At 34.9% G+C, this 72,089-nt stretch overlaps 1 protein-coding gene across 5 annotated transcripts; it reads right to left on the minus strand.

The window, feature by feature from the left end:
- Positions 1-26,700: 26,700 nt before the first annotated feature.
- Positions 26,701-58,024, minus strand: LOC149542214 (DEAD-box protein abstrakt). 5 transcript variants are annotated; one of them, XR_016355436.1, is made up of 5 exons: positions 57,083-58,024; positions 56,426-56,706; positions 54,326-55,297; positions 54,032-54,138; positions 26,701-26,954 (listed from the first exon to the last, which is right to left on the minus strand). XR_016355436.1 is itself a non-coding variant. In XM_089797226.1 (3 exons), the coding sequence occupies exons 1-3, from the start codon at positions 57,788-57,790 to the stop codon at positions 54,433-54,435; spliced, it is 1,854 nt and encodes a 617-aa protein (XP_089653352.1). In that variant the 5' UTR covers positions 57,791-57,932; the 3' UTR covers positions 54,322-54,432. The 5 variants fall into 5 exon arrangements, 1 of the variants encoding a protein (XP_089653352.1); XR_016355438.1 differs by lacking the exon at positions 26,701-26,954 and adding an exon at positions 46,452-46,821; XR_016355437.1 differs by lacking the exon at positions 26,701-26,954 and adding an exon at positions 53,597-53,825.
- Positions 58,025-72,089: the final 14,065 nt, after the last annotated feature.

A 72,089-nucleotide genomic window follows, 5' to 3' on the forward strand; every position in this document is an offset into this window, starting at 1 on the left:
CTTCGCTTTCCATTCCTACAATCCATTTATGTCATTCCTCTTCTAAGGTTTCTATGTGGATGAACTCCTTGGGAATAAAAGGTGTTGTTTGGGTCAAACTCTTTCTCCTATCTTCTCCTGCAATGCTTGTTGAACAAGTTCTCTTGTTTAACATAATATCTTTTATTTGTTCCTCTTCTTCCTCATCTTCTACCTTGGGGAAGGTTTCTAGCACTTGAGGCAACAAAGTGTTTTTTTCTTCAACTTCCTCATCTTCTCTCCTACCATCATCATCTCAATTTGGGCTCTTTTAGGTATTAACAGGGTAGCTTCTTCTAGAGTTGAAGAGTCATTTTGTGTTGATGCTCCTTCTTCTATTGGTTTTCTTACCCATTCTCTTCATTGAATTTCTAGGATTGTTGCAAATGTACTAAGAATTCCATTTTTATTGATGTGTTCCAAATGCAAATGAAGGCTTATAAATATGAGAGGAGGAGACACATCTCGTGAAGAGACATGTCTCTATGATTAAACAACACTAGTTAACATATTAATATAATAGTAATATAAATAATCATATATGTAACTCATCTTAAGCATATGTATAATATTAATATTTTAACCATATATGTAATATAGTATTATATAATAATATATAATATATATATTATTATATAATAATGTATAATGTATAATATATAATATATAATATATATTATATATATAAGATATTTATCTTAAAGAGGATTTATCATCAATAAGGTATCTCATGACAAAATCAATCTAACAAAAGCTACAACCTTAACACTCCCTCTTAGCTAGGGAGGATTTATAGTGCTCTCAAGACTATGAAGAGATATCATCTCAATATGATATTCAATTCACTATGAGGCTAAATTTCTCACCTTTCATAACACAATTGAAGCAATTTCCATAACTTCAAAACACCACCTTAAGTGTGGTCTATAGTAGTAACTAGTCATGGTGTCTAGCAAGATCCGGCCCAAAGAACCATAACAAGTTAGTTATCATGGTGTTCGGAAAAATCCAACCCAAAGAACCATAATAATAGGTCTACCATTTATAACATCACCACCTTACAATGGTTACCTTCTTTATGTTTGTTATCATGGCTTCCAGCACTTTAGGACAGCAATTTAATGAAGTTTTCAATGATAACAAGTCTACCATTTATAAGATATGTCAATGAAAGATTCTCACCTTTCATTACATATCATATGTGAAATAATAACCACCACGAACAAAGTTAGAGGGTGGTGCAAAGGCTTTCACCTCAGTTCTCTCTCATAGAAAAGAATGCATTACAAGGAATTTCACTTAGAAATTCTTCTCATAGAGAAGATATCATTCACAAGGATTGCACCTCAAAAATTCTCCCTTCAAACAATGATCCTAGGAAGTTAGGTCCAGTAGTTACTCCCTTAGAGGCTCTTTTCTCTGAAGGATTTTTGTCAAAGTCACTTTGAACCTGATATCAATTTTTTGATTTTATGATGATAACTCATCACTTCCTCATGATATTCATAGGAGTAGGCCCATCAACATCATGCAGTCACACACATGTATTTCTAGGTCCCCCCTCTAAATATCAATCTTCTAAGCTCTAGAAATTCTTTAGAAGAAGTGTCATACTCCCTCTTAATGTAGAAGGATCTCATAATCTCAATCATCAAAAATGTTTGCTTCAAGAGCCTCACTTATCCATCTTGATCATCAAGGTATTTGGGGCTACTATCATTAAATTGATTCTACACAATATTTGGTAGAATTTTTAAAGTACCAACTTTCTTTTCCTGTAAAAATATCTTCTAAAACATAAAGGAAAAAATCAAGGAAAATAACCCTTATAGTATGTATAGAATTACAAATAAGAGAGAGATAAATGTAAAAGATAGGAATATTTATCTGCACATTAAGATTCAGAATTATCTTCTATTATTATTTGAGAATGGAACATCTCCCCTCTAAAGAAGGTTCAAGTGGGAATGGAGCATTGACTATTATTCCCCCCACAATGTAAAATTCCCACTCATTCTATATTGTTGAACAATTTTGCATCAAATCAAATATGGATTCCTTTGACATCATCTCTCATGTTGATTTCCCCAAATATAAGGTCTACCCCTTCTACAAGTAAAGATTTGATCCAAATATCGGACCTAAATCAACCCATGTCCATGCTCTCATGTTATGTGTGGCCCAATGATTTATTCCCAATCGAAACACTCTTCAATTGTTGAGTTGTCTATTTAAGATGATTTTAGACAATGCTTGATCAACTTATCTAATCTAATTTGTGTTACCCTTGCTATCCAAAATGAGCTAAAGACCTTCATGAGCTAGTTAGATAGTGGAAACATTGAAAATTATTATTCCCCCTATAATGTATAATTTCCACTCATTCCATTTTATGGAGTCAAAAAATTTCTACCAATTTGCATTAGGAGTAAACTTGTAATCTATTTGTGATCTCAATGTATATCCACCCTATTGACAAAATGTTTGTTCAACTGAATTGCATATTAGCTATCTTAGTTACCACTATGATGACCCCTCTCCTTATTAAGTTTTCTCTCAAAAGGTGAGCCCACGGTGCCTAGCACCTTTTGTATTAATTGAAATAAACTTTTCACTCTTGATTTGTTTAAGGTGGTAGTTAATATGAATATCTTATTTTGACAGTAAATGTACATTCTTATTCATTGAATTTACATTTGCATTTCATACTTACTTCCCTATCAGTAAAATTATGTTCTCAACACTAAAGAATCCATCTCAACATTGTTTACTCCCTCTTAATCAATAAGACCAAGTTCACCAATGGTTAACTAAATAACATCATCAATCTTCTCCCTCTCTTTCAAGGTTGCCTCTAATAACATGTCAGGCTCCCTCTCAATTTCAATCTCCCTCTTCCTACAATAACATTCTTGGAGGAAAATATCGAGGCAAATATCTCACTTGTTTGTATAGAAATACAAAAATAAAAGAAAGAATTGTTTAGGAAAATGTCTAATTGAAATATATAAGCATATATTCCATCTTATATATGTATAAGAAAAGTTATATAATAAACTCGTTTAACAAAAAAAAAAACAAATTTGGTATTAATAAAAAAAGTTACCTTTACATAACATACCTCACTTGTTTGACCTCCTATAATTTTAGGTTTCATTTGGGTGGCCTTTCATGCCTTTATATTATTTGCATTCTCTTATTTTGAGTGACATATTAAATACTTATAAATTCATTTTAAATGTGGTGATTATATGAATTTTTGCCTTCTTTTATCAGCACCCTTCCTCTTAATATCCACCTCATATGATATAACATGGATTTCAAATTGAATTCCTCTTTTCACACAAAGGTTGTGACTTTTCAAAAATCAATCACTCCTTTATATTTACACTTTACCTTTATGGTAGACTAACTTATAGTGATTTTCTCTTATCTTTGTCACCTTCATATTCAACCAACCATGGTTTATTTTGTATGTCTCTCATTATTTTTTTATTAAATTATGCATGGGATGGGTTCTCTTTTCTCCCATGGCACATGAAATGGTTCACCCAAAAATGTATATTTAAAATTCTTTTGTAATGTCCACGTATAATGCCTGGTTATCTAATATAGTAATACATGTCGTTCTTATTAGATAGTCATAATGATAGACAGAAAATACAAAGAAAGTGTCTCCCATAAATGAACAATGATGAATGCACAATCGGTCATGAACAAAACATAAGAACAGTGAGTCTTCTATCAATACAACTTCTACAATGACAGTTTATAGACATCGATCCCTCCCACTTATCCCCTTGTCCGCTCATGATCAAAATACCTTTCACTACCTCCAATCGCTTGATGGTATTATATCACTTTTAAATATTGTCAGAGTAAGATCCTCTTACATGTTGACTCCCTTAGTTTCAAGATATCAATAATATTTTATCTTGTTTCAAAACAACCATAACTGATGTGTAATTTTCTCTCAACTGACTCTTCTCATTATCATGTCTCTTCAAGACCAATTGGTTTGTTATTTAAGCATATATAAATCACTGATTTATCTAATTTGTATTTGTTAGCAACTAATTGCCCTCTTTATTAAATCAATAACTAATGTTGACAAATAGTTTAGATACACTACTCTAAGTTCCTTTTCCACCATCTAAAACCAATTTTGAATAGTTTGAATGAAATTTTTAGCTCCTTGATTGTGCTTTTTCAAGTGCTTAGTCAGATATGCATTCGTAAGTGCTCAGATGAATGTTTTCTTCTAACACGATGATGTTTCCTATCACACATTCATGATAACTAGGTCTGCAATACTTTTGGATGTCAACTTCCCTGTCAAGATAGTAGAGCATATATTTCTTCATTGACCACTAGATGACATGGACTACTGACCAGTATACTCCTTTCATCCTTGTCCTATATAATAGCTTTGTTTGTCTAGATTCAATGACTCAATCAATCACTAGTCTCATTTGCTAGTGAAGTTGACTTGAACTTGATGATGCCCTTCATTACTACATGTATCTTCCTCATATGTGCATTGGATATCTTCAATTTGTTCATTCTGCAACTAAGTATAAGTGTGGAGCCTTTGGATTGTAAGGAATTTTAGAAATAATTAGAATTGCCAATTTTTGTCTTACTTTCTCATTAGATTCTTATTCTTTAGTGACTACATTGAACATCAAAATGTCTGGAACTTGGATTCATCATACAAATCACCATACTAGTAATTTACATGTAATTATATAAATGGCAGTTCAACATAAATCACAGGAGAATTCTGAGATGGACTACACTTACCCTCATTTTAATTTATATTATTCTCTATATTTATCACCAATCCTAGAAAAGAACATGGCTCTAATACAATGTTGAATTTATAGGATTGTTGTAAATGTACTAATAATACCATTTTTATTGCTGTGTTCCAAATGCAAATGAAGGCTTATAAATATGAGAGGAGGAGACATGTCTCTATGATTAAACAACACTAGTTAACATATTAATATAATAGTAATATAAATAATCCTATATGTAATTCATCTTAAGCATATATGTAATATTAATATGTTAACCATATATGTAATATATTATTATACAATAATATATAATATATATTGTTATATAATAATGTATAATATATATAATATATAATATATATTATTATATTATTATATTAATATATTATTATATTGTTATATAATAATGTATAATATATATATATATATATATATATATATATATATATATATATATATATATATATATATATATATATATATATATATATATATATATATATATGTATCTTAAAGATGATTTATCATCAATAAAGTATCTCATGACAAAATCAAATCGACAAAAGCTACAACATTAACACTCTTATCAACTAGATAACATGTTTAGCCCTATGATGAATATCATCATTCTTTTTTTTCCTAGTTTCTACATTCATGATGGGTCACTCGTATATCTTATTCGAACTCGCCTTAAACTGAGTACCATGGACTAACCTAGACTCAGAGGGGGATTCAGATGCACTAACGAGCCTGACCGGGTGCTTTTAAAGGGATCTCACACTTGAAAAAATGGGATCCCCATTTTGTGACTCAAAATGGGGAGTGCATTGTGATACCGCAACAAAATACAAATTGAGGTGTTTGGGTTTAAGGAACTCAAGCAAGAATTTGTATCCAGAAGATCTTAATTTTGGTGAGTCTTGGAAAGCTTATAGAAAACCTATCACACTTGATAGGATAAAGTGGTTTGAGTTCATAATTCAAGATGGTATGTTATTCAAAGGAATTTATTTGTGCACTCCCAAAAGTTCCATGAGAGAGAATCTCATCAAGGAGAAACATAGTGTAGGATTGACTAGACACTTTTGTAGAGACAAGACCATTTCTTTAGTTATTAAAAATATTATTGGCCATTGTTACAGCAAGTTGTGAAGTTTGTGCAATATTCCAGAGTATGTCAAATGGAAAAAGGAGTGAAGCAAAATATGGGGTTATATCAGCCATTACATGTACCTAAGAAACCATGGGAAGATGACAATATAGATTTCATTCTTGGTTTACCAAGGACACAATGAGGGCATGACTCCATATTTGTGGTGGTTGACGGATTTTCAAAGATGGCACATTTCATTCCCTACAAGAAGACAAGTGATTTTTCCTATATGGTGGAGTTGTTTTTCAGAGACATCATAAGACTACATGGTTTCCCAAAGAGCATAGTTTCTTATCAAGATACTAAGTTTGTTGGGTATTTTTGGTATACATTGTTGAAGAAATTGAAGATAGATTTGAAGTTCAGTTCATTACACCATCCACAGATTGATGCAAAAATAGAAGTTGTGAACTAGAGTTTGGGAAATTTTTTGAGATGCTTGGTTGAAGATAAACTAAAAGGTTGGAATATGATTTTTTCATAGGTAAAATTTTCATAAAATAATTCTGTTAACAGGAGTACTAGTAAGTCATCATTCCATATTGTATATGGGAGTAGTCCCAAAAAAATTTTGAATTAAGGGAGTTGGGTAAAGGAGAGATGAGTAGTTTTGAAGTAGAGGATTTTGTTAAATATTTGAAGAAACACCCATGAGGAAGTGAGGAAGCACATTACAAAGATGAATACATAAAATAAGACTAAGGTGGATGTAAAAAGGATGTATAAGGAATTTTAGATTGGTGATGATTTCATGGTTCATTTGAGGAAGGGGAGATTTCCAGTGGATACATATAATATATTAAAAATGAATAAGTTTGGACCATGCAAGCTAGTGAAAAGGCATGATTCTGAAAATGCCTATGAAGTAGAGTTTCTTGATAAATTAAACATTTTACCAGTGTTTAAAATTTTAGATTTGACATAATATTATGAGGGAGGTGATGGAGATGATGTTGTACAAGCTTGGTGGAGCATTATGGCATCTACTTCAGCTACAAATGAGATTAAGGAGATATTGGATGGTCATGTGGGAAGAAGCATAAGTAATAGAACATATGAGGAGTATCCCGTCAAATTAAAAGGGAGGCCAGTAAGGGATTCGTCATGGATAGTATGGGAGGAGGTTGATTGTCTTGGTTTTCCTTTGACTACCTGTGACATTACAGGGTGACTTCTCAAATTACTCTAGGTGTCTGATGTAGGAGCATCCTAGGTATAAGGGCAATCTTGCATCACCCAAAAATATTTCTATTTTCAGTTTTGTAGTTTTGTATTTTCAATAAGGGTTATTCTAATATAGAGTTTCTATTTGTAGGAGCTTGCTAATTTTAGTAATTTGGTATTATGTGCTTAGATTTTTCTAATCTCATATGTTGCAGTTTATCTTAGATATATCAATCTATTAGTGGAGTTTTATTGTTAGATAATATGTATAAGTGTAGTCATTATAGATCTTTGGTATGAATTTTGGCTATCCAAACTCCAAGTAACAATGAAGGCTTAAATGGCTCTGAAATAAGGTGAGACCTTAGCTAATTGGTGCTTGCATCATCAACCCCTATAGATAACTAGTTAAGCATTTCAAAATGGGAATATAATAGCCCATTGGGTCAATGGTTTACTAGTTATGGTCTTCAAAAGTGGACTTGTAATCATCTTAAGTCAATCATATGTAATAAAGTGTAATAAAATAATATAATATGAGGTTGGTCAGCCTCAAAGGTTAGGGTTTAGTGTCTAGAACCTTTATGGGTGGTTAAAAGTGCCTATATAAGGAAGGCATGTAGGTTATCTAAGGCAGTTATGGGTGTTAGCCCCATCTCTTTCTTGCAGACTGTTGTGAGGAAGGTGCCTGTTTGGGTTAGCATATTGTAATTTTGTGATTCCACATTTACGGTGATATTAAGATGCTCATATTTATGTCTCTCAATTTGTGTTGTTCTATGTTTCTATTGTTTTTTGTGGTGTTAAGGGGAGCAGCCGTCATCAGATGGATAGAGTGCTTAATTTGGTCTCAATCTTGACTAGAGAAATATCATTTTGTGGGTATTATAAGCATATTTTAGACTATGTAATAGCCAGTTCATGTAGAACACATTCATTTGAGCTACATTATGATTTTTTTCTTGAATTATTATTAGCTTGGGAGACTCTCTCATAAGGAAAGTATGATATTGAACATGCTTTCGTGAGACTTGAGGAAAGAAAATGCCCAAAGTGATGATAATAATGAATCCTTTAATTCAAAAGGCACACTTATGATTAAGTTTAGTAGTCGTAAGGAGATTAAATGTGATAATTCTTGATTTAGGATTGATGATAATAATAACAAGGATCATGAATGTAATGTTATATCTTTTAAGTCTTGTTTTGATGACTATATTACATCACTAACCCATATGTTTCCATGTGTGTGGAGTTTGTACCATGATGTAATACCACCAGAAGGGGGAAATTACATTGCGTGACTATACCCCTATGGTGGGGAACTTGCTAAATTAGGCTTCCATTATCCCTCTCAATTTGATGTTTTTTAGTTTGAATATAATGCTAAAATTAAGAAATATTGTTTGTGGATTAATCATGACCATGAAGAGTTTCAACTTCTGATTTTGTGTGATTGTTGCCCAGAATTTGAACCAAGGTTGCCCAAATTTTATTTTTTTGAGTACAAAAATAAGTCATCATTTTTAAGAATAATATGGGGTGGGTTATTACTACAGCACATAATAAGAAATCAGCTGATAACCAACCTATGTTCTTATTGTTCAAGGTTTTTATATATAAGATTTTGTTCCTTTTCTATTTAGTTTAATAAGGTAGGTGTTAGTTTTCATTGTTTTGATTATGTTTTGTTTAGGATTTTGCATCCTTTTCCTTCTTTTTTATTTTGATTCATTGACTTAGTGTGTTTTTTTGGGGTTGTTCTCAGCACATTATCCATTCTAACTTCTGAAAGAGGTATTTATTAGTCAAAGAACTTAAGGGTCTTACCTTGTAATAAAATCAATATAGGTCTTATGGAACGAAGCATTGGTCTTTGGTTATCAAGTTTGCATCAGAACTTGGTTGTTCTCATCGCACTACACAATTAAGAGCAATACACAAGTTTTTATTGACTTAGGTGAGAGTGACTAACACTCATCCAAGTTTATTGGTATAAGTGACGATGGTTTCTAGAGCCTCTCTATGTTGTTTTTTATCATGTGAGTTTCCTAAAATTCAAAAAGGTGGAACGCAAACAATGAAAGATAAATAATTTAAAGAATTTGAGAAATTTGAAATGTTTTGGTAGCATAGTCTAAGCTTGAGAATTTCGAAAAAAAAAAAGACCATGCAAGGTGGCACAATCCAATCGCTTCTCTATTTACACAAAAGAGTTCAAAGAGCAATCAAATAGAAACATGTAAGATCTCTCAAATTACAAATTGTCGCGCCCAAAAATCAAGGCAAAAATACATAATTTTTTTTAAAAGGTATAATTGTATTACACAACTTTGAATGAGATGCAGTTAGGTTACTCATAAGAGAATGTTTAAAAGATTTCAAGTTTTGCGGTTACACAATTTGGTTATAATATGTTTAGGTTTTAGGCTTCAAAATAACAATTTTCATCTAGGTGATAGTTTGGTGATGAGGATAAAGTATATCAAAGAGTTTCATTTCTGTTTTCTAGGTTTAAACATAACATGAAGTTCAATTTAACTTTCCACTATATTACACATGTCATTATGAAGACATTTTATACAAAGTGCACCGCAAAAGAAGGTTTATAGGATTTTTTTATCTTCCAAAAGTATAGTTATGCATTAGGTTGAATTTGATTAATCAAGGTCTTACAATAATCTTCAAGTTTAAGATATTAGAATGAGGGAACATGTAAAAAGGTATATAGCCCCTAGTGTTAAAATACATATCTGATAATGTATTGAAGTCACCTAATAGAATTTATTTTAAATAAGATTTAGATATATACAAGAGAAATACAAATGTATTTCCTATCACTTGGAACCATAATAATTTAATTCAACTATGACATAATTAAACTATGAATACGTTAGACTCTAACTAACTATTCTATTTATATACTATTCACTTACTTATTAATTAAATAGATCTACTTACTAAGTTACTCTGTTTAGTAACTAACTAAAATATAATGAACAAAGGGCGCATTCACCAAAGTTCCTACCTTCATGTTTTTATGGTTGACTGAAGTAGCTTTTGCAATGATCTCTATCTTGTCAACGCCTCTGTGTTTTACTGATGGAAACTTATGGCTCAAGATTAGTTTTTTGTGTTTAGTGAGGAACTAATGGAAAATGTTGAAGTTTCTTTTTAAATGGAAACATTCATAACATTTTTTTGTATATATACAACTAAGCTAGTGTTGATATCAAGGATGCCTATGACCCATGGGATATAATGTTATACGAAGAGAGAGCTAAAAGAGAGAATGATATGTTATTATAAGGACAAGTAAAGGTAGAATAATAGAGAGAGTTGAAGAGAATTTGAAAAATATTAATAATTTTATTATTTTAAGAAATATATAAATAACAATAAAAAATATATTATATGAATGAACTACTCATTTCTACGAATTCAACTATAAGCTTAAATATTTAATTTTAAAAAATTGTTGATTACTTAAACCAAAGTACCAAAATATGTAGTAAGTTTGAGGGGTAGTATTAATGGTATAAAAAAAATTGAGAAAAATTGTAAAATAGTAGAAGATAATAAATGTGTTTAAAATAAGAAATATATTTAACTCTATATTTTTAGTGTAGTTTTTTATTTTTCCTATTTTTCTAAGTTTTTCCTACACTTTTAATAATCTCGCTTAGGTTAATAAAGTATGTCTTATTATGTGAATGGTTGTGAGGTGTCACCTTCCTACATGTGAGCATCCATTAGCTATCTTGGGAAGATACTTTATTCTCTTTAGTCTGATAGATGGTTGCTCCTCATTGGTTGGTGTTGCCACCTCCTCCCTCTTCCTAGCCTATATAAGCATGCTACCTGGCTTGTTTTTGCATCCTCTTAATGCTATTTTACTTCTAGCATTTGCATTACTCTCTTGGAAACTAACTCTGTGTTGCTATTTTGATTTTGTATCATTTGCATTCATAGCTTAGATATTTATTCTTTGCACTAATTTTTTGGGTTATTAATCTTTTCAGATTCTAACATGGTATCAAAGCTTTTCTATGTGCAAGAGTAGATTTTAGTTTTCTTATTTGAGAGACTTGAGGAGGGTTAATAAATTTTATTGTAATTTTTTGAAAAATGAAGTATGCTCTTCTCTTGCATCTTTGAATGATCTTGAGAATTAGAAAAGTTTTGACAAAAACGGTTTTTCTCTGGGGTTTCAATCTCAAATCTGACAACCAACTTGCATATTTGGAGTTTTCAATCAGTATTGCAGGTTCCAGCATGCTATTGATGGACTTAGGAAGCTGATCCAACATTTGCATGTCATATTTTGGTTGCTAGGGTCGTTTCTTGATTTTTGGAGCCATTTTTTTACTGTTAAAGGTGTTTGATTTACACTACAAGAACATCTTTTGTACATCAGCAAGTAAAATGCTTTATGGGTTTTGTTCGCAGCCCCGAAAAACCATCTGGGTATCTTTTAGATTTTGCATGCAATATATATATTTTGCAGGATCGAGTGCGGAAAGCTGCAGTTGTACCCCTCTCCGTTGGCAGTCACAAATTTGAACGCAATTTTCAAATTTCTCATTCTTGCTCATACGGACTCTGATTTTGATGATTCTTGTTATGAGCTTGGCTATTTTTTTGTGCTCTATCCACCAGCGGCGTTGTTTTTTTATTTTCATGCATAAATTTTTCAGAAATTGCAAATTCTTGGTCGTAACTGTGTACAGTTCTCATTTGGGAAACTTCGAAGGATCATAACTTTCTCATACGACCTCGTATCGAGGCGATTCTTTTTTTGAAAGTGCATATTTTTTGAGTAGATCACAGTGGTGCTATTTGTTTTCTTAATTATTGTGCCTAAATTTCACTTTCAACATATGCTCTTCATGAGGGTTTGTAATGCATTGAAATCAAGACCACTAAGTATTTATTTCTAGTGGTAGTTGTAAATGCACTAAAATAAAGTGCCAAATCGTATTTCTTTTTTGGGGGGGGGGGGGGGGGGGGGGTTCTTTGATTGAGCAAAAAGGGGGGGCATTGTCGTGGTTGGGTTCTCTTCTTTTTAGCATTTCTTCTCTGCATTTCTTCATCATGGATCAAACAAATATGCCCATCCTAACTCCATACAATTACTTTGAGTGGAAATCATGCATGACAATTCGCTTAAGGAAAGCGGGTTTAAATAGGATAACTATGGGACTTGAAACTGAACCTGATAAAGATGAAGATAAGCCTAAGTGATTTAAAAAATGTGATGAGGCATATGAAACATTGTGTTTGTCTATTTCTCTTGACTTTCTATTTCACAATGAGTCTTTGGATACACCAAATGAAGTATGGACAAAGCTAGAAACACTATTTGGCACACAAGATTCAATGAGGGGTCATATGTTGGAAAATGAATTAATTAGTTTAAGTCCAGGCAATTTCAACACAATCCAAGATTTCTTCACCAAATTGAAATCACTAAGGTTGCAGTTAAAACAATGTGGAATTGAAAAGAAAGATGAACAATCGATTCTTAGTATTCTCTCTAAGCTAAGTTCAGAATATTTTGTGTTTGTCTCTACCTTCTATGCTACTAAGGGTGCACTTGGTACTCAATTCACCATGCCATCTCTAGATGATTTTTCTATCAATCTCACTCGAGAACAGGACAAGCTAATCCAGATGGGCACTCTTAATTCCTCTAAGTCAAATGCCTTAGCAACCAACCAAGGCACAAAAGAACAAAAAAGAAAAAGTAATAGCAACAATAGTAAGGATGAGAAACAAAATAATAGTGAGGAAAAGAAGGATCATATACCAATTGCTTCAAAAGCAATTATTGATACATCATCCTCTAAGGGTGATAAGCCTAAGAAAGAAAAGGTTAAATCTGCTTATTGTAAAAGACCCGGTCATGATGAACATAAATTTTTGAAGAAATAAATTGATCACTTGACATACATTCTTGAGAAAAATAATATTAGTGTTCTTGAGTCTATCAAACAAAGTTCTAATGAAGAGTCTAACAAGGCAAAAGAAAACAAGGGGAAAGGAAAGGGCAAGGCTCTTGTTGCAATTGCTTCCTCACCATCCACTTGGGTTCTTGATTCGGGTGCTTCGCACCACATGTCTTCATCTAAGGAAGAACTTGCATCCTTGGAGCCATGTACTATGCCTTCTATTTTGATGGGTGATGACACTCCTATTGAGGTGTGTGGGAGAGGGTCTGTTGATGTGGGGGACGGCACATTCCATGATGTTCTTTGTGTACACTCATTATCAACTAATTTCCTATCAATATACCAGATCACTCACACAGGTTTAGGAAAGCGGGTTGAGTTCACTCTTGATTCAGTGGAGATACGTGAGTTGCATAGTGATTATGTAGTTGTAGTTGGGAGAGCAGATCATCAATCACGACTCTATTTGTTTTCTCACTTTGTTCCTAATCCTCCTTCATCTGTTTTGCTCACTCACTCTAACGATGTGAGTAAATTATGGCATGAGCAGTTTGGCCATCTTAACTTTTGCTATTTGCATCAGCTCAACCAGCAGAGCATGGTCACAGGGTTGCCTTCGGTTCAATTCTTAGGAGGTGTTTTCCAAGGTTGGATTCTTGGTAAACATCCTAAGGAAAAGTTTGACAAAAGTAAGGCATGGAGAGCTTAACAAATACTAGAGTTAGTTCACAGTGATTTGGTTGGTCCATTTCAACATCCTTCTTTTAGCAGGGCCCGATATGTCCTCACATTCATTGATGACCTTTCTCGATATACAAGGGTGTACTTTCTCAAACAGAAGTCAGAGCTATTTGATCATTTTCAAGACTTCAAAAATTTTGTAGAAAAGCAATCTGGGAAAGCCATCAAGGTTTTGCGCATAGACAATGGTGGTGAGTATGTCAACCATCGGTTTGAAAGATTTTGCACTTCATAGGGGATTGATTTACAGCATTCAATTCCATACAATCCTCAGCAAAATGGTGTTGTAGAACATAAGAATAGATCCTTGAAAGAAATGGAAAACTGTATGATTCACTCTAGATCTCTTGCACCATAGTATTGGGCAAAAGCCATTAACTGTGCTTGTTATATCCAGAACTGTGTTCCTCACCGAGCCTTGAAGGGAATTGCTCCTTTTGAAGCTTGGAGCAGTCAAAAACCATCAGTTAAGCACTTTCAAGTTTTTGGCTCCCCTGCATGGGCCCACATTCCTACAGAGAAATGTAAGGCCTTGGATCCACAAAGCAGACCTTGCATATTTGTAGGTTATCCTGATGGTGTGAAGGGTTATCGGTTGCTCCACCCTACTACACATGAGTTATTCATTGAGAGGAGTGTTTAGTTTGAGGAAGGATCTTCAAGCTCACTTTCTATCACTTCTCCAACTCCTTCTACCTTGACATTAGAGTCACTTAGAATACATGACAGATCTTCTGATGAGTTAGATTCACCTGAACAGTCTTCTACCTCTACTTCTGATGCATAAAGTGATTCAGAGAACTCACCTCCTTCCTCTCCTAGTCATCATTCAGAGGTTAATGATTCCCCTCCAAATTCTCCATCTTCCTGTCCACTTTGGGCTAGATAGACCTTGCAGTCTGCAGGTGATTGGGTTAGGGATCCATCAGACACCAGGCGAACTCATTCACAATTCTAGGATGCTCCACATGTCTTCATTGCTACTGCCTCAGATCCACAGTCCTTTCATGAGGCTTCTGGTAATCCTGAGTGGGATACAGTTATGTAGGAAGAGTATAGTTCCTTGATGAGGAACCACACTTGGGATCTTGTCCCTCTTCCTAAAGGAAGAAAACTTGTTTGATGTAAGTGGATCTATCGGACAAAATTTGCAGCAGATGGGTCAGTTGACAAACACAAGGCTCGCTTGGTCGCCAAAGGATTCTCCCAGGTTCTTAGGATTGACTACTCTAAGACTTGCGCCAATTGCCCGAATGAATTCCATTCGAATTGTTCTTGCCATTACTGTAGCTAATCGTTGGGAAGTACATCAAATGGATGTGAAGAGTGATTTTCTTCATGGTGACCTTCATGAGGAGATCTACATGGAGCAGCCACAAGGCTTCCTTCAGGATTCTTCACTTGTGTGTCATCTTTGAAAGTCTCTCTATAGCCTCAAATAGGCTTCCCGAGCCTGGTATGCCAAGATGGACTCCTTCCTTCTATCAGTTGGGTTCACTCGGTGCCATTTTGATCCTAATGTCTACAGTTTGCAACCGAGTGATTCACTTATATTTTTTATTTTGTATGTTGATGACTTGCTAATCACAGGAAGTTCTTCACCCACCATTAAGGCTGTCAAAGTGGCCCTTTAGGACAGTTTTTTGATGACTGACTTGGGCTTGTTTCATTACTTTCTTGGGATTGAGATCCTTCAGTCTCCTTCTGGGATCACCATCACACAATCCAAGTATGCTCTAGATTTACTCTCGAGGTTTCATATGGCTGACTGTAAGCCTGCTCTGACTCCCTTCCTTTCTGGAGTCAAACTTGAGGCTCAATGTTCTTCTCCACTTGTTGATGGCACTTTGTACCGCCAACTTGTTGGGAGTCTCATTTATCTGACTCATACGAGACCTGACATCTCGTATGTTGTAGGCATGGTCTCTCGATTCATACAGGAGCCCCATGAGTTGCACTGGAAAGTAGCCAAGCAGATCTTGCACTACATTCAGGGTTCTCATAGTTGTGGGATTCACTACGCAGCAAGTATTGAGCTTGATTTGGTGGGCTACACAGATTCAGATTGGGTAAGTGATTCTGAGGATCGCAAGTCTACTTCAAGGTATAGCTTCTCACTTGGGTCAGGTCCTGTTTGTTGGTCGAGCAAAAAGCAATCTGTTATTGCTCTATCTTCTACTGAGGTTGAGTATTGAGGGGCTGTAAATGCCACCACTGAGGCCATTTGGCTTCAACATCTTCTCACTAAGTTTGGTATCCAAATTAGATGGCCATCAGGCATATTTTGTGACAACCAGAGTACCATTCAGATCTCACGAAATTTGGTTCATCATCAACAGACCAAACACATAGAGGTCCACATGCACTACATCTGGGAGCTCATCCATGGTCATGTCATTGACCTTCACTATTGTCCAACTTCTGAGAAAGTTGCTGATATCTTCACCAAACCCTTCACTGAGAGCAAGTTCCTTCATTTGCCAGCTTTGCTGGGGGTGCAGGATGCTTCATCTTTTGGGGGGGCCTCTTCCTCTCACTCGGAGTCTTGACTTTTTTTTGGGGGGTCTCTTTTCTCTCTCTTTCGGGAAATCTTATGTACATGGGTACCTCATCAGGCTTGACTTGCCAGGACCCATTTCTACATCCACCTAAGCTTCGCTTATGGGGGGTGTTAGTGTAGTTTTTTATTTTTCTTATTTTGCTAAGTTTTTCCTACACTTTTAATAATCTCACTTAAGTTAATAAAGCATGTCTTATTAGGTGAATGGTTGTGAGGTGTCACCTTCCTACATGTGAGCATCCATTAGCTATCTTGGGAAGATACTTTGCTATCTTTAGTCTGATAAATGGTTGGTCCTCATTGGTTGGTGTTGCCACCTCCTCCCTCTTCCTAGCCTATATAAGCATGCTACCTGGCTTGTTTTTGCATCCTCTTAATGTTATTTTGCTTCGAGCATTTGCATTACTCTCTTGGAAACTAACTCTGTGTTGCTATTTTGATTTTGTATCATTTTCATTCATAGTTTAGATATTTATTCTTTGCACTAATTTTTTGGGTTATTAATCTTTTCAAATTCTAACATATATTTGATTAAAATATCTATATTTGAATAACATTTTACAAATTACAAAAATAAACATCAATGTAAAACTAGTAATAAAGATATTTAAAATAAGAAATATGAAACATTGAAGTCTATATTTGAACTTGGTAAGGAAAATAGATAGGAATAATTAATATTGATTAGACATATTTGTGAGGTGGAAGATAAAAATAATTATTATTTTTTTTTTAAGTGTATCCATTTTTCATAAATGTGTAAAAGATAAAGTTGCATTAATAGAGGTGTTAGAAAAATGATTGTTTTTTTTTAAGTTTATTCACTTGTCACAAATGTGGAAAAGATAAAGTTGCAATCAATGCATTTATTAATAGAGGTGTTAGAAAAAATATTTGTATTTTTTATAAAGAAAATTGAATTTTCATTAGCTTTTTCATCATAAGCCAATACAATTTTTAAAAATTTGTATTTTTCAATTCCAAAAAAATATGCAAATTATTATAGCTTTTGCAAACATTAGTATATCTTGAAATTTTTAGATTATGTAACTAATATGGAACCTCATGATTCCATTAGTTTCCTACCAAAGGCAGGAACTAATAACTGAAGATCAATCAGTTACTAATCATTAATTAGTCTACATCTAATAACATACTTACTAGATAATTAAATGTAAGTATTAATTATTTATTTACTAAACCTTACTCTTATACTAATTAATTTAAAACATAAAATATGGATTAAATTGAAAATGATAAATCACTAACATAACTACCTAAATATACTAATAAAAAACTAACCAATCTTTCTACAATCACATTAAATTATACTTACTAATAAAACAACTCTATTTGCAGTCATCCTAATTTAATCACTATTGGATAAAAACAGCTTACTATATTACAACATTTTACCATCAAGATACAAATATAACTTACTAATTAAAATCTTTACAAACTAACCACAATTACTTTATTCGCCTACTAATTTCCATTACTTATATCCTAACACACATTTACTAATACTAACTCAATCTAACTATATTTCTATGCTACTAATTTAAATTATTAACTAGCTACTAATAGTACAATACTAAATGATTTAAGACATATTTAAATCAATAATTAATCAACGACACTAAATAATCCTAACCTTACTCTACATGTGACCTAGTCTATCCTACCTTTCCCACTTTTCAAGTGGTCTTACATCCCCACATGGGCGCTTATGAAGTACAAAGCACCTCCCCAATGCATAGTGAGCACATCCCAAAGGTTGCAAGCCTTAGTAATGAGGAGGTCAATGCTTGATTTAGAAGAGTAAGCATCAAGAAGGGTAAGGTAGTGGGGAACTCCACTAAGAGTCACCTCATACTTGGGCTTGCCTTCAATTTTTTGTTGACTTTTTAATTTCTGCCAAGACTGCGTGAAACATGGAGGAATGTAGGGGAATGGGGGTGTGGGGTCCACGTGGGTTACATCCCCACTCCCTCCACTTGCAAGTTTAAAACAATATTACTATATTTGTGATGGATGGTGTAATGAATGACTTAAAAGTTAAATATTACTTTCTTTTGTTTTGCTCTTAAATACACATTTCTATATTTTGAAAAGGAATATCCTTGGAGTATATTCTAGGTGTAATTTTCTTTTCAAGTAAATTAATTCTCTATCCCATACATTTTCTAGAGATAAAATCTTCTATCCCATAAAATGTATGGGGTATATCATTATGTTTCTTTTTGCTTAGCTTTCTTCTTTGGATCATATATATTTTTTTTTTCAATTTGATTTGTTCATTTGATTATTCAACTTGATAGCTTGTCATCTATATAATTGTTTTACGCATACTTTCTAATGCTCACTTTAATCTAGATTAGTAAGTCTGTTTAATTAATGGGGTCTAGAAGAACTAATTTTGTAATGAAACTATTAATGTGATATCCATTTCTTGAAGTTGATAGAGGAGATTTGATTTAACAACTAATCATATTACACTATTAGCATGATAAGAATTAAATTACATCATATTGAAAAGATCTCCTATATGATAGAATCAATTTAGCATAACTCTACTTTCACTACATCTTTGAAAATAAAATGTAAATCATTTCAATCTTAATACATTCTATTTTCTCTTAGGTTCATTTCATGAACTATATAACTCAATTAAATTGGAATACTTAAATCTAAAACACATGATGAAATATTCTTGCATTCTTTCACTACTATTACATAATACAAGGAGATGAATTCGGACAATAATTTTAACCAATGGTATCAAAAAATATATAATTTTAAGATTCATACAATGCAAGGACGTTGACATATGGAGTGGGAATTTCAATCAATCAACTCATTAAAATACATGGACAAGAAAAAATGTGAAAAATGGAGAAATCTCCAACATCAACACTTGATCACAACCAATCATGAACTTCCTTCTTCACAAGGCTCCAATAGGAGGTTCAAGGACTCCCAAACTATCCAACAAGAATCCATAAAACCTAGAAATAAGAATGAACAAAACCATTGAGTGCTCACCTCCCAACCTCAACCTCAAAGAGACACATTAAGCTAGGAGAAGCAATTCCAAGTGGGTCACAACCACAATCAAACCACAAGAAATCTCAATCCAAGTATTCAAAATGGGTTTCACCTAAGAACCCATGACAAGGGTGAAAGTGGAACAACCATGAAGGAGATGTTAATGCCAATAGATACAAACTCATGCTTTCAAAAGGCTCATAGTAAACACACTTCTTTCAAATACATTCTCCTCTTATACCCTCAAATGACATCAAAAATTACTAGCAAGCAAGGGCCTCTACACCTTGCTTATTTTTCCTATTCACCATGAGAAGATACTACACTTTCATAGAGATCACAACTAACCCTTCACTCAAGGCCACTTCTTCCCTTTCAAGGGTTAGTAATGTCTTCACACCCATGAACAATCCCTCATGGAAAATGCAAGAATAATAAGATGAAAAATATTATTTCCCAACCTTTACAAGCACCAAAAAAATACATGAAATACATGAACAAGATCTTCAACATGTTAATATATTACAAAAATTAAGAACATCCTTGGCAAGAGCCGCCAACCATACTCAAAATGTAATGGAATGGAAAGTTGAGAATAGCCCTATCCTTTCTTTGCTCCAATTTTCAGACCCTAGTGTCTCTAAAACTAGAGAGTGGGTGAAGACCTAATAAATTGTTCAAGACCCTCTAAAAAGGCCTCCAAATCCCACCCACCTACTAGTAATAAGTTCTTGAGTTGAACCCAAGTCCTTAGCCATCATTCTTGTCTCCTACGACTAATGCAAGTTTGGGAAAGTGTGTGGGTAACGGTAAGGAAATAAGACTTCTCCAATTTCACAACTTTTTTAAAATTGATTGTTGCCTGAGACTTCTAGTGGTGAGAATTAGGTCTCTAAATGATACCCCTAACATATGGACACTTAAATTTCACTAAATTAAGCTCCTAGGACAACTTTTTGGACTCTAAAAGTGACCTATAATTTTAAATTAAAATTCCTATTTTGTTGGGATTTACATGATACCTCTCAACAAATGTGATTCACTTAGGCACTTAATTACATTCAAGTTCAAGCTAAGGGTCTCATTGCCAAACCCTAATTGACATGTCATTACACATATACATGACAAGTGTCAAGTGACACCAAAAAGTGATATTACACCTTAAAAAATTGACATGTCATTAATTACAAAATGAATTAACCTAATACATACATTCAAATTACAGTTACGAATTCAATTACATAACAATGAGGTTCAAATCTCTTCAATAGATTCAACCATGGTTTCATGGTTTGCACATAGGTTTGGCTCTTGGTTTTCCAATTAATGCTAGGGTTAAATTTCCTTCACACTCAATTTGAATATCGGTAGCTCAAGAAAATCATAGATAGATCAAATTAACTTGCATAACCAAATTCAACTTCAAAAATTCCTAATTTCATTTCAACAAAATTATCTTTTCTAAGTAGTATTCATATAAAACACTTGTATAATTCAAACACCGTGATATAATCAATTGATTCCAGTCAAACTTTTTAAACATAATTCATCAAATCATCCTGAATCTAATTATGAGCAATTTAATATTATCAAAATGAACTTTCTGAATGTGCATAAACATAATCATAAAGGTATCATAAATAAAATCTTCATAAGGTAAAACACTACATAGCATCAATAGTATATATCAATGTTTAAATAGTCAAATAATGTATCAAGTCTTGAATCATAGGGTATCAAAACATGGATGTATCAACTGATATCAATTTTCATAAAACACCTAAACCATAAAATCGTAAATTATTTTTATCATCATAATCATCTATGTCAATTAATTCTCTAACACCTAGGTATGTAGATGTATCCTAGACAATACATGCAATGTTAATGGTTAAAACCATAATTTTGCACAACCAAATAACTCACCTAAAAGGAAAAGTATAACCTCTTCTACATAATACCCTAGTAACCTTAACACACCATTATGTACTTTTAATCTTTGCTATTAATTTACCCTAAGGTAACTTCTAGTGAGTTGATAATAATTAACTTCAAATTTCTAATGATTCTTAAGAGGGTAAGTATAAATTTATATTACTATAAAAACCATCAAAAAATTATACATAATATAGCATGGATTTATCATAATGTCCTCAATATGGTTTCTAGCAAGAACCATAACAATATCCATACCATCACCTCATATATATAGATTTAAAAGAGAAATTAATATTTAAATAAATACCTGCAAGGAGGGGTCTTACATCCTCCTCTTTCCTTTGACCTTCTCTTGGAAGTCACACAAACTAGGGCATGCATCTCATGCCAATCCTTGTTTAGACTTATGAAAATCAATTCTTATACAAAAGAATGATTTAGAATTTCACATATACAGTCATAGCTGAAAACAATAGTACTCATTTTGCTTTATGAAGAATGAAGTTCAACCCATAACTCAAGACATGTTTATGATTTCTAAGGTTGGACATTTCTAAAGCATATGGATCACATATCATATAGCATGCTAATTTAATACGAGTATTCTTGTAGAGTCTCTCATAATCATACCACAAGGTGTTCTTACCCTAAAATTACACACTAGAGTAACAGATGTATAAGACTCCCTCAAATAAGGTTCCCCTATATTGCAACTTGTATCTTTATCAAAGATTGGTTGTTTTTACTTTAGATTTTATGTCGTCTACTAATTCCTGGATAGGACATTGAATAATTCTATCGCTACGTGTGCATCCTTCACAATTAATGATACCTTAGGTTAACATGTAACATTAACTAGTAGTATGTTATGATACGGTTCCATAATAATGGTCAAATGATAATCACTAATCCTACTCTCTATGTCTTGGAAGAGGATGGGAATAGATACCTTCATTAAGAACCCCATTCCCTAATGTTCTACATCCACTTAATTGTTAGGAATCCCTTTGGTAGGTTAGTTACAAGTCACTTTGCCAACACAATGCACAAGAAGGTGCCTCATAATTTAAATTCAAAATTGAAGGTAAAATATTCAATCTAAAATTACAAGATAAATAAATTAGGAGTGGCCACAAGAGTAAACTTTTAATCAATAAATTAAGGCATGTCCTAGAGGAAAAAATAGGACCATCAACAACAAATTTGACAAAGTATCCCAAAATCACATTTGTACATTGTTGGAAAGAAGTAAAGAGAATTAAAATACCAAAATCTAATATCAAATAAACAAGGCAATAAATCAAATTTCTTTAAAAAATTCACATTACTGACACAATGAGTTGTACCAGGATCACTAAGGGAAAGGAGGAATCTTAGGTCTCCCAACTACATCATAAGGGTCTTTGCTTTAAAAGTAGATGGTTGTCTGTGAACTATATGGCTTAAATTGTGATTGATCCCACATACTAAAAACATAACTATCTTAATTGGCATCGCCCAATGGTTGGGTTTCAATGCACTATGGGGTGTGTCTAGACTAGAAACCCCATGATAGTGTGCAAATGTGAGGTCACCATAAAATAATTTTTTAACTTCCAAAACCTTAATTATACAAGTAGTCTTCTTTCGATGCAAATCATGTATATATATAACTACTAATGTATTGAATTATTGACACAACTGTAATATAAACCATTGTTATAACACCAAATCCCCTACGCTCAATCCACTACAATTACATAGTGGGGCATCTACTCACCATCTTATCCTTTTCTCTATTAGGTCAAATGTGTCATTATATACAAGTTGAAATTATCCTATCAAATTCACCCAATTTAGTATGATTTTATGTACATATATATCCTTGCCTTATATTACCTCATTGGTTACACAAATACTAAATATCATCAAGGAATGTAAAGAATGTTGGTACTCTTTAAAATAATTATTATTCATGTCCTCATGCCATAAATGACTTATGATTACTAATTTAGTCTTACTACTAGCTCCTTACCAAGCTAAAAGGTCATCATCACTTTCCTATCATGTTGTATTGCTTGTAATCCCCCTATCACTTAAACTTGAACCTTCATTCCTTATTTGATTGTTGATCTCATTGTGACCTTACTTTCTTTGTATAATAGGGTTATAATTGATTCCATGAATTTACAATACTAAGGTCTAAGAGAATACACTAGATAGTCATAATCTCAATAACACTCAGACTTACACAATAAACTTGTTAACATAAACATCTGTGCATAGTTCTAACTAGAAGTTTGAATTTTCTATCTTACCAATTCAATGTTACATGCTACATACTACTCACCATTTAGTTATGTACTTACCATCATATTCAAATAATTTTATTACCTCATTAGGGTTATATTCCTTAAAATAGAACTGAGATACTCTCTTGCTTTGTATGTTCATAACTAAAACACTTGTCAAAATAGCTTCTAGATTCATTATAATGTCATTTGAAGTTCCCAAAGGTTACTTCCAAATTTACATTGAGCTCTTCTTTTCTTTCCAAATAGTACATTTTAACACTATAACAGGTTGGGAGTATCATTGGAGCTTGATAACATTCTATACTTTTAAAGTGTCATATTCCTATTCTCTCGCCATTTTATTTCTAACAAAACAATATACTAACATAACGAATGAAATTAAATTGTGAAGATCCTAGGCTTCTCTTACATATGTTGTAATGTTGAAATCAATGCTAGTATACTTGATCCCTTTCTATAATTGATATTAACTACAATAATTTCATGAGTGACATGATTATGTCTAAATTGGCTTCAAGTAGAGATGATTCAAATAAATTGCTTCAATTATAAGGTTATTTGCACACTTACAATCACCTAATTGAATAGTGTTTGAGGTTTTACAAATTAATTTATCCAAGGTGATAACATTCAATACAGTTTTAATACTCTAGGAAATCATGATTTGCCTTAGTAAAAATACAACATTCCTACATTTTATCATTTTGTTTTCATGTCATAAGACTAGGTTATATGTTATCATTGACTACTTAATATCATTAATACAAATTTCAAGTTTTACTTAGGTATACTTACTGATGTCATAGTTTAGGAAAGAACAAAATAGTTCATCAAATTTTATAATGAGAATCTCTACTTCGTACAGTAACCAATAAAATCCTATATTTAACATGGACCCATTGTTGCCCAAGTTTCATGAGCCTTTCTCTAATACCATAATCATGCCCAAAAATTAGGGCAAAAACACACCAAAAATTATTTTTATAAAAGGGTATAACCATGCTACACACACTAACATTGAATAGATGCGGTTAGGTTAATGGTAAGAGAATTTTTACAAGGTTCCAAGTTTTGAGGTTGCACCATTAGGATGTAATGTATTTAGGGTTTAGATTTCAAAATAACATATTCAATCCAGGCGATGATTTGATGATGAGGCTCAAGTATGTCAAAGAGTTTCAATTTTGTTTTCTACATTTAAACATAACATCAAATTCAATTTAACTCTCCACTATATTACACATATTATTAAGACATTCTATATGAAGTGTGATAATTCATAATGGCATTTCTACAGGAACACAAGACAGAAGGTTTATAGGACTTGTTTATCTTCCAACAATATAGTGATACATTAGGTTGAATATGAATAATTAAGGTTTCACATTAATCTATGAGTTTAAGATATTAGAATGAGGTAACATGTAAAAAGGTGTACAACCCCTAGTGTTAAAATACATACATGATAATGTAATAAAGTCACCTAATAGCATTTATGTTAAACAAGATTTTAATTATATAAAAGATAAATACAAATGTATCCCCTATTGCTTGGAACCTTGATAATTTAATTCAATTATGACACAATTAAACTATGAATACATTAGACTCTAACTAACTAATCTATTCAAATATTATTCACTTACTTATTAATTAAATAGATCTACTTACTGACTAAGTTACTCCATTTACTAACTAAAATATAATGAATAACTAAAGATGAATCAATTACTAATCACTAATTAGTCTACATCTAATAACATACTTACTAGCTAATTAAATGTAACTATTAATTAATTATTTACTAAAACTTACTTTAGTACTAAGTAATTTAAACATAAAATATGCACTAAACTAAAAATGATAAATCACTAACATAACTACCTAAATATACTAATAAAAAAAAAACCAATCTTTCTAAAATCACATTAACTTATACTTCTAATAAAATAAAATAACTCTATTTGCAATCATCCTAATTTAATCACTATTGATTAAAATCAACTTATTATCTTACAACATTTTACCACCTACATACAAATCTTACTGACTTATTAAAATCTTTACATACTAAACACAATTACTTTATTAACCTACTAATTGTCATTACTTACATCTTAACATGCATTTACTAATACTAACTTAATTTAACTATATTTCTATGCTACTAATTCAAATTACTAACTAGTTGCTAATAGTAATAAACTAAATAATTTAAGACATATTTAACACAACAATTAAACAACTACACTACCTAATCCTAACCCTACTCTACATGTGACCTAGTCTATCCTACCTTTCCCACTTGCCAAGGGACCTTACATCCCCACATTGGCAATTTGCAAGTATAAAGTGCCTCACAAGTCAAGGTGAGCACATCCTAAATGTTGTAGGCCTTAGTGCTTGACTTATAAGGGTGAGTGCTTGGAAGGATGAGGTGGAATTATAGGGGGCCACTCCACTAAGGGTCCCCTCATAATTGAGCTTGCCTTTAATTTTTTAAAATTTTCCAAGACAGTGTAAAACAAGGAGGAATTTGGGGGAATTGGAGTGTGGGGCCCACATTGGTCACATCCCCATTCTATCCACTTTAGAATTTAAAACCATATTATTATATTCATGATGGAGGTGTAACTAAATTAGTTAATCCATTTAATTAATGGGGTCTAGGACAAAGTTTTGTAATGAAATTGCTAATGTGATATACATTTGTTGAAGTCAATAGAGGGAATTTGATTTAACAACTAATCATATTACACTATTATCATGATAAGAATTAAATTATCACATCATATTGAAAGGATAGAGTCATTTTAGCATAAATTTACTTTCACTACATCCTTGAAAACAACATGTAAATCATTTCAATCTTAATGCATTCTATTTGCTCCTAGATTCATTCCATGAACTATATAACTCAAAATTGGAATACGTAAATCTACAATACATGATCATGAAATCTACATGATGAAATATTCTTCAATTCTTTCACTACTAATACATAATAAATGGAGATGAATTCACACGATAATTTCAACGAATAATATCAACAAATACTTCTTTTATTTCAAATTTAAGATTCATACAATGCAAGGAGGTTGACATATGGAGTGGGAATTTCAATCACTAAACTCATTACAATACATCAACAATAACAAAGGTGAGAAATGGAGAACTCTCCAACAGCAATATACTTGATCGCAATAAATAATGAACTTCCTTCTTCAGAAGGCTCCAATAGGAGGTTCAAGGACTCCCAAGCTATATAACAAGAATCCACAAAACCTGCAAATAAGAATGAACAAAACCATTTAGAGCTCACCTCCCAACCTAGGCCTCAAAGAGATTGCCCATCGAGCTAGGAGAACCAATTCCAAACGGGTCACAACCACAATCAAAACACAAAATAAATAACATCACAAGAACTCCCAATCTAAGGATTCATAAGGGGTTTCACCTAAGAACCCATGACAAAGGTGAAGGTGGAAGAGCCATGAAGGAGATGTCAATGTAAATCCATACAATTACATGCCTTCACAAGGCTCATAGTAAACACACTTCTTCCGTACACATTCTCCCCTTATCACCTTCAAGTTACATCAAAAATCATTGGCAAGCAAGGGCCCATGCACCTTACTTATTTCCCCTCTTCTCCATGAGAAGAGACTACACATTTTCATGGAGGTCATAACTAACCCCTTCACTCAAGGCCACTTCTTGCCTCCCAAGGGTGAGAAATGTCTTCACACCCATGAACAATCCCTCAAGGAAAATGCAAGAAAAACAAGATTGAAACCACTATTTCCCAACCCTTACAAGCACAAAACAACAACACATGAAATACTTGAACGAGATCTTCAACATGTTATTCTATTACAAAAATGAAGAACGTCCTTGGAAAGAGCCACCAACCTTGCTCAAAATGTGATGGAATGGAAAGTTGACAAGTGCCTACCCATAATTAACTTTTTTTATTTTGTTGCCGAACTCTTTTAGGCCAGCTTTATGTTTATGCTTGATGCTTAATGACATTGTTTTTTAGATTGTTGGATATTGTTTCATATTCAGTTGAAATATATATATATACATACATACATATATACATACACACATATATATACATGTGTATATGTGTGTGTGTGTGTGTGTGTGTGTGTGTGTGTGTGTGTGTGTACATACATACATACATACACATATACATATACATATATACGTATGTATGTATATATGTATCTATATATATGTATGTATATATATGTATGTGTATATTTATACATGTATGTATGTATGTATGTATGTATGTTGAGTTAGTTATTCCAATTTTCTCATGATTGTTCGATGATGATATATATGTCCATGTGACTTTTAGTTAGTTAATAATGTTAATTAAATGAATAATTCATATGCATTTTTTATGCGTACTTACCCCATACTTGCATGTGTATGGTACACGTGTATGTTTTATTTATGCTTGACATTTCTGATGTGGTTGAAGAAGGGAGTCGTAGTCACCTGCTAGTCGAGATCTACACGATGTATCACTTCCTACCATTGTCTGTTTAATTTAGAATATTGTATTTGTACATGCCTGGATTTTTATGCAGATTGCAGGTATTGAGTATCGACTTCCCTGAATTGCTAGGATGAGCATACCTTATCACAATATCTCAATGGTAAGAGAGGGGAGATAACTCTTGAGTCTGAATCCTATCCTTAAACCTTTTATCCTAAAAACTAGGGCAAAAATCTGAGTTGCCTACTTTTCGAATTCGTCAAGTGACGCAAATTTGTGATTATAACCCTTCAGATTGATTTGATTTTTTGTGTTTTGTTATGGGTTTGCATTCAGTCTTGTGGGTCTATGATTATTTTCTGTAAATCAAATTAAAAGATATTTTAATGGTTTAATTTAATAAAAATTTATTAAGAAAATTCAATATTTAATGTTATTTAATCAATTGAGAAATTAATTAAATTTAAAAATAAAGTTATGGTTCTAATTATGGCGTAGTTATATTTATTTAATTTAATGATAATTATTTAAGAGTTTTATTTTAATAATAAACACTGAATAATGTTATGCAATGATTTGCAACTGATGGTTGAAGTTTTTTGTATAGATTGATAATATTGTATGTAGTGTTTAGTACTATAATTTGTAGTGTTGTACAGCCAAGTGTAGGTGGTTAGTGGTTTTTTGTATTAAGTTGTTAGTATTGTCTGTAAATTCAGGAGGCAGCTATAGGAAGGGTTCTTTTTTATGTATATGAACTATGGCCGATTGCTCATGGAGAGCTATTTATAACCTTTTATTATTATTAATTAATAAATATGATACATTACTGACCAAAAAAAAAAACATCTAAAAGAGTTGTGCATGAAAATGTAAAAAAATAAAATAATAAAAGTTTATGATCATCGAGTTCCCTCGTGTGATTGCATAATTAGAGCCCCAAATTTAGGGGAGAACGCTTAATCAAAGATCTATAGCTCATTTCGTAGAGACTAGGAATTTGGAAAAGATATTTTCAAAAAGAAGGGTTTCAAAAGAAAGAGGATTTCTCGTGTGCTTCGTGCGTTTGTGTATTAGCATTAGATTTCTGGTAGAAACTTGTGGTTTATTCACACAGTGATTTCTATTCTTTGCAATCATGTCTTCTTCGTGTCTGATAAATCTGTTTTCGGAGTTTTATTTAAGATGAATCTTTGGTTGTAAAGTTTATTGTTATTTGTATAAAATTTCTCTGTATTCGATAAATTCAATTTTAGAACCCTCATTCTATGAATTTTAATCAATTGGGTATTTTAATTGGAAAGGGTTTTGAAAAGAAATTAAATTAGAGAATGCAAAATTGATTGGTTTATTGGGTTTTCCCTATCAAAGTATTATTCACAATTTTCTTTATATATGTTTGGGGCGGGGCCACCAAACCCCCACCCCCTGTCTGTACCTCTCGCTACAATAGACTGTTGTGCACGCAAAAGGTACTGTCTATGACAATAGCCATGAATGGCAAGCCTGTGGGCCTTAAACGCTATAGTTATTTTTATAAAAAAATTAAAAACTTGATTAATAGTTTTGATTAATTATTAATTTATTAATATAATTTCTTTTTCTTAATTATTAATTGAAATTAATTTAATTAAATAAAATAAAATTTTAATTAATGATAAATATTATTTAATAATGTTTAAATTTATTTATTGTTATTATTATTTAATTATTTTGATTAAATATAAATATTTTAGGCAAGAGCCTACAACACAATGGTAACTTGTGAGCCTCTCATGTGGGAGGTCTTGGGTTCGAATTCACTTAACACATTAAAATAATTAATTACAATAAATAACAATAATGAATCTAGACTTTGGTCGTTTACTGGTCGAAAAAAAAATTGTAATTATTTTATTGAACAATCAATAATTATTATTTTAATAATTTAATAAATAATTATTTTTATATTATTTTATGATATTTAATTGCGATCTTTGTGTTTTCGTAAGTTAATGGTAATTGTGTGATTTGTTTTAAAACAGGAAATGGGTTTAGTTGTAAGAGGAAATTGTAAACTTTAGCAAACTGAAAACTGGCAACAAAATGAAAACTTAAATATTGCTATAAACTCAAAACCGTGTGTTTTCAAAATCAAACAAAACTATGAAACTACACTGTTAATTGTATGATGTCTTATGTTTTGGGTTTGGGGTTGAATTAGAGTGTTGACCAGTTTAGGATGTCTACTAGAGGCCAAGAGTTATTGTGTTAATGATTACATATGATGACATGATTTGGTTTATGTGTACTTTCTTGGATCAACCCTATTAGGATGATCGTATTAGTGATGCTTGTATTTTGATTAAGTGATTTCGGTACTTGTCAGTTGCTTGTTTAGAGCTCTGATGTATGGTATTTGGTCTTTTGAGATCTTTTTGCTTTGTTGAGCTTGGAGTAGGTTATCTGTATGTTAAGTTAGGAAGTGGCTTGCAATGGAGGCTGAGACCCTAAAGAAGCTGACGGGTAACCCATTGTAAATTATGTTAATAAGTGAAAACACTACACTAAATGAGAGTAAAATGAACTAATATGAGTCTTTGTCTTTCCTCAACCATGCCTCGAGTGCTAGTACAAACTAGGATGGGAGTAGAGAAGATGCTTGGTTGCAACCATGCATCGTTAGTATGCATTGTCAGTACGAAAGGATACTAGTGCTGCATAAAGTCAGTAGGAGTCCAAAAGATTAAGAGACTAGTCAAGTAACCTTAGAGTTGGCTCGTGCAATGACACTTGCCCACTACCATAATAGATTTCCTACGTGTCTTTGTAGCCTCTGGGTTTATATGTCGTTTATAACTTGGTACCTTTGAGTTAGATTACTTTTAGGTTTTCCTTGACTTAGATGTTAGATTGGACTTTTGAGTTTGTTATCTTATTTGGGACTTGAGACTATCTCCTCAGCGCGATGGGAGTGGACCTTTTTGGGTTACCACGAGGTCGAGTGGTAGTGCTTTTTACTTTTACCATTGAGATTCATCAATTCCATGTCATGGCTAGAGTTCATTGTTCTACATTTCCTTTCATTCTATCTTTGTGTACTATGATGGATGGTTATACCTATTGTATGTATTTTATGTCATGGATCTTAAAGAGATGATGGAATCTATTTTATGATGTATATTCGTTCAGCCTTTCATACCCTGTGACATGTACAATGGATGATTGTGCATTCTAATTATTGCCAAGTGGTATTCGGGACAATTGTATATTATTTAAATGGATTTGAACTTTTAGTTAATCTTTAATGTGGATGTGTTATATATTGGATTTAATATTAATTAAATTTAAATGTGATTCAACATCATGGGATCCTCAAGATAAGATAAGCTAAGATAAAATTATTAATGTCCACGAAAAACCAAAACGGTTTATGGGACTGAGCATACAAACAGAAGAGCCAGCCAAGCTAAGGCACCAAACGGTGACTGAAAAGCAACAAAGCAACAAGAAGAAAGAAAGACAAGGAAAGGACTAAGGGTCCTTCATTGTCAAAAAGAAATCCATAATAGAGAGGTACATCCGTGGACAATCCAGAGTCTTCGAATATCGTGAAGAACCCCTATAGGACTGATGTTGCCTGTAGAGACTGGTACAATGTCTGACAGATCTGGAATGTAAAGTAGTGGAAGGCCTTTTCAAACCCCGCAGAGGAGATAGGGGAGAGAAAAAGGTGGTAATGAGCTGATCAGAAGTATTCTCTCGAAGATGGGTGGCCTCCTGAAGATAAAGTGCTAAACACCGCTGATCAATATAACTGAAGAACATCAAGAGAGAAGAACAGTCTCTGAAAAGGCAATAGAATCTCCCTCTGATATCATAGTAATGAGGACAACGAAATATGACTGAGTCTCGGTCTCAACCTCCATCAAAGTGCATAACTAGCATAATCGATCAGCCTGATCCATATGGTGATCAGTCCGAGCCCTGAGATGATGACAACCGTAATGCATGATTCCAACGTCGATAAAGATAGGCAAGGCGAACAACAATACCATCCTAAATAACAAGAAAATGCTCAGCATAGAAGGACATCTTAGGTCGCAAACCACCCAGGGGATGACACCAAGTAGTGGTAATATACTACCTATAGGTATCCTGTCTGACATGCTCATTCAACTCCTGACGAGAGGGAAGAAGATGAGCCAGGGCATCCAGCAAAAACTGATAGAGAGGAAGACAATCAATCTCAATCTCGATCGAACCCAACAAAGAGAAGACCCGAGCCTACCAGCATCTTGATCTAGCAGAAGTGTCAAATCTCATAATCTCCACCAAAGAACAATATGCCAAAAAAGACTATCTATGTCAGTCGGCACCTGTCTCCATAAAACCACGAAGCCGATGAAGAAACCAAATCAAGTCAAAAATAACAACAAGTTTGAGAGGATGAGCACCAAACTCCGCTAAAACAATGCTGTGAGCGATGAATTTGTGACACCTAATGATACGACGCAACAACAGTGTTTGGACCCGCTCAATAGAAGCCCAATCAGAAGCAATAAGAGAAGGTCCCCAAACCACAAAACCATAGAGGACTGTCGGACGAACCAAGGAGTCAAAAAGGGACATCTTGGACGAAATATCCTGAAAATGATGCTTGAAGCATTGTCTCTCCAGCAAAGCCAGGGAGCCCATACCCTTACTGACTCTAGACTGAATAGCAGGTCTCAAACTGAAACGTGGTCCTGAGAACTTCACACCAAGATACATGTAAGAGGGAGTAATCTCAATCTCCTTCCCCTGGAAGAAGAAATGGAGATGAGAGGTCTTTAAATAGTTAAAGACCATAACCCGTGTCTTAGATAAATTGACCACAAGTTGTCGCTGAGTACAAAAAGAAGCAAGACTATCAAGGAATCTTTGTAAGCTATCAGGAGAAGAGGCCAAGAGAACGACATCATCAGTAAAGAGGAGAATAGAGATCAAAACCTGATGTAAATAACACCCATCTCCTGGTTGAGAGGATTTCATAAGGAAATCCTCCAACTCATCAATATACAAGCCAAACAGTGTAGGGGAAAGAGGACAACCCTACTTCACGCCAATGGTGCTCTGAATCGGATCAAAAAGGCCCTCTGGAGTTCTGAGCCTACCAATAACCTTCTCATAAAGTCTCAAAATAGCAGTCTGTAACATATCTGAAATTCCAATCTCCAGAAGTCGCTGAAATAAAGCCAACCTAGGAACAGAATCAAAAGCCTTACGGAAGTCCACAAAACAACAATAGAGCTTCTAAGAGCGGTGTCTAGCCTCCTCAATGATAGCCCGCAGTGTAAAAACATGATCCATAGTCTCGTAGTTTGCCCGAAAGCCAGCCTGACCTCTCACCCTACATCCTCGTCTATCAAGCTCACTAGATAACATGGTGTTCAGAGCAGTGGCATAAAGTTTGGCAAAAGTATGACCAATCATAATAGTTTTGTAATTTCTTGGATCAGAAACAAACCCAGACTTGTGAATAGGGTAAACAACATGTCTAGACCAGGAATCAAGAAACCCAGTGCAAACCACTCTATTAAAGAGTGTAAGAAGGTATGATCCAAGAACTAAAGCACCAAGTTTGAAAAGTTCTGCTTGAAAACCCTCTTCATCAGCTGCTTCGCTGCATCTCAAAGATCTAATGGTCTCCATAATGCTAGAATATGTGAACAAATGGCAGTGGGGAGGTGGAGTGGAGTAGAGAGGAGGCTGCCCAAGAATGTCATAAAGCGTCGTGATATGGAAGGTCAGAGAACGATAGTCGAGAGTGGAGGATGGGGAGGAGCAACGAGGGAAAAGGGTATGCCAGAAGATCTGGAGATTCTGGATAAGCGTGGAGCAAAGGGTTCTGCACTGAAAAGAGGCAAAGGAACGTTTCTTATGATGAAGAAAACACAAATAAGAAACGCGCAAATGGGTAAAGGCAGGAAATTGAGCCTCAAAGGCGACACGAACAAAGCAATGGAAAGCTTTGTAGTCAACATCAAACCATTTATTCATAGGACAGGTATTCCGACGGTTAGCTGTGAGAGAGAGAGAGGGGAACGGTGGGAAATAGAAAGGAGAGCAGAATCCCATATGGTAGAGGCAAGCGAATCAAACATGTCTGAGGCAGCCAGTGAGTCATCAAAATGAGCGGGTGGCAAAAGACGCCTAAGGTGATAAGTAAAGAGCTCACCATCACTCTCAAGGTAATGGAAGCGAGTACGAAGGGAGACGGTACTAGTCAGGCAGAGCAAGGGCGGGGAAGGATGGGGTGAAACGCAAATAGAAATGCTAAGAAGAGCATGATCGGCTAGCGAAAGACGCGAAATGGTGAAACTGCGAATGGAAGAAATGAAAGGAGAGGAAATGACAGTCAACAACACTCGCACCACCACAGTGCGGCCAGCAAGTAAAGAGGTCTGATCCAGGAAGTAAGGATAAACCATTCAGGATCAACAACCTAGAAGACTCACAGCGCTGGAGGAGGTGGCAACCATAAATAGAGAACGGCCCAAGAACATCCTCCAAAGTGCATTGCAAGCCCATAGTAATATGTAATATGTTTATGTGTTGCTTATGTATGAATGTATGTTCTTGCTTCTGTTGTTTTATAATTGTTGTTATATGTTTTCAATTAAGGAAAACAAGTTTTGAAGGGTGTCTAAAACCTTTACAAATCAAATGATTTTCAATGAAGCCCAAACATAATTACAAAATTCCTAAGGTGAAACAGGTCTACCACCAAAACAAGGTGACTAGGGTGGCCTCACAGATAACACGGTGCTCTACGACCACCTAAGTAGGTTTTGAATGGGATCCTGAAACCCCATGGTTGCAAAAGAAGACATTTAGTCCAGAACCATGTCAAGCTACAAGACAACAGGCCAAAAAGACCAAGAGAGCCAAAACAAAATGGGACAGCCTCAAAAAGAACAAGCGAGCAGCAAGTTATGAAAACTAAGCCTCAAGATTTACATTAAAAAAAGTGTTTGGGAAACTTAGTGAAACTTTAGGTTAGTTCTTTTGGATCCCTCGGCGAGGCATTACAAGAAGAGTCATATCCTTTCTTTGTTCCAATCTTCAAACCCTAGTGTCTCTAAAACTAGAGTGTGTGAAGACCCACTATCTTTTCCCAAGCCCTCTAAAAAGGCCTCCAAATCCCACCCACCTACTAGCAATTAATTCTTGATTTGACCCTAAGTCATTGACTATCATTCTTGTCTCCTATCATTGATGCAAAGTTTGGACAACTGTCTGGGTAAGGGTATGGACATAAGACTCTATTTTCACATTTTTTAGAAAATGGATTGTTTGGAGGGTTCGGCCTAAAGTTCTCTAGGTCTTCTAATGGTAAAAATTAGGTCCCTAACTCATACCCCTACCATATGGGCACTTAAATTCCACTAAATTAAGCTCTTATGACCACAAAGTGACCTAAATTTTTGAATTCAAATTCCTATTTAGTGGGGCTTCACATTATACCTCTAAACAAATGTGATTATCTTAGGTACTTAATTAAGTTTATTGAATATTATCAAAAGCTCTTGTTGGTTGGTGAAGTTTAGTCTTGATTATTGCCCACTCGTGGTTGACTACACTTGAGAATCGAAAGCAATTACGAAATTATGCACACAATGAATGTGAAAACTTAAGTTTTGGGTTGATGGTTGAGATACTCTATATCCTCTTATGGAATCAATGCTAATTTTATTGCTTGATTGAGTCTAAGGGTGCTTGTCGATAAAGAAATGTCTTTGTCATTTCTTCCTTTTGTCAAGGATATTTGTTGTGGTTCCACAACACACTCCATTTTTTGATCTCACAAATGGGAAGCCCCCTCTTTTTATTTTTGTCTTGCATCTTGTAGCTCTTTGATCAGTTAGATGGCAATCACTTCTAAGAGCCCTCAATGGTCGAGAGGCTATAGGTCATGTCGAATAGGTTTCTGGGTCAATGTTGTTAGTTTCGTTTTGTGTTGATTTCCCTTTTGTTTTCTTTTTTTTCTTTTTGCATCTTTCATTTTCATTCCTAGAACATGATGGTGGCCTTAGGGATCTATTAGACTTAGCATAGATTCATAGCTAAGATCATAAGTAGGCTAATTTAGTTGTTGTTTTAAATAAAGCATTGTTGATAATCGCATTGCATGTGTAGACTCAACACAGGCAACTTAAGAGTTCAGAAAGAAGTAGAGGGAGCTCAAGTTCATCCCAATTTTGGAATATAATGAGGTTATGAATTATCAAAAAGATCAAGAATAAATTTACATGAGTGCTCCTAGACCTCATCTAAGCAAAACCCAAAAACAATTTTCGAATTTGGAAATTTTGAATTTTTGGCGATTTGCTCACTAGGGAACTTGCAACATTTCCCACATCCCCAAGGTGCACACATCCACAAATGGGCCTAAATCATCATAAAATGAAGAGTAAATAGAGATGAGTGCTCTCAGACCCCATTTGAGCAAAACCTAGAAAATGTTTTCAAAATCAGGAACTTTAGTTTTTTGGTGATTTGTTCATTGTGGGATTTTATAAGGTCCCCCATGTCCCCAAGGTGCATAGGTCAAAAAATGGGCTTAAATCATCAAAAAATGAGAAAAAAAATATGAGTGCTCTAGCCTATGTATGAGAAAAATACAAAAACTGTTTTCAAATCTAGGAACTTTGATTTTGAGCGATTTTCTCATTGGGGGACCTTGCAAGGTTCCACATATCTCTAAGGTGTGTAGATCTGCAAATGGGCTTAAGTCACCATAAAAATGTGAAATAAATATAAAGGAATGCTCTCAGCCCCGCACTAAGAAAAACACAAAAACCATTTTAACATTTTGGAACATCAATTTTTGGACATTTTACTCACCATGGGACCCACAACTTCACAATATCGAAAGTCTTGGGTTTGATGAAGTGCAACGTCCCCAAGGTGCACAAGTTCGCAACTTTGTAGGTCAAAAACTTTGTAAATTTGAAAGTCTTAAAGATGTGCGAGTGCAAGGTCCCAAAGGTGCAAAAGTACACAAGAGCGCATGTTCACAATTTTGAAGTCCTGAAGATGTGCACCTAAAAGATCCCCAAGGTGTATAAGTGTATATGTGCACCTGTGCATAGGTTGGCAAGTGTGCAACTTCATAAGTGCACAAGTCAAGTCTTGGAGATTCACAAGTGCAAGGTTACCCAAGGTCCCAAAGTTGTGCAACTCTACAATTTTGAAATTTTGAAGATTTTAGTAAAGGCACAAATTTTACCATCAAAGGTGCACAACTCTACGACTTCACAAATTCACAGGTGTGACAAGTCATGATGACTTAGGAGTTGGCTAACACTTAAGTGCAAGTTCCTAATTTTGGGCATTTTCATGCAACAAAAGCATTATTTCCAAGCTTAGCGATGATTAAATGATACTTATGCATGGAGGAGGATAAATTTCTATTTTTAGAAGGCTCCTAAGCTCTAGCTACCACTTGGAGATGGCTATCTTATATCTTCTTCTATTTATAGCTTTAAATCAAGTAAAGGCCCATATACCATTTTATTGATAAAAACAAGTGTGTGGACCTACTTAGCACCATATTAGGGGTCAATTTGTATATTTTTTCCTTTTTTTAATAGTTTTAACATATTTTTTGCATGAGAAAAATCATGGCTCCTAAATTCACATGAAGGAGAGGATTCGCTATGAATACAAGGTTGGAACATGTATTCATGGCTGACATTTTATGTAATAAATTATGTTATCGGTACTCTCATTATATGTATAGTGATTGGCCGACCACTCCGTTCTTAGTTTCCTGACCCGCTTTGCCCCCCCACCCCCCCATTTCACCTCCAATCTTTATCCTCAAGCCCTCGTACCACTTACCACTTCTTGGATTGTAACTATTACCTCTTCACCCTCCACCTCAGATAGCTTCTCCCCCCCTTCGACCACCTGTCGGTTATCTCCCATCTTCCTTCTCTTTTCGACCTCATTGCCTCTATTTTATGGGAATTTGCCCTCCTCTCCATCCCCCATCGCACTCCCTCACAATGCAGCCCTGCTAGCTAAAAATCTTGCCCCATGAATTAGTGGTTCAATGAGGATTGCAAATCTTTCCACCGCTCCTTATGTGCTTCCTTCGTGATGCACTCCCCTTCTTACTCTTAGTTGTGTTCCTCCTACTATCACTTTCTTCGATTCAACAAGAGTGTTTTTTGGCCTCATAGTGCAAATCTCTTTGCAACACTCACTCATGACCCAAAAACGGTCTAGCATACCTTGTTCCCCCACCTTCTACCCTCGACTAGCGCTCGTTGGTTTCCCATACCTCCACCCTTTATGATATCCTTGGCTAGCTACCCACTCACGCTTCTGTTCCCCCCACACTGCCAACTTTTCACCTCTTCCACCATTGGTGAGGCCATTAGACTCATGAGATGCATCAAGGTCGCTGATGAGGAAGGTTTTTAGGTAGATCTCTTCAAGCTCGGTATTCTGATCCTTTATTCTTATCTTTCGAGACTCTTCTATTAAGATAATATCTTACACTTTCTATAATAGTCAACTACTTGTCTGTAGTCCGTCTTTCAATCTAGATAGGAATGTTTCCTATCCCGTCTCTTTTTTCTTCCGTCCAGATAGGAATGTTTCCTATCCTGTCTCTAGTTTTGTTTCTAATTCCATCTTCAGTCTACGTTGTTTCTTTTAGAAACAACGTCCTTGTAATTCTTTATAAGGAACACATTTGTTCCTCTGTTAATCAATGAATCATCCGAAAATCCGTTAATCTGCCAACTCTTCTTGAATCTTGTAACATGGTATCAGAGCATAGTTCTTAATTTTTTCGAAAATTATAATTTCTTTTCCGAAATTATCAGAGCCAATTTTCAAAATTATTTTGTGATTCTTGCTTTCTAAAAACCTCAAATTTTCGACTAAGGTTTTTTTGTTGAGTTTTTCAAAAATCGCAACTGTAATAGTTTTCGGCCAGGTTTGAAGAAAAAAAAATTCTGCATCCCACGTGATTTGCATCTGTCTGGATCTTCACATAGTAATTTCCGCAGGGAAAAGTGCAATTTTTCTGGAAAATCGTCAGTGATTTTACACCAAAAACGGCTCTACGTTTTTCTTTAGACGACTCGAATTTTGGAAATCAGTCATCTGCGTTTTTTATGGTCGTTTTTTCCTGTGCCTGACCTCAAGGCATCGGTTTTCTGACCTCCATACTGCCGTGACCAGCTTTAGTCGACTGAAAACCACCATTTTTATCAAGAAATCTGAAGTTTTTTCAAGCTTTTTTCAGCTAGGGCCGTTTTTTTTCGAAACCTTAATTTTTGGAGTCGAAAAAATATTTTGTTTGCAAATTCTTGATGGGTTTTTCGAGAGCTCAATTGGGTTGTCCTTTTTTTCTGGGTTCCTTGATTTTTGTGCCTCGATTTTCGAGCAAGCGGATCTAGAAAACGACAGCAGATTCCTTCTGTGTTTTTCAAGCTCTCTTCTGGGTCATTCTTTGATTATTCTGGGTCTTTCGTATTTTTGCCTCAAAGAACATGCCTTCACAGATTTTCATAATTTTTTCATTGAAAAACATGCCATGGCATCTCTGACAAATATTTTGCTCGAACATAATTCCAAATTCAATAGTCGCAATTATGGAACCTGGAAGCAGCGCATCATCGCAATCTTCGAATATCAAAACACCGATCAACTTGTTCTGGGTGTTAGGCAGCGTCCGACTTCTCCAGGTCCTGATCAAGGCGAAGCTGCATTTTTTGCCTTCTGAATTTGTTTCTGTTTTTCTTCGGTTTGTTGATTTTCTCCTAAAAAATCATGTCAAGTTCTCTGTAATATGCAAGGTTGCGTGAGATTCTGGGTTTTACCGTTTTTTCCACAAAAACAAAGTTTTGTAAATGCAACCTATTTTGAGTCATAGCACTCTTCTGGCAAAGCTTCTTGGTTTCAGCATTTTGTAGATCTAGGGAGGGTCTCAATTATCCCAAAATGTTCTGACATTCGTACGTTAACCATTAAGGGAGGGTATTAAGATAATATCTTATACTTTCTATAATAGTCAACTACTTGTCTGTAGTCCGTCTTTCAGTCTAGATAGGAATGTTTCCTATCCCGTCTCTTTTTTCTTCAGCCCAGATAGGAATGTTTCCTATCCTGTCTCTAGTTTTGTTTCTAATTCCGTCTTCAGTCTACGTTGTTTCTTTTAAAAACAGCGTCCTTGTAATTCTTTATAAGGAACACATTTGTTCCTCTGTTAATCAATGAATCATCTGGAAATCCGTTAATCTGCCAACTCTTCTTGAATCTTGTAACATCTTCAACATAGTGGTTTGCACTAGGTTTCCTGACTCCTAGTTGAGACACGTAATTTATCCCATCTATAAGTTTGGGATGGTTTCAGACCCCGGCAACTACATGACCATCATGATTGGGCATACCTTTGCCAAGCTCTACGCCACAGTATTGCATACTATATTGTACCGTTATCTCAACAGGGCGACAGGGGGCGGCACCTTGCTAGAGGACAAGTTGGGTTTCGTATTGACTATCAAACTATGGATCACATCTTGATGTTGCAGGTTGTCATTGAGAAGGCTCGACATCATGTTGCGAAAGTCAACTGTTGTTTCATAGACTTCTGCAAGGCGTTCGACTCTGTTCCCCGTGGAGCCCTCTTCCAAAGGCTCAGAGACATTGGTATTTCAAACATTCTTTTGTCATCAAATTATATGAGATAGTGGAGATTTTGGAGTCCCGAGGGTTTCTTTGATCTGATTCATAGTACCATCAAGGTGAAGTACATTTGCCCTCTGTACCCCACTTTATTCGATATATACATTGATGAACTCGAGACCTCACTCCTCGGAGATAGTTGCTACTTACACCAGGTTCTTATCTCCATTCTCCTCTTTGTTGATGATGTGGCTCTCCTTCCCTCCTCTCCTAAGGGGTTCCAGAGAGTTAATGATAGATTAGCCTCTTTCTATGTCCATCGTCAACTCGTTATGAACTTGGGCAAGACTTGGTTCATGGTCTTCAATGGCTTAAAGACCTCTCATCTTCACTTTACCTATCAGCATTAGGAGATTGTGATTGTCTCGTCACACACTTACCTTGGGGTTAAGTTCTCTGGCCCCAGGTTCAACATGAGGCCAGCTTGTCTGCCTAGGGTTGCCAAGGGGATAAGTTCCCTTGCCCTATTGGAGAGACGGTGCTTCTGACATCACTTTCAGGACACCGAGTTCAAGTTATCACTTTTAGACTCTCTGGTCAAACCGACAGTTCTTTACGACTCAGTGGTTTGCGGACCTTCACTTGTACACTTTGTCTAGGCATCAGTCGAACAGTTCTAGACCCTTCTCCATCGGATCATCATGTCACTAGTACACCCCACATAGAATTGTCTTGGTTAAGTTCAAGGCCCGTCCCTTCAGACTTAGTGCTATCTTTGACCTGATCTAGTTTCTCCACCACCTCAGGGGTTTCACCGACTCCACGGACAGCTGCCACAGATACTCCTACCTCACCTATTGCTCCTTCATTGATATCACCAACTCCAATTTGAGACCCAGAGCTCATGGTTGATATGCCCAGGCCACTGCCTTACTTAGTTCGATAGGGTTTGATATCGATCGTCTCCCTCCTTACCATTTCGCATTGGATGCTCCTGTTCATCTTCTCTCTTCACAGGGTGAGTTGAAAGGGCATGTCAGACTCGACATTTACAGATAGTACACCACCATGACCTGGGTTAACCCACACGAGGGTCTGCACCCATGGATGGCCTTCTACTTGGAACAATTCTTGATATCCATGAGAGAATTATTTTGTGCCCTTTCTACTTGAGCCAGCATTGGAGCCACCCCTTCGTATTTCCCCGGGGTCCTTCAAAGTGGGTTCACACAAGCTGTGTTGCCAGCCCAATCACCACTTGTCAAAGACGACCGAATCTGTTGTCTTTGTACTCTATCTGAGATGACGACCAAGATCCATTTCATCTTTAGATGTCCCATCTACTATGAGATCAGAGGCAAGTAACGCCCGCCAAGGGATCCAAAAGAACTAACCTAAAGTTTCACTAAGTTTGCCAAACATTTTTTTTAGATAACATATAACAACAATTATAAGACAACGGAAGCAATTACATACATTCATACATAAGCAACACAAACAAATTACATTCCTTAAGGATCCCATGATGTTGAATCACATTTAAATTTAATTAATACTAAATCCAATATATAACACATCCACCTTAAAGATTAACTACAAGTTCAAATCCATTTAAATAATATACAATTGTCTCAAATGCCACTTGGCAATAATCAAAATGCACAATCATCCACCATACATGTCACAGGGTATGAAAGGTTGAACGAATATACATCATAAAATAGATTGCATCGTCTCTTTAAGATTCATGAAATAAAATACATACAATAGGTATAATCATCCATCATAGTACACAAAAATAGAATGAAAGAAAATGCAAAACAAAGAACTCCAGCCACGACATCAAACTGATGGATCTCAATGGTAAAAGTAAAAAGCACTACCACCCGACCTCATGGTAACCCAAAAAGGTCAACTCCCACCACGCTGAGGAGATAGTCTCAAATCTCAAATAAGATAAACTCAAAAGTCAAATCCAACATCTAAGTCAAGGAAAACCTAAAAGCAATCTAACTCAAAGGTACCAAGATATAAACGACATCTAAACCCAAAGGATACAAAGACACATAGAAAATCTATTATGCTAGTGGGCAAGTGTCATTGCACAAGCAGACTCTAAGGTTACCCCACTAGTCTTCTAATCCTTTGGCCCCCTGCTAACTCTATGCAACACTAGTATCCTTTCGTACTGACAAGGCATACTAACGATGCATAGTCGCAGCCAAGCATCCTCTCTACTCCAATCCTAGTCTATACTAGCACTCGAGGCATGGTCGAGGAAAGACAAAGACTCTTATTAGTTCATTTTACTCTCATTTAGTATAGTGTTTTCACTTATTAAAATAACCTACAACAAGTTACCCGTCAACCTCTTTAGGGTCTCGACCTCCATTGCAAGCCACTTCCCAACTTAACATACAGATAACCTACCCTAAGCTCAGCAAAGCAAAACGATCTCAAAAGACCAAATACCATACATCAATTCTCTAAACAAGCAACTGTCAAGTACCGAAATCACTTGATCAAAATACAAACATCACTAATACAATCATCCTAATAGGGCTGATACAAGAAAGTACACATAAACCAAATCATGTCATCACATGTAATCATCAAAACAAAAACTCCTAACCTCTGGTAGACATCCTAAACTGGTCAACACTCTAAGTCAACCCCAAACCCAAAAAATAAAATAACATACAATTAACAGTGTAGTTTCATAGTTTTATTTGATTTTGAAAACACACAATTTGAGTTTACAGTAAGGTTTAAGTTTCCATTTCGTTGTACATTTTTGGTTTGATAAAGTTTACTATTTTCCTCTTACAACTTAACCCATTTTTATATTTAATTATGAACGCATCATTATCATAACTCACATTACTGACATCACTATAAGGATCATTAATTTAAAATACTAGTTAATAAACAATTAACTAATAATTATTTAACACTATTAAAGAAAAAATAAATCTCAAAAAATGATTACCTTCTAACATCCTATTAACAAATTTATTAATTAATAATTAAATTAATTTACCTAAAATGCTAATAACATATAAAATACTTAACAACTAATAATATTTAAAAGAAAGTTATTTATAAAAATATATAATAATCAAACCTTAATTAAATTAAAATTTAAATTAATTAAAAAATTTAATAATATTAAAAAATTAATAATATTTTTTTATAAAACCCAATGCTTTTAAAGTCTCATTGACCTGCTATATTAAAGCAGTCATGTTGTAGCAACTCCTGCAAAAGTAGTACCTAATGCAACAGCAGCAGGACTACTACAATAGTCCCTCTGTCATTGGCAATGATAGCAGTGGAGGGGGGGAGATTTGGTGGCCCCACCCCCAACCAATTTTTTTATTATTAATTTTAAAAATTTTATTATCAAGCAGTGAAGGGGAAGACAAGTTTACCAAATCAAAGGAGAGGATCAATTAGCAAGGAGAAGACTCGAAATCAGCTTACAAAGCATACCAAGAGTCAAGTATTGAATCAATTCTAATCAACTTAAATCAGGGTAAATCTCTTAACATAGTGGTCTTAACATATCTTTGTAAATCTCCTAACAGTGTTCTTACTTTATTGTAAGAGTTAAATCCTCTAACAAAGTAAGACCTAGCAGTCTCTTACACTTTTACCAGGTCAAACCACTCACAAGGTAGATCATGTATTATGATCAAACATTGTAACCATAACATGTTAATTTTATTACTGCAGTAGTGAAGATTTGTGGGTGTCATCCCCACCTTAGTTTTACCTTCAACTTGGAGGGTTTTTGGGTAAAAAATATTGTGTTATGTGTTTATTTTCATGCATGTGATAGATTAGATTTACATGTTACAAGAAGTTAATATTACAAGTTTTACATGCGAAAGTTTACTGATAGATGCGAATGAATTGGTGAAAAGTTTAAAGTGTTTAAGATTCTGATTCACCCCCCTCCCCCTCTCAGTATCTTGTTTATCCTGTTTATAACTCCATCAATCAACAATATTTTCCTATCCTCAATCATGAATATAGAACAATGAATATACATAGGCTCCCTTAACATCACCATAGCACATGATGAGAAATTTCAAACAAAGCACAAAACAATCTCATTAAAACAAAAGTATAATTACTGGTGTTGAATCTCAAACATCCTACTCATGCCTACTTTTGACTGTTATTAATCAAATATTTCAACAATCCTAAAGATATCAAAAATCATCAATGCATGCCAAAAACCATGCTCAACAACTACTGAAGTCCGAATTGTTCTCTAGCGGACAAAATCAAAGAAGAATGAAGACTAAATGACAATAGACTAATTTGTTGTCTTGTAAGGAGAAACAATGGACAAAGAACTTGAAAACAATTAGATAAGATAGGAAAAACCAAGAGAATATAATTGGGAGAATTTGGAAAATGTCAGGGAAATGTTGGGCATGCTATGATATTTTCACACCATTGCCCCATTGTGAATGGTGACCCCCTTTTTTCTTTAGCAGTCAACCTCAAGTTGTTTTGTTGTAGCTTGGTAACTTCTAAAAGTCTCAAGGGTCTTGGAAGTTCAAGTCATAGGGTGAACTGAGGTGGTAAGTTGGCCATTCAAAAGTCAAAGCCATAGAGAGGAGCGGAGTTGTTTGCAAAGCACCCGACACTATGCCACATTTTAAAGAAAATGAGTCTTAGTTGAAATGCAATATGACAATGGCAAACCTGATTTGGAGTCCAAGTTCTGTCATTGAGAGAGGATGGAAGTGTGAAATGAAGATGCTGATGAAGAAAAACATTTGGTAGGAAAGTCAACACAAGAATGCAAGACAACATGCAATGGCAAGATACAATCTCAGCATGAAGTTGTGAGACATTTACAATCAGATCTGAAGGTGAACAGGAATAAAATCTCGGAAATGGGTTGGACTCATGAAGGAATAAGACGGATGTGGCAAGAGGGAAATCACTGTTTACATGAGTTATGACTTGGATCATCTTTCAAGAGGCCTGTCTTAAGGTGGGTCAGATTCCGACCTCACCTTGGTCAGGGCTGTCCAAGGGGAGGTCCGATTCTAACCTTTCCTTGACAAGCATGTCCTATGACCCCCATTTTTCCACCCTCTAGTCTTGACCCTGTTCAAACTCTATGTCAATTCCCAATAGGATTAAGGATAATGTTAATCAGATTTTGATCAAAGGGAAAGTTAATAATCAGATCATAAATTTCAGAGTAAAATCAACTCCAAAACCACTTCATTTCAATCAAAAGAAATTCAAATTTCAAAATATCACAAACAGCGATAAACATAACTCTGCACAATGTCTACAATAAGAAAACAATTACAATGAGTTTATATGGCATTGAAAGACAAAGGAATAAAAGACAAAGTTACTTTGCCTTATGCACACAATAGTGATTCAAAAATGAATATCATATAAAGCAGTGTTGGCACAATCACATGAACAATGATGAGAAAATAAACAAGAACGATAATATTTTCACACCACAACAGGTGATGGTATTTTTGAGCAATCTTCCAATGTAAGAATAGGAGCAACTAAAAAAATCCAGGTGGCAATACTTTACAGGTCAGCAGTTCAAATATCGCAATTCGCTCCATGAAGACATGGATCTTATTAAAAGAAACATCGATATAGATCATTACAAGACAGACAACTGTTGGTCTGAAAGAAGAAACCAACGCTTTGAATGTGTTATAGGTTCAAAATTCATTACAATGTGTTCATCATTTGGTCCGAGACTTCTCTTGAATATTATAAACAATAATAAAGATTTGATTTAAAGAAAGAAGTCGCTTGGAGTAAAGCCACATTGGCAGACAGGTAAGGTTGTTGGCAGTTTGATACATGTTTGATACCTATTTGGTGTAACTTCCTTCCACTAATATCTAACTCCTCAATACATTCTCTATATCTCTTCATTCGAATGTTTTTGGAAGTGTGTAGGGTATTCTGAAAATGTATCGCCAGATAGAAACTTAGTAAAAAGTTCGGTGTATATGTTAAATTAGTCACACATTATACAAGTCAATAAAAGGTGGGTGAGAAATAGTGATCCACCTGTGAATGGATGAGAGTTGGAAGCTGAAAGAAAATTTTGTTATGTTGAAAAGTAACATCACCTACAGTAAAGAATGCATCTATATCCATGTCTTCTGAAGAAAATATTAAATCGTTGAAGAAAATCTCTTCTTAAGGATATCTTAGGGGTATTAAAGAAGTTTGAAATCTCTGTGAACAAGCTATGCCAAAAAAGAATATCAGACTGTAAGTTTTGTTGTTACAGGCTTGAAAATTCTGAAATACTTAACATTCATTTGATTAAAGATCACATTATATTTAAGAGGGCAGTGTGCGTAAGAAGTTGTGCTTATGGAAGTATTTGAAACATTCATGATTTAAAGTTAAACCAAAAGTGTGTTTAACAATAAAATGTACATACAGATTTATTGCTCTTGATTGTTTACAGTTTGCAGAAGGCTTCTAATTGTTTTCAGTTAGAATCAATGCACAAAAATTATAATCTAGATTTTTTCAAATCGTTTTACAGAGGACTTTTTAGCATTTAATTTTGTAATCATTATGCAGAAAAATAATCAGAAATGTCTTGATCTCAGTTTATTCCTATTTTGTAAAAAGAAGTCACATCACATAAGTATTAGGGTTTGCAATTCTTGTAAGTGCCAGGTTGGTGCTCAGATTGGTTCACTGGGTGCTCATGTTGTAAAAAGAGTTGATGCTCTCAAGATAGGGGGATTTGGTGTCTTCTTAGGGTTGGTACCCTTAAATATTGTAATTGAATTTAACTGTGAGGTTGGATTAGGATGGTATTATGTATATCCTAGCAGCATGTCTCACCTTGGTTTTTTCCATGGTGAGTTTTGTTGTGGGACCCCTTCTTTTGACAATAGGAGTACTTGTCTTATGTGGCTTGGGTTGGCAACATTTTCAATTCTGCGAGTCAGAGGGCAAGATTGAACAATTTTGGCTGGCTGGGGTGAAATTTTCTGTCCTGGGTTCATGTGAGGGATTTGAGGAATTCTTGTAGCATAAGTCCTTGTCAAAGGGTAGAGTTTTTGTTTGGGCGATAATCATTTACATGTTTGAGGAATGGGAGAAGGCTCGTGAGCACACCATAATTGGTGGAAATCCTTAGCGCTAAGGATTTCCCCAAACATTAATCCTACGAAATTCCACCAACCTCTAAGGCATTTAAATCCAATTTATGGCATGAGGGCAACACCATGAGTAAAAATACAACAAATCAACAGGGAATGTTGAAATGAGGTAGATTTTGAGAAAATCATACCCAGTGGAAATCCTTAGCGCTAAGGATTTCCCACAATGGAAATCCGTAACGCTAAGGATTTCCACCACTTTTTACCCCTTCCATTTTTGCACCAAAATACATTTCAAGCAAGTGTTAGAGCTAGAGGATGTTGAGTGAGGATGAAATTGAGCAACAATGATGGAGTTTGGAAAGTTTTAAGACAAAGGAAGGCTACGCCATATTTGGTGCAAATCCTTGGCACCAAGGGTTTCCCCCGATGGACTCTTATCCTCTATAATCGCCAAAATTGCCCACCATGAATTATTTTCACAACCCAAGGATGGAAGGAAATGAAGCGCCAAGTGCACTTGGTGGAAATCTTTTAATGCTAAGGATTTCCACCACATTAATCCTCCCACCTTGGAATTTCCCCCTTTCTCATTACACTTATTTTCCTCATGTAAAATGAAAGACAAATCAAATGGGCAGATTGGAAAGTTGTGAGAGAAATGAATTTTAACACTAAGTGGGATGAATATTGTTCATTATTGATGTGATTTTATTTTCAGATTTCTTTTGCAATCTTAATGTTTTTCTCCTTTGTTTTGCAAGGTGAATTCAAGGAGGGCATTACAATTCATTCTTGGAACATCTTGGAAAAACATAGCATTGTTGGTGCACATACCCTCCATCGTCATGTCAACAGATATTAGCACTAGAAGGAGAAGCTAGAGGGCAAGGCAATTATCAAGGCCTCAAAACTTTAACTAGATACCACAAGAAAATGTCTCAAGCCCGGGGACTCAAGTGAGAAGGGAGGATTCGTGTGCAAGCTATCAAACTGCAAAGTCGTATTGAAATCAAGAGGAAATTCAAGAAAGCACAGAAGATCTAGCTACATGAGGACATATTTAAGGAGAATCAAGAAAGATCAAGTTCATTGGTTCACGAAGATGCGATTGCTTCAAATCCATTCCATGAGGAAATTTCAAAGGATAGAGAAATCTCAAACATTGAGAGATACTTGCTAACAATCAAGCAAGAAATATTTGCAATTCTAACACACAGCTTCTCAAGCCAAGACTCCAAGCATAGGGTAAGGATGATGAGGTGGTACTTGGTTGTCTCCTCCAATTAGAAAATTTCAATTTCCAGCATAGACAATCACAACATGCCAAGTGTCTTATTTTCTCATTGGTTAGAAGATCATTGTAATTTTCTTATTGTCCCATAAATTGGTGCCTTTATGTAATTGGTTGTAAATTTGGCAACCTAATTAGAGTTTAGGGGAAGAAATCTCGTCCCTTGATCTTGAATTGATATCAGCCCTTCGTTGTAGTGGAGCTACTATAAAAGGCCAAGGTCTTCTTATTTGTAAGGGATAGGCATAGGAATTTAGTTTAAGAGGTGAGATTAGAGATAACTAAGTGAGAGGCTTGATGAAATTGTTGCTATAATGCTTTCAAAGTAATGGATAGTTCATTGTTGGTTCTTCGTGGTGAATTACTTGCTACTGCTTTGTAACGTTGCATGGTTTCCTCAATCTTTCACTTGGAGTAGATTTATTTTCATGTTGGATTAGTTAAGTTGAATGGAAGTTGTTGTTGATGTTTACTTGTTTGACTCGAACAAATCCAGGCCACTAGCATTCTTATGAATTGTAAGAGTGCCTTGCGTGGTAAGCCAATGATTGAATGCACTTACTTCAATTGATATTCAATCTTTAGTTTGTATCCATCTAATGGGATTGGAGAGGAGATATTGATTTGAAAACCATTTGAATGTTCCTTAGAAGCTTGCACTAGGTGGGTGAAGCCACTAGTGAGATAACATCTAGTAGAGTCCAAGTCATCCATGACTCCTTGCATTCGCAGTTAGAAGTACAAGTAGAAATAGAAGTTATAAGTTTAAGGTTAAGGGAAAAATTGAAAAATCATTGCACATTGTGAAGCTAAATCTTTAGAAGTGCAAAAGTTGATATCCATTGAATGAATAGCGTAAATCCCTTTGTGATAAGCAGCAAATCACATCATAAAACTGAGTGAAGTCCACAATCATGAAGGAACCTTGAAGTCATTTCATGATCTTACTTTTGCAAGTTCAGCATGAAGATGACCTTATACCAAGAGAGGATTGAGTATTTGGTGTTTCTCCTGGAAACATTAAGTATCTGATTCTACATGTTGTAGTGGAACAAAACTCACAACAACAGGTTTCCATATAAATTCTTGTGTACTATCTTTATTGTGTGGTTTTCTGTTTTAGTATTAATTTGGTGATTTCATTTCAACTTTCAATTAAAGGCAATTCAACAAAAATTTAGTTGGATAAAAAATTATATTATTAGTGATTCATCCCCCTTTCAGTAGTAAATCTTTGTTCTACAAATTAATCAAAATTAAAATCAAAAAGAAATGAGGGCAGCCCAGTCAAAGGGTGAAAATCAGAGGTTAAGAAGTTTCGAAAACAATAGTCTTCAATTAAATCATATACATTAGCAAAGGTGAGAGCAAATGTCGGAAACTTGGAAAATCATGATTTGAATCTGAAGTTGAGAGTTGTTAATAACCATGCTTGGTTGTTATCTAGAGTTTTTACAAATAAAGTTTCCTTCATCCAAGTATCATGCTGACATCATGTAATTGGAAAGAGCAGTTCTATCTTAAAATTATTTTGATCTTTGTCCATATTTATCATTTTATAAACTTAATGCAATCATTTCATTGGTTTTGCTAGGTAAAATGGAGGATGGGGATGCTTGAGAGAAGGATCAACACAAAATGGAGACTTCAAGCATCAACAAGTTGCAGGTAGCTCATCAAAAAAGCAAGAAGAAGGTCTGAGATTGAAGATCAAGCTGGAAATGCAAATTCAAAAACAATATCAAGTGCCAATTTATGGAGAAAGATCAAAGCCAAGGCATCAAATTCATTTACAAGCAAGTTGAAGACACTTGAAATAAGAGATTTCCAAAAGATGAAGAAAATTTATGAAGATGAAGCAATTTGGGAATATGAGCCATCAAGATCAAGCAAAGACTTAATAAAGTTGAGTATGAAGAAATATTCCTTCATTACTAAAAAATTGATCAAGTTTGAGTATCAAGAAATATTCCTTCATTACTAAAAAATTGATCAAGTCTACAAGATAGAAATGTTGATGTGGCACCCACTAAAATTCTAATTCCACATGTTCAAGACCATCTAATGCCATCATTCCAAGTGGAGGTGTGGAATCCACCTAATGTAATTGATCAGGTCTACAAGATAAAAATGTTGATGTGGTGCCCACTAAAATTCTAATTCCACATGTTCAAGACCACCTAATCAAAGCATTCCAAGTCTACATGTGGAATCCACCTAATGTCTCTATGTAACCAATTTTCTCATCAGTTCATAAAAGCAATGTCATTTTTTCATTGGTCCACAAGGTGGTGCTTTTTATGTAATTGGATAAGCAATTAATGTTTGTATCTGTTATAGCTTCATTAGGACTTTGTTGACTTAACCTTGGCCAGTGGTTCCAAATAAATCAAAGTCATTCTTTCTACTTCAGCTCACTATGAGAAGGCAAGGCCTTCTCATTTGTAAAAGGGAGACTTGGAGAGATTGTTGCTATAATTCTACCAAAAACCATTCCTTCTTCATTGTTGTTGTCATGGTGGATGTTTGTAAAGTTTGAAAATATTGCATAGCTTCTACATTTCCTCACTTAGAGTATGATTTTATCTATGTTGCACGAGGATCCATTCAGGTCTCCAAGGGACTCATCCCCGTCGCTGCCACCGAAATGAATCAGGGATTGTGGGACAAAAAGGAAACATTCCCCAGCTGTCCCCAATTTAAAAAACTGTAAGAAACGTCCTCTAACATTTGGGGATGGCTCAGGATAGCCATCCGAAAATGGCTAAGGGAGACCCAAAACGTCCCCTATCCATCCTTGAAACAAAAAAGTGTCCTCTACAAATTCAGATGATTTTTGGCATTAAAAAACAAAAATAATATGTTTTTTTTAATTATTTTGCCAAAGCAGCAATCTGCAGGGCCCAAAGGTTTGAGTTCATATCCGCAGATGATAAAATTCAAATAAAATTTGGCGTGGGAAAAATTCGGGAAAAAATTTGTCATTAAATATGTTTTAAAATATATTTAATAAAAAAAAAGGTAAATATATGAAGTCTTATATATTAAATAATAAAATATTATAATTATAAATCTAATATTTATTTTAAATTTTTTTATATTCATCATAATAAACATATTAGGTTTTTATTTATTAAATAAAAAATGCCTAACTTGCATAGGTTGTGTATGTTGCCTAGTATATTTTAATGTAGATATTTAAAATTTATATTGATAGACCATGGTTTTGATGTTTGAGAGCATTGTTCAATATTTCTCAGATACATCTACAATAAGTCTACTTATCACAATATTTTTTGGCTCCCAAGAAGTAATGCCAACTTATCTTGGATAAGTCATCACAAAGAAGTTTCAAAATATCGCAGAGAACTTGGTGAAATATTCACGACATTTCTCTATTTTATCACAATAAATAACAAACTTATTGCTCAATTGCTCAGAAAAGGGAAAAACACATTTTTTTATTGCAAAAAGTTAAACAGATTTGGAGAGGAGAGAAAGGACAAAGAGGAGAAAGAAGGTTCCATAAGGATTGAAGAAACAAATTTGTGACTGGACAAACAGACTTTAAGTTCCCAATATTTTCACAAGAAGTTTCTGACTTATCTCCAATTTTTTCTGATATCTTTTTTTTTTGCCCTTGGCGATAAGTTGTCAATAACGATATTTTGAACTATGAGACCATTGCTATAATGTTGTTATACTGATTTATACTGCTGCTATTATCATTTATATTGTTATACTACTGTTATAACTCTTGAATCCGTGATTACATCCCCTATTTTTGGCCCTTTCGGAAGCATCCTAAAAATGTGTCCCCTGCTATTCCCTTGTTCCCAAAAGGCTGTAGAATATAGGATTCCATTTATGTTGAATAGAAGTAGAAGCAGATGAATGAAAGATATTGTTGTTGGTGAACTATGGTGAATCTTGTGTTCAAACCAAATGGCGCTTGTTGCCTGCAAGTAACAGTGTAAGGTTGGTCTGGACTCTGAACTAATTACAAGCACTAAACTTCAATCGGAGATGGTCATTTGGAATGTGTCATCACTGGGTATCTAAATGAGTGTTGACAATATGCATCCTTTGAATCCTTTGCATAGTTGATTTGGCGAAGTAAGAACTGGTTTAGTCTCACCTCACTATCAATATTGTTTTGCATTGATAGAGTTAGCTTGGATCTCTAAACCCATATCTCTTTGCAATTTGTTTTGTTAAATCAAAATATAATTGAAGAGTCATCAATGCCAAATGGATCTCTAAACTCATATCTTTTTGCAATTTGTTTTGTTAAAAGTAATTGACGAGTCATCAGTGCCAAATCATTTGCATTTACGAAGTCGATAGTTTGTTCATTGAATAAATAGCGTAAGTCCCCAATACTAGCATATCACATCACAAAACTGAGTTAAGTGAATTAGAAGGAACACTGGGGTTGCTTAGTATCATGCACTCTCCTATGTTTGGCATCTAAACTTCATCGTTAACGAGAGGATTTGACATTTGGTGGTTCATCCCGTAACACTAGTATTCCATCCTGCATGCTGAAGTGATCACAAAACTCACATAAACAAGGCATAATATAAGAAAAATTGGGAATAGCTCAGTCAAATATCAGTCAGCAGTTTTTAATAAAAATATCAGTCTCTTGTCCAAGACCAGATATATCATGAGATGAGCTACCACAACTTTCTGCCACAATATGCTTCTGTAGTAATTTGGCGAAGATAAATGAATAAATTCTACTTACCAAATGCATGCATTCCACTGTTGCAGGAGCTAATAAATATTCAAGGCATACATACAAAGCTATATTTGTGACCCTAAAATGAATTTGAAGAGCTGACGGATTTTTTCCTGCCAACAAAGAATGGTAAAAATAAAAGTCCAGTTAGAGTTCTTTGATAATTGAAATACACAAATGCGTTCTAATTCTAATTATATTGCATATCCAACAATTAAAATATTTCTCTGATAGAGAAAGTAATAATTACATGCAGTGTTGCCTTTTTCTGTTGTAATTACAGATAAACACCATAATTACCTCTTCGATTGATAGTACTAATAGTACCACCATCTTTTAAGTAAGATCTCAAGTTCTAAGAGCCTCATTGCTTAGATAGGACTCTGCTGAATAAAGCCAAGGAAACATCAGATCTCGCCTCCATATCCCCCAGAACCAAAATAGTCGCGCCTTGTGCCTGCAATAGCCACACTTTTTTGATGCTCAAGTTTTGGACACTCTCCAATGCGATGCCCAAGTCCTCCACAATAAGCACATCCCTTTACCCCACTAGCACTAACAATAGCATCAACATTCTCCATAGGATCATCCAGTGTTGCCAACACGGGTGGTATCCTCTGTTTGGCTTCCTTTAAGAGATGTTTGAGGTCAAGAAGAGTTGTTTCACTTTGGTTTTTGTTGATAAAGGTGGTTGCAATTCCAGTTTTTCCACACCTTCCTGTCCTGCCAATTCTGTGCACATAATTTTCTATTTCTGCAGGCATATCATAATTAATAACATGCTGGATGTCAGGAAAATCAAGCCCCTTTGATGCGACATCGGTTGCCACTAAGACATCCTTTTTGCTAGCTTTGAAAGCTGAAATTGCATATTCTCTTTCTTCCTGATCCTTTCCTCCATGTATTGCCACAGCTTCTACACCTTTTAAAAGGAGATATTCATGAATATCATCCACATCTGCCTTGTTTTCACAGAAGATGAGAACAGGAGGTGGAGTCTTCTGCAAACATTCCAATAGATAAACAATCTTCGCCTCTTGTTTGACATATTCCACCTCCTGTATAACATCCAAGTTTGCTGCACCGGCTCTACCTACATTCACAGTTACAGGCTTGACCAGAGCACTTCTTGCAAAATTCTGTATTTTTTTTGGCATAGTTGCAGAAAAAAGCAATGTTTGACGTTGGGCTTTAAAATGATCAAAAACTTCTCTAATGTCATCCTCAAATCCAAGATCAACCAACCTATCTGCCTCATCTAGAGTTAAGTACCTGCAGCAGAGATAAATCCAAATAATTCAATCTGTGTTCATTATGCGGCTATGTTTCTCAAAAATCATCATGCTAGTTAATTCAAATTTTGAAGCAAAACTACAAGCAAAATCAATTCAAAAGTCAGAACATGCAACACGAATTAATTTTAGTAAGCTGTATCTGTCACTTAAACTTGTTCAGAAAATGATCAATCATCCCCAGAAAACAAGAACTTGCAATATAACAGATTTTCATCCAATTTTCAAAAACCTTGCATTCTTGGAGCATCCTGAACAAAGTAGTTGCATTCAAAGTTCAGGTCTGATACGGCTGGGAATACTAGGCAATCAAACAATGTAGCTAGGGGCTCTAAAGTAATCTCCTGTCTCAACTACTGCCATAAAATGTAAATCAAAGGGCTGAAATGACCCGGCTTTTTAATCAGATGAACAATGTTGAATAACATTTTACAAAAGCCAGTAACATTTACCAACATACTGAGCACTTTCTGGTCATTAATGTTCTGCTGTGTCCCTTGTCATGAGTCCACTAAAAATATTTCAGGAGAAATCCACACAAACAATTTTGAACTCAAATACCATCACAAAACACAATGATTCCTTTATCTCAGCCAGAATATATGTAGAATAATATTCACAGACCACCACATCGTGCATGTCCATACCAAGCAGCCAAAGATAAGCCACTGCAACATAACTAGAGGGGATTTTGCGGTCAAGATGCAAGCATTTCTCATTGATTGTGTAGGTTCATAACAGCAACCATTGAAAAGAGTGCATGTATATGTACAACAGTAACCATTGTGGTTCATTCACGGAAGCTGGCAGCTCATCCATTCCAGTGAACCGTGTACTTTATCATCTTATTGGTTTCTAACAGCGGTATTGGCATCTAAAACTACTATCACGGTCTACTCAAATTGACATATTCCTTCTGCGCCACACACCGGAAGCCATAAAATTTGTATTGTAGGTTTTAATCTTGTACATTAGACAGAACCGATGATAATTTCCATACCAATCAGAAAAAATAAGTGCATTTCAATTGGATTGTATAATGTATTCTCTCTTTCTTTCTCTAGAAAAGATTTGCATTTTTTCTAGAAAACAAAACCATACATGCTACCTGCAATTGTCAAGATTCATCTTCTTCTTTGCCAGCATATCCTTTAATCGGCCAGGCGTGGCTATAACAATATGAACTCCCTTCTTCACAACTTCCAACTGAGATCTCATATCAATTCCTCCAATACAGAGCATTGGCCGCAGTTCTGGATAACCTCGCTCGCTCAGAACCCCTACAAACTCCTCCACAACCTCAAACGTCTGCCTGGCAAGCTCTCTCGAAGGACAAATCACCAATCCAAATGGACCTTCACCAGCAATAATCGGCAAACTTACTTCTTCCTGCATACAAGGGATTATTTTCGTAGTTAATAATCCCCGATAGGCCGTGTCTTAGTCAAATTTTCAATCAAAAGAATTTAACCTCAATTTCTAAACTTCAGTATTTTATTCCTTTTATGAATTCATCGAATTTTTTCATAAAACACAGGATATGCATACGAATAGAAAGACAAGATAATTGTTTCAAAGTTTCCGCAGAATTCAACCCAAAACAAAAAGGAATTTTTTAATGGAATCGGTGAAGATATATTCAGATTATTGAAGATTGCGTGCAATTTAAAAATTTCTGGATTTAGCCAAATGTACGAAATTGAAATTCAGTATTGAAAAGCGTTTGCCATTCTAAAAATAAGTGCTTCCTTAAAATGATATCTACCTGTAACGCCGCCATAATCAAAGGCAACACAAAAACAAGGGTTTTTCCCGACCCGGTAAAAGCAATCCCAATCATATCACGGCCGGAGAGTATGACTGGCAAACCCTGAACTTGTATAGGCGTCGGCTGCACAATCCCTTTCGACTTAAGCTTCTTCAGTATAGGCTCGGGAAACCTCATGTCCTTAAAATTCTTAATCGGAGGAGGAATTTGTTCGCCTTCTACCAGAATATGCCACTGTTTTCTGACTGCGTCACATTCTGACTCCGTCATGTGACGAATTGCAATAGGCGGCTTCCAGCCTGTCACTATGGGCTCGTGGTACTGAATTCCCTTTGCCAGTTCCCTTACGGACATTAGGGTTTTCCTGTCAGAAAGCCTTTCGATCATTTCTTTTTCCTGCTGTAGGAGCTGCTCTGTGGGGCTTATTTCGGGCAAATCTTTCTTGAGCTGCGAGGCCTTTACGAGTAAGCTAGGTTTCGCCTCAGCCGCCTTGGCTGCTTGTTCTGCGTCCAATGAACCCTTCCCCTTCCTTTGCAAAATCTTTTGAGCTTCCATGAGTCTGCGCTTCTTCACGGGAATGTATTCCGAGTAATCTTCGTCTTCGTCGCCATTTTCCATATTCTTTTCACGGGATTCCATGTTATTTTTTGAATGCGATGGATTAAAATCGTGCAAGTCTTGTATTGAATCGCTTTCAATTTGCATCTTCAATTGCTTTTGGATGCAGACTCCGTCTCTGGTTTTCAAGATTTTTCTCTTGAGATCTCCTTCTGCACTCCCCTGCCCGTCCGTAGACCTGAAAAAGCTGTCTCAGACCAAAACTGTAGGTAATCACAATGATTATCTACGGGCAAAGTAAAAAGGGAATATATCTCTGTTGGTTAAAAATGGCGCGCACTGCTCTCGTCCTCAGCCGATTGTTTATTGGGCCTCCCCAATGTTTTCAGATGCACTTATGTATTAATTTATAACCTAAAAATAAGTTAGACAAGTTTAAAATCTTTTATTTCAGAATGTATGTTTGTGTATTAATTTATAATTTTACTATTGCATAATAGGAAAACAAGAGAGTTAAGCAAAAATTACACTATTTCAGTGTGGAAATCTATACAGCCTAATCAAACTAAACTATCCAATCAAAATACAAAATTCAACACTTTGGTTGAAACAGTGAGTTTTAAGTTAAATACAGTAGTATATTTAAGTATCATAAAAAGTATAACAAACTAAGACTAAGGAACTAGTCTTTTTCTTCTTCCTCATTAGATTTTGAGATTGTAAACTACACGGAAGAAGGCATGGGGGGATAGATAGGAGGATCCTTCTCTATAATTGGTCTCTTTCATCTACCCTCCTATTTGAGGTTCTCGATGAGCTCAGACAGAGTAATATTAAAACTATCAAGTTCCTCAGATGGGTTGCTTTTGCCTTTAACCGTCATAGTGGTGAATCCATAGAACAAATCTTTCTTATCAAGTTGACCTTTCCATTCCTCCAAGAATTGTTGGAACTGATCTTCCTTGAGCTTGAAAATGATTGTGACCTGCAAAGCAATATCAATAAATACAAGTCTCTTGCGAGATTCAACAAGAAATCTAACTTTACCCTAAAAAGATTTATTATTCCTAAACTTCCAAAGTGACCAAAGCACAATAGAAGAGAAAATATACTAGAACGCATTGAGGCTTTTGTTGTTGTTACTAATCTTATCAAATATAAAGTTATCTAATGAAAATTTGTCATCTAATTGGAAGCCAATGAGTTTCCAGATATCTTGAGCAAAGGGACTGATGCAAGGAGTTGTGAGTAACTAAGGCCAATTGGCACACTCAGCTACCCAAACCACCATGCAAGAGTTAACACAACGGAAACAAACACAAAAGAGAACAGCACTAGAGAGAGAGAGAGAGAGAGAGAGAGAGAGAGAGAGTGTGTGTGTGTGTGTGTGTGTGTGAGAGAGAGAGAGAGAGAGAGAGAACAATATTCTTTATTGATTCATGAAAATATCATCATACATGCCCAGTTGTAAGGCCTTCTGGGTCACAGCCAAATACAAAATACACTCAAACCCAAGATCTAGCTTCAAGTTTAGATTTCCAAACACATATGTTTTTCTTTTCCTATCCTCCTTCTATCATGATTTCTACATCAACACATCCTCCTCATATAGCCAACTAAGCCACAAGTCAGCTAGTCAAGCATTTAATTAGAATATAGGTCCACCTTGGAAGAGTAAACCAAAACTATAACAAACATGAGCAAAATTAAATGACAGGTTATATTTAGGCCCATGCATGACCCAGTAACATGTTCCTAACTTAGCAAGATCCTATTTCATCCTACGAAACCGCACAAAATGAAAAATCCACACGTTTCACGCGAAACTATTTGAAAATTGCTACCCGAGAAAAAATTGTGATATCTCCTAGCCCTGATTGAATTAGAACTTGTGCTTCAAGCTGAAGGTAGTACTTTAGGTCCTCTACAACCCCTAAAGTTCACAAAGGTTGATTCACCAAGGATAAGTGCACATCCATCCCAAAAGTTAAGCACAAAAACTCGTCGCACAAACTACCATAAATTGATACTCTAGGAGAATTGTCATAGCTCCCAACTTATAATGAATTAGGACTTTCGCCTTTGAAAAAAGGGAGTACTCTAGGTCCTCTTCAATATCTGAAATTTTTAGCCGCTAAATCATTGCACAGAATTAGTTACACAGCGTGCAACAGGCACTCAAAAATCAAAAAAAACACAACTCCAGCAACAAGGTAAAAATAGCTTAAACCTTAACATGATAACTCCAATCTCTGTGTGCACATAGGACAAGGTTCTCCAGTGTGTTTCCAATGCTCTGCAACTATTGAAAGCTTGATAATGCAAGACATTGCAACTCAGCAAAACTAGGAGAAATTGAAAACATGCAGGATAACAATGCAACCTAGGATGCTCCTACATCAGACAACTAGGGTTGGAAGAAATGATTCTCTAGAATCATTGAGATGTCACAACTGAGTTGAATCCAACTTAGATTGAGAGATCCATGAAGCATCTTCCATAGATCTATTCTTCCACTTCACCAAATATTCATAATAATATTTTCCCCTTGTGCTCTTACCAACTCTTTGATCCAATATATGTTCAACTTCTTCAATATGCTTCTTAGGATAAACCTTTGATACAATAACTTCATCATTTGACTCATGATACTTGTATAAATTAGCAACATTGAATATAGGGGATATATCCATGTCATCAAGTAACTCAATTTCATAAGTGTTTCCACTGTCAAACTTCTTCTAGATCTTACAAGGTCCAAACTTCTTCATCTTCAGCTTACTATATGTTGCAACAAGAAATCTTCCTTTCTTCAAATGAATGATCACCTCATCACCAACTTGAAAATCATGATGTCTCCTAGACTGATCAACGTTCTCCTTATACTTCTGATTACTTTGTTCTAGCCTCAACTTCAATTCCTTGTTTAACAATTCCATAAAATCAACAAATTCTTGTCCTACAACACTTCTCTTTTCTTCACCAGCAACATCTCTCAAATTTGATATACCTCTAAGTTGCATTTCAATAACAATCTCAAAAGGTGTCTTCCCTGTACTCCTATTCACAAAATTATTATATGCAAATTTAGCTTGTGCCAATACCATCTCCCAATTACTTGGCTTATTCCCAATTAAACATCTCAGCAAATTACCCAAGTTTTCTATTCACAACCTCTATCTATCCATCTATCAGTGGATGGAATGTAGAACTAAACTTCAACTTAGTACCCATCTTCTTCCACAAAGTCTTCCAAAAATAACCAACAAACTTATTGTCTCTGTCTGAAATAATACTTCTTGGTAGTCCATGCAATCTCACAATCTCTTTAAAAAATAGTTCAGCACCATGCTCAACATCTGATGTCTTCTTACATGGCATGAAATGAGCCATCTTAGAAAATCTATCCACTACAATAAATATAGAATCATACCCCTTCATTGTCTTAGGTAATCCAAGAATATAATCCATATGGATGTCACTTCAAAGTTTCTTAGGAACAGTAATAGGTGTATACAAACTAGTATTTTGACTTACTCCTTTTGCAACTTGACAAACTCCACAACTCTTTACAAATTTTTGAACATCCTTATACATTTGTAACCAATAATACTTATCCTTCAGCAAACTCAATATCTTATCCATTCCAAAATGTCCAGCCAATCCACCACTATGCTTTTCCTTGATCAAATTCAATCTCATGAACGTACTAGGTGCATTAGTCAAACCAAATGGCATAGCTAACCATTTATACAAACCATCTCTTGTCTTGAAAGCAGTCTTTCATTCATCACCTTCTATAATTTTGATATGATGATAGTCACTCTTTAAGTCAATCTTGGTAAAATACTTTGCTCCACTCAAACACTCCATAATGTCATCCATCCTCGGCATAGGAAACCTATATTTCATTGTAATCTTGTTAATAACTCTAGAATTAGTACACATTTCCCATTCTTTTTAGGTGCTAATACAATAGGTATAACACATGGACTCAAACTTTTTCTGATCAAACCTTTCTGCAACAACTCATGCACTTGTTTGTTAAGTTCCTCATTCTCTATAGATGTCAATCTATATGGTGCTTTGTTTGGAAAAATAGCTCCAGGAATCATATCCATACAATAACTTATACTTCTCATTGGAGGTGTACTGTCAAGTATATCCTCTGCAACAATCTCTTTATACTCATTTAGCAATTCTGCAATTTCTTCTAGTACTTGGCTACCACTATCTGTTGTCACTCAATCATTACCAGCTTTTGTTGCTTGGTCATTACTACCAACACTCAGTCCTCTAGGAACTATAGCAAAACAAACTTGATTCTTCTTTACTTCCTTTTCAAATTGCTTTCCATTAACCATGCAAAATTTTATTGCAATACAACTAACCTCATCTAAACTTTCAATCAAAGACAATAACATTTTCTTCTCCCCATTTACCCAAAAAGTATATTGGTTCAATCTTCCATCATGTACATCATATCTGTCATATTGCCAAGGTCTACCCAACAAAATGTGACAACAATTCATAGGCATAATATCACACAACACTTCATCAAAGTAATGTCCAATCTTAAACTTCACAATACATTGCTCACTTACCAATATCTTATGCTTGTCTTTGACCCATGAAACATGATAGGGTTTGGGATGTTTCGGCCTCTACAACTGCAACTTTGTAACCAACTCTTTTGATGCCAAATTTGTTGAACTTCCACTATCAATGATCACCTTGCAACATTTTTCAGCCATCTTACATCTGGTCTTGAAAATACTTCTTCTCAAAATAGGTTCCTCATCACTTCCCTTATTACATAAGGTTCTTCTCACCATTAGATTTTCTCTAGCCTCAGGTCCACTTGGTGAATTGTCAATGACTCCTTGAATCACAACATTTCTATTATTCTACCCACTTTTAGAAGATCTACATTCAAAAGATCTATGCCCTTCTTTACCACATCTGAAACAATTACCACGAAAACCACCTCTAGAATATGAATTACCTCTTTCTCAATAAGAACCAGTACTTGCTCGATAAGAACTACCACCTTTCCATTCAGTCTTGTCTTTGTTATCATTCTTCCATTCATATTTTCCTTTACCATGCACAGAACTATCAAATCTACCACCTTCACCATAAGATCTTCCTCTGACTCTCTGGAATCTACCACCTCTTCCTCTTTGTCTTTGTTCATGCTTCTTTGTCAAGATCTCCTCAACTTTCAAGGCATATTGATATGCTTCTTCCACACTTTCCAACTTCACAAAACTTATTTCATCTTGAATTCCAGATCTCAATCCATTTATGTACCTTGCAATTTTCTCAACATCATCCATATGTCTAGATCTGATGTCCAATCTATAGAATTCCTCGGTATACTCTTTCATAGTTATGTCCTTTTGTCTCAAATTTTGCATCTTTCTCAACAAGCTAACTTGGTAATCAACAGGAAAAAGAATTTGTTCTTTACCTTGTTCACCATCTTCGGCCAATTTCTGATCTCTCCTTTCCTCTCCTTTGTCTACCAGTTTGCAAATGCTCCCACCACAGTAAAGCATGACCTCCCAACCTAGTAACTGTAATCTTCACCTTCCTATTATTAAGAGTGTTTTCATACTCAAAGAACTTCTCCATATCTGAGATCCAATCCAACACAACATTGGTATCCAATTTTCCATCATAAGGAACCACTTCTATAGCAAGCTTTGAATTTGCCTTGGACAACACTCTCAACAACCTTGCTTCATCTTGATCTTTTTCAGGTTTTGGATTAGGGGTTGGTGCTACTACTTCATCATCACTTACATCATCAAGATTTACTCCTCTCCTCTGGGTTGTCTCCACAACATCTAATCTAGTTGTAATTTGTCTCAATGTATCTAATATTGTATTATCAACATTTCCTCTGCCACAAACCATCTTTACAAATCAAGTTCCTACAAGATCATAACCCTTTGCAAGTTATAGATCAAATCCACAGATATGCAACCCTACAACCTAATCCGAATCAAGGTTCTACACAATCCAAAGTCCTAGTACAAATTGCCTCACACTTCGGCGATTTTCTTGCACACTCAGGAACAACTAAGCTCTAATACCATCTAACACAAGGAGTTGTGAGTAACTAAGGCCAATTGGCACACTCAACTACCCAAACCACCATACAAGAGTTAACAGAACAAAAGCAAACACAAAAGAGAACTACACCATAGAGAGAGAGAGAGAGAGAGAGAGAGAGAGAGAGTGATATTCTTTATTAATTCATGAAAATATCATCATACATGCCCAATTGCAAGGTCTTCTGGGTTATGGCCAAATACAAAATACATTCAAACCCAAGATCTAGCTTCAAGTTTGGATTTCCCGACACATATGTTTTTCATTTCCTATCCTCCTTCTATCATGATTTCTACATCAACACATACTCCTTGTATAGCCAGCTAAACCACAAGTTGGCTAGTCAAGCATTTAATTAGAATATAGGTCCACCTTGGAAGAGTAAACCAAAACTATAACAAAGATGAGAAAAATTAAATGAAAAGTTATATTGAGGTCCACACATGACCCAATAACATTTCCCTAACTTAGCAAGATCCCATTTCATCCTACGAAACTACACAAAATGAAAACTCCACATGTTTCATGTGAAATTGTCTAAAAATCGATACCCGAGAAAAATTGTGATATCTCCTAGCTCTAATTGAATTAGAACTTGTGCTTTGAGATAAAGGTAGTAATTTAGGTCCTATAAAACCCCTTAAGTTTTAAAAGGCTCATTCACCAAGGATAAGTGTGCATCCATCCCGAAAGTTATGCACATAAACTCATCACGCAAACTGCCAAAAATTGATCCTCTAGAAGAATTTCCATATCTCCCAACTTATAATGAATTAGGACTTACGCCTTTGAAAAAAAGGAGTGCTCTAGGTCCTCTTCAATACCTAAAATTTTCAGCCTCTTACTCATTGTGAAAAATTAGTTACACAGCCTACAACAAGCACCCATAAACTAGAAAAACACAGCTCCAACAGCAAGGTAAAAATGGCTCAAACCTTAACATGATAACTCCAATCTCTTTGCGCAAATAGGACAAGGTTCCCCAGTGCATTTCCAACACTTGACAACTATTGAAATCTCGGCAATGCAAGACATAGCAACTTAGGAAAACTAAGAGAAACTGAAAATATGCAGGATAACAATGCAACTCAAGATGCTAGGAAAAAAAAACATTAAGGACAGATTATGACTAATTGCACAATGAGAAAATATTGACACTCCCTCCTAGTATTTTAAAAGGCAACTTATGGATCAGCATCCTCCATAAAAAATAATTTAACTTTAGGCTCAATAGGCCTAGCCCACAGATGGATAAGGATATTTTTTCACTCACTATGAGTAAGGTCTAGATTCCAACAAGAGTTCAAGTGGTCAATAATGACACTATCAAGGGAGAGGAAGGAAAATACATATTTATTTTAAATCAAATGGAGGGGGGTAGAGTCTGACCAACAAATTTAGAATAAAGAAGAGTTAGGGGAGCAACACTCAAATCTAACACCTGATCCTTTCAAGGCACTTTTAATAACACAGTAGGTTCTCTTATGGGATCAAAGAAGACAAAAAATTCTCTTCAATTGCAACCACTCAATTAGTTTCCCATCGGAGATGATATCATTAAATGTCTTAATACTAGATTTTGCCCATTTCTTAACAAAACATCCCTACACTAGGGCAAGGGGTTTAGAGTTTTTCAAATTCCACCAAATAGAGCATTTACCACACCAAATGTTTCCAATTTTTGTCCTCTGGGTGGGGCCAAGTAGTGGTCACACTCTTGTCTAGCTCTTCCATAGTGATTTAAATACATTAGAGCCCTCTACCATTGTCTTTCCCTCCAGTGCACTAGAAAGTCTAATACATCTATATTACTATAGCATTTAACTCCACAAGGGTGTTCACTTCTTATATTATGTAGGTCACAAGAACTTTCCAAGGTTCATTGCCATGTACTACTTTAGCAATCCATTTTGATGTCAATGCAATTCCCTATAATCTCATATCCTTTAACTCAAGACCTCCAAAATTCTGACTTTTAGTGCACCAATTTCAACTGATTGCATGAGACTTGGCTATGTCTTTCCCATCATCCCAAAGAAAGTTTCTAATACTTTTAAAGAAATTCAAAATGATTAACATTGAAGAGCCAAGTAGAATAAAAGTAAACTAAATAAGAGGAGAGAATCTTTTGGCACACCTGAATCCTTCTACCCAAGGATAGATAAAATGAACTCCATTTATTTATCTTTGCACTTATTTTCTCCCTAATCCACTGTCGTATCATTTACATTTGGATTAATAGCAAATTGAATCCCCAAATACCTCACAATGTGGCTGGGGTCTCCCCTGTTGAAACCAAATCTATAGCATCTAGGTGGAGGATGTGAATCCCAACCAATAATGATGGATTTAGAAATAGAGATTTTATTTCAGAGGTTGCATAGAATAATTCCAATGTTGTCATCAAGTGTTCCATGTTCTTTTCATCAAGGGAAAAAGGAGTGGTAGTATCATTAGCGAACTGCACATTAGAAATTTCCTCTCGATTAGGGAGATGTGGGCCTTGTACCTTGGGATACAAGGAATTGTCTCTAAGAAGATAGTGTAGGGAATCAGTTGCAATAATAAAGAGCGTAGGGGCAAGGGAGTATCCCTACCTTATTGATCTAGAGACCTCAATGAATTCTGACCTATTTCCATTGACTTCTACAACTATAATAACATCCTTCATTAGGGTTTTTAACATATGTGAAAATTCTAGAGGAAAGCCTAGGGCTTCCAACATCATAAGCATGAAGTCCCACTCCACCCTATCATATGCCTTTTCACAGTCAATTAGGAACATCCCCATATTTTGCTCTAATTTATTTGCCCAGTCCAGGGTTTCCTAGCAAGTTGATAGATTTTTCAAGATGGAACTCCCCTTTACAAAGCCAAATTGGGTAGGATTTATGATTATTGCAAGAATATGCTCAATCCTATTTGCTAGAATTAAATGGCAAGAATCTTATATGAAACATTGAGGAGAGTAATGGGTCTCCATATTTTTATAAGGGTGTTATCTCCCCCTTAGGAATCAATATGATGAACCAATTATTTACTCCCTACCCCATAGACCCCTTCTCTAGAGAAGAGAGATATAAATCATGCAAAATAGGGTAGATCCAATCAATATTAACTTCAAAAAATTCAATTGACAGCCCATCTGGACCAAGAGATTTTTCTATTCTCATAATGGAAATGACATTTTTCATTTCAATCACTAATATGAGAGTTGTAAGTTACACTGAGTCTTTCTTTGAAAGATTTTTAGGAATAATAGATTGAATTTGACGTCTAGCCTCTTTCATTTCACACTCCTTATCTTTAGAACTGAAAAGCAGTTTATAGAACTAAGAAAAAGCATTAAGAATTCTTTTAGGCTCAGTGAATGTGGATCCATCTTCACGTACACAATCAATCTTGTCCTTGAATTCCTTGTGCTTCAGAATTTAAAAAAAGAACTTTGATCCTCTTTCCCCCAACTTTAGCTATCTAATTCTTGATCTCACTCAGGCACCCTAGATCCTCTTAGGTTTATAGTTTTCTCATGTCATGTTTCACTTTGGTGATGTATTCTACTGCATGAGGGTTAGATGGTTGGCTCTAGGTTGGGGCCTCAACTAATTTCAAGAAGTTTACAAGAGATAGTTCCAGAGCCTTACTATCTTTAACCTTTTTTGCCAATAGTTTTAAACAAATTTTGTTAGGAGTTAAGGGATTGATTCCACTTGGCAACAAGATCATCAAAAACATAGACATAGATATTGTACTAGTGAATAAGTATAACTACAACCAAGATGTCTCAATCTTCTGAGAGTGAGGAATTGAGGGTAGAGGATTTGGGGTGCTTAATTTGTCTGAGCTAGTTTTGCCAAGTTTGAAAATTTCAACTAGTGTGGGATGATGGTTTGAGAGAATAGGGTAAGACTCTAATAGGGTTATCATCAGGGGTCTTGATATAGATAAATAGATCCTTATTGAAGTAGACTTTTTCTAGTCTAGAATAGATTCTCCTATCACCTTTTTGAGAATTAGACTAGGTGAACCAAATACCTTTCGATTGATGTCTAGAATTGGCAAGAGGATCAACAAGATTGATATTATTCACCATTCTATTCCAAAAATTATTGTTCATTATTCTTCCATTGAAATTTCAATCCTCCTTCTTTATCTTGGGACTACTCAACCATATTGAAGTCTCCAACTAAAATCCAAGGAATATTGGGTAGTGAAGATATGCACTGTCATAATTTAATTTTGTTAGGGTTCTCATTAGGGGCATAGATAGAGAAAACTAAAAATTCAAAATTATCAATTTTGAAGGAGACCCATAAGGATCTATTATAGGGGAAGTTCTCCCATTGACTAATACTCTTTCTCCACTTGAGACCAACTAAGATAGAGGTACCTTATTTTCCTTTAAGGTATTTGGTAGAAAAAGAAGCACCATCCTTCCAAATACATTTAAGGGCAATAACTAATGCCAAGCCAACAACTTTTACTTCTTGAAACAAAATGATTCAGTGCCTTGGGCCCAGTTTAGGAACCTCTTAACAACATATTTTCTATCTATGGATTTAAGGCCTCTAACATTCTAAGATTTAAGTTTCAACTTATCCATGGCAAAAGCTATTTATCAATATCCATGGGGGTCTGGAACCCCTTGAAACATTCATGTATTTTAGTTCTAGCCACCTTATAGGGTTTAGTTTTGCCACTAGGTAGAGGGGGTCTACCTCTCTTTCTCCTAATGATCCCCCATTAATCAAGAGTGAGAGGCTTGTTCTTTTTATTCATAGATATATTTAGATTATTGAAGATTTGTTTAATGGAGTCAACATAGATATATTTAGATTATTGAAGATTACGTGCAATTTGAGGCTCAAACGGAGGAAAAAAAAGCTAGATTTAGATATATGTACAAAATAAAAAATTTGGTATTGAAAAGCATTTGCCTCTAAATATGAGTTCTTTCTTAAAATAATATCTACCTATAGAGCCTCCATAATCAAAGGCAACACAAAAATAAGGGTTTTTCCCGACCCGATAAAAGCAATCCTAATCATATCATAACCCGGGCATCGGGTGCACAATCCCTTTCGAATTAAGCTTCTTCAGTATAGGCTCGAGGAACCTCATGTCCTTAAAATTCTTAATCAGGGGTGGAATTTATTTTCCTTTGATCATAATATGTCATTATTTTCTGACTACATCGTATTCTGACTATGTCATGTGATGAATTGCAATAGGTCGTTTCTAGCCTCTCACTATGGGCTTGTGAAATTGAATTCTCTTTGACAATTCTCTTAGGGCCCGTTTGGTGAGTGGAATAGGAATACGTATTCTGGAATACATATTTCAGAATACATATTCTGGAATACATATTCTGGAATAGAACGTATTCCTGTTCTCCGTTTGGTTCAGCCAATATTTGATGGGAATTCGCGGACCCGAAAATTTATGTTTTCTAAAATAAAAAAAATGGAATAGGAATACATATTCCAATACCACCTATTTTGGTGGAATTGCAAAACCCGATTTTTGCTTCGTATTCCAATCCTGTTTTGGTGCATCCAAACAAGGAATTCACAATTTTTGGAATACGTATTCCTATTCCGCTCACCAAATGGGCCCTTATGGACATTAAGGTTTTCTTGTCAGAAAGCCTTTCGATCATGTCTTTTTCCTGATGTAGGAGCTACTTTGTGGGCCTTGTTTAAGGGGAATCTTTCTTGAGCTACGAGGCCTTCACAAGTAAGCTAGGTTTCACCTCATCCACCTTGGCTGCTTGTTTTGCGTCCAATGAACCCTTCCCCTTTCTTTACAAAATATTTTAAGCTTCCACGATTCTGTGCTTCTTCACGGGAAAGTATTCTGAGTAATCTTCATCTTCTTCATCTTCTTCACCATTTTCCATATTCTTTTCATGGGATTCCATGGTTTTTTTCAATGCGATGGGTTAAGATTGTGCAAGTTTTGTATTTACCTGCTTTCAATTTGCATCTTCACCTTCTTTTGGATTTAGACCAAGTCTCTAGTTTTCTAATACTTTTCTCTTGAGATCTACTTCTACAATCCCTTCCCCATCTATAGACCCGATAAAGCCATCTTAGACCAAACCTATATTTACAATGATTATCTATGGGCAAAATAAAAAGGGTATATATCTAGGTTAATTAAAAATGTCACACACTAATTATTTATTTAGATTTTAGTATACAAAGTATAATGATAATTAGTTTTTTTTGGTGATTAAATGTTTTAATTTAAATTAATAAAATTTCTAAATATTAATCGGTCCTAATGATCATAAAAAAATCCAAAATTTTTATAACATCTTCAACTAGGCCAGTGCTTATAACTAAGGTTTTAGCTCATCACCATTAAAATTAATATGAATTTTTAGGACCTTACTAATGTGTTCAATTTGTCACTTTTTAGAGTCCCTTCCCATCATAGTCAATTACCACCCCTGATTATCACTTGACCATGTCCTAATACTTGCACATTTTATCACATCAAATTTTTAAATATATGATTACTATGTACACTTTATTTTTATTACCTAAACAATTCAACATATATATATATATATATATATATATATATATATATATATATATATATATATATATATATGATTGGTAAAAGACCAAGGCCTTGATAATTTTATTAATAAAAAATTATTTACAATAGCATACCACCATTCAAATGGGCACTAGTAGGAAAGAACGGGGAAGAAAACCTCTAGTCTAGCCTGGGGCCATGGTCCTTTATTATTACATTATAAAAGGGGCATACCCCAGTCAAATGACCAACAATACTTATTATTACAATAGAAAGATCTTATTACAAAAAAATTCTAAATATAGTTGAGACCTCATTGAGGATCATTCCATCCACTTCTCTTTGCATCCTGCCACTGAAGATAAATATGTTCACCCTACCTAGTTATTTTGTCAAACAAACTAGTTAGTAATAATACTACAATCATCTATAGAACTTGAAATCTATCTTAAACTAAATAACTAATTACTCATACCTTTTGAATTAACATTACCAATTTACCATTATGGTTGTAATCACTTCTTTCATAATCTATAAACTTATCAATAAGATTGTTAGAATTTAAACCCTTTCAAGTATTTATATTTAAATTGTGATTGCAGAAACATTGACCTGAGGTTTATTTAAATTACAATGTGTAATTGTAATACTGGGATTGATAAGGAGAAAATATTATCCTAATTTATACCTAAAATACTAGGCAATATAGTATAAAGATCTAAATTCAAAACCTAAAGTGATTGAAATCGAAATTGAATTCCTGCTACCTCAAATGAGACTCATTTCATACTCGATTTGCCTAACAAAATCGATTGCCTCTTGGTCCAAACAAAAAGGTTGTCAATAGAAAACCTAGGCTAGATGACATTGAACATCATTACCAGTAGAAATCTTAAAAATGCCTCCTCTACCCAGCCTGCCAGTCTCAAATAAGAAAGAAATAAAATGAAACTAAGAACCAAACCCTCGAGTCTTTTAAATTAGGGTTTCAAATACAGAGAGCCCTGCTGGATACAATTAATAATCTAGTCTAAAGCTAGAATGCCTGGAGAAGAAATACAAATCTGTGAGAAAAGACATATAGAGCCATATCTAACAATTGAATCAAATAACACTATGGATGAGCTCAAACGTATTTCAAAAAAATGATGAAATCCTGCTAAACAACATGCATCAATTCTAAATTTATTGCTTGCAGTCACGATGCTAATTCTTTGTTATTGCATTATCATAACTTGCCCTTGATACAGAGCATTGAAATATAGAATCGACCTATAATGCAAATAGCATTTTTACCTATCTTAGTCATTTGAGAAATTAAAGGAAACAAAACCATTTTACAAGCATAAAGCATTATATCTGTCTTAAGGACCAGATAAAAAGAAATTGTTGACATCCACTGTAAATCCCTAAAATCTAATATAGTTATGGATCATGCCATAATTAGAGCATACAATCCCTAGAAATCAGAAGATATGAATAAAAATACCTAAAAAACCTTAACCCCTACAGGCAACCAAATCCAAATCACTTCAAAGAGGCAAAAAGATTAACCAAATTTCTTGTATTCAACATAATATATATACATTAACTGGGTCCATTTCTCCATTCATCTAAATCTATAAGCTTCTTAAATCTAAGATCAAAGTTCATATAGTGAAATGTCATAACATATTGATCATTACCTATAGCCAACATATAAATAACGATCTATATGATAACTATCTACTCCCAGATTACTAAACCTTTCTCAAAACAAAGCAAAATTCCCAAAAGG

This window comes from Cupressus sempervirens, chromosome 8 (genome assembly GCF_028749045.1).
Source record: "Cupressus sempervirens isolate cs-2001-9-10 chromosome 8, ASM2874904v1, whole genome shotgun sequence".
In the NCBI taxonomy this organism is placed as follows: domain Eukaryota; kingdom Viridiplantae; phylum Streptophyta; class Pinopsida; order Cupressales; family Cupressaceae; genus Cupressus; species Cupressus sempervirens.

Bases quoted from the DNA above. Each gene is read 5' to 3' on its own strand.
- LOC149542214 (XM_089797226.1), bottom strand. From the start codon at position 57,790: ATGCAAATTGAAAGCGATTCAATACAAGACTTGCACGATTTTAATCCA. The intron at 56,707-57,082 runs GTAGATATCATT...CCTTGTATGCAG, and splicing joins TGATTATGGCGGCGTTACAG to GAAGAAGTAAGTTTGCCGAT. The intron at 55,298-56,425 runs GTAGCATGTATG...TCTCTGCTGCAG, and splicing joins ATGAATCTTGACAATTGCAG to GTACTTAACTCTAGATGAGG.